Below are 72,089 nucleotides of genomic sequence, written 5' to 3'. Positions count from 1 at the left end.
AGTTCGGACAGAGACTTGAATATTGCTCTAAATGACTCAACACCTCTGATAACTTTGTCCCAAATGGTCAATTTCAATTCAAAATTCGAGTCAATTTCAATTTAATCCCCAATTCCAACTCGGTAGTGGCATTGATATTTGGAAACTGGTGGAAAGTTGACGTCGTGAAGCCTGGAGGACTCAATGAGCCGAGATGATCGATCAAGAGGTCGCACGTTCACAGCCGGTTGAATTTAAACCGGCGGAGACAAATTCTACGCAGTGCTCAAAGTGGGCCGGTACTCAGCGGTACACAGCACAGGCACTTCTATGTTTTTTTTCTCTTCGGCGTTCCGTGATGTTTTCTTGAGCCTCGGCACTTCTCACAGGCTGCCCTCTCAAGTGGACAAATCAAGTCGACATGATGTAAAATATATCATATTGTATTGAGTCGGAGCACACTATTTTATTTAATATTTTTATAATGCACAAGCTGCGAGCTCCGGCTCTGGGTTGCCGTGACATCATTGACCACATATAGACATGAATGGGGGATTTTTTTAGATTGTGGGCGTCCTTGTTTGTGCTTCCTATTTCACACCTTTTTGGTGGAAACAGCTGGTTTCCCTCATTATTTATTCCACCAGTTCTGGTGCCATCGTTGGTAAAGGCTGCTGTCCACGCTCTCTGCTTCAGGTGGATGAGAAACTCCAAGTTTGCATCAGGTCGACGCAGCAGGAAGTGATGCTGCGTTCCAAGGGAACTCGGAAATCTGTCATTTAAGTCAGTGGTCCCCGTGTTATCATAATATAAAAACTACAGAGTAAGTAAAAACGACAGTAAAAACGACAGTAGACGTGTTTTAACATCCAACATGAATGGCCGTTCCTTTACACTTTCCCAAGTACAAGGTTGGATTGTACAATGTTCTGACTTCAACGGAATGGAATGCACCATTAGCTTTTCTACACAAACGCCAAAAGACCCTTGCTTTTAAATATTCCTTTATTATAAAGCAGATTTATACCTGGGCTCCACAGGCGTCTGTCTCCACATGCTAAAAGCTGATGCGTATTTAATAAATTATTATTATAATAAGTTTAACTCATGCGTCAAGTTTGGGTCTGATAGTATGACTGGAAGTGAGGTCAGTCAAGTTTTTCATTGGAACAGGGCTAAAAACTAAGAAAATAAGTGATGTATATGAAATAATGACATTATTAACGTTAATGCTGGATGTCACCATATTCAGTATCGATAAATGTCTTCTAATATCAAGGAATTGTGCGTATCTTTTTTTAATCTTTGTTCGCACTTTGCAAACTCTATATAAAGGGAGTTTTAACTGTCATCCGTGGAAAATGGTTAATGTCCAGCTCATTGAACTACTCACTGACTGTTGTTCTTGAAAAAAATAAATAAATCTTTCCCCTTTTCGCTGACATACTCTATTTTGTGATGCGAAACTCAGACACGGTTCATCCGACGGCCTCCAGGGACGAGGATCCAACTGTCGGATGCGAAGTGGTGTGAAGCAAGCTTTATCATTTCCACTTGTTCCCTAGCCTAATATCAAGTAGAACTTAACTGCACGACACCCAACTGTGACTATCAAGGTCTGGAAAATAAGTACGTGAGGAGGATGTAGGAGAGAAAGAGGGTGAGGAAAATAGAAGGGTGGAGAAAGAGAAAATGTGATGGCCAAGTGTGCTTTTTGCTTTCAACACAAAGCGATGGGCGATTAGCGCGATAAGAAATGACGGTGAATGTGAAGTATTCCACTTTATTTTCCCCCACAGACTAAAAAGAAACACAATTAGCAATTCAAAGTAAATGAATTCATCCCAACTGAGAAAAGCAGATGGGAAGAAAAAGGAATTTGGATCGCAGCCAGGGTTTTTTTGTTATTCTCTCTCTCAGCCATGAAATGTGAACCCATCACAAATGACATAAAATTGATTTTTCCAGAACTCGAGTTTGTTTTCAAGGGCGTGTTTGGCTCTTAATTACAGAAACAGAAAGGCCTTCAATCTTCACTCTGCTGTGAATTGGTGTGTGTGTGTGTGTGTGTGTGTGTGTGTGTGTGTGTGTGTGTGTGTGTGTGTGTGTGTGTGTGTGTGTGTGTGTGTGTGTGTGTGTGTGTGTGTGTGTATGTGTGTGTGTGTGTGTGTGTGTGTGTGTGTGTGTGTGTGTGTGTGTGTGTGTGGGTGTGTTAATTCATTTTTTCAAGCAGCAATTGAAAACACGATTTTCCCTAATCAAGTCCTGAGTGAATTCATCACCAAATTTTCATTCTCCAGAGGTGTGACCTTCTGACTCCCATCAATTCAGAGTGGAAACTCTGCAGCTCAGGACAAAAAGAAGAGGAGGGGGGAACCAGGCAATGGTGAAATATCACTTCAACAACTTTCTTTTGTGTTCATCAATATTTTCAGTCATACAAATATAAAACAACAAATATTAAGTGCAGCGGAAAAATTAGCAGAAAAAACAGTTTTTTAGGCAATATTTAAATTTGTTCTATTTATTTAGTTAATACATTATTTATTTATTTATTTATTTATTTATTTATTTATAGTGTATTTATTTATTGTATTTATAAAGAATATTAATAAAATGATCTATTAAAAATGTATTAAATGTAGGTATTTACTCACGTGTTTATAAATCATTTTATTTATTTGTGTAATGTATTGATTTATTGAATGTTTATATATATATATAATTTTTTATTTAATGTATAATATATATATATATTTTACATATCATTTTTTTTGTTTTTTATTTAAATCTATTTATAATTTTTCTTATTTTATTCATTTATATTTATTTATATTTTATTTAATTAATCTGTTTGGAGCAATTTTTGGGCACAATCTTAATGTATTTGATTTCTTTATTTATTCATTTAAAGGGGACCTATGATGCTACATTTCAACAAGTTAATATAGGTCTCTGAGGAAGTTTTTTGCTGAAAATACCACTCAGATTATGTATTCGAGCCATTGTAACATTCACTGATTTCACCTTATCAGTCCACTAAAATCAGATTCTGGACTAATTTTAAACAGGTTGAATATCTGGTGGCGTCGGGATCAAGTCAGACGTGACGCAACAAGCTACAGCCAATGAGAGCAGACATGGGGTGACGGGGGAGGGGAGTCGAGATGGATAGATGGGAGTGCACGGAGTAGCAGCCAGAAACACACAACATACCTATTTTACTTTCTTCTTTTTTTTTATGTGTTTCTTCATTCTGCTTTTATAGAATATAATAGGGAATAAATAATCCTCTCCCACACATGGATTCGCATCTTTCTGGTTCAATTCTCACGTGAGTTTTCATGACAAATGTAGTTAGGAGACCCAACAGACTGGTCGGCGATTCCTCCCGATGAAAGATTTTGTAATGTCTGACACCCTGTTGCCGATCAGTCATGTAGTGTAAAACCACAAGACTGCAAGATTCCCGATCACAGATCAGAAAGCTGTGTGGTGTGAACAGTACAGCAATCTCACGACTTTGAAAGTCGTGTAGTGTGCCCATGGCATTAAGTGGACTGCTGATAATTTATTCATACACTCGCTTCTGCAAAATCAGGATGCATCGGCATCGCTATATAAGCCAAGGACATCTGCTAATTGTCTCACCTTTACAATTCAGCAGCAACTGAGAGAACTCGCCACGAGGTGACGTCACTGGAGAAAGCTGCAGCTCTGAAAGCAGAAATAGCAGTTCTCTGCAGCAAGGGAGCCGTGACAGTGGTGCCCAGGTGATTTTGAAACATAGGGATTTGCTTAAAGTACTTCCTGGTTCCAACAGGGGATGTGCATTCAATCCTGGATCTACGCACTCTGAATCGCCCAAACAGTGCCGAAACACAGGAGATTCCTCTGTTTCGCCTTTCAGGGGCTAGCCTACCGGTACACCGGAGTACCGTTCAGCTACAAGCTCACTCCACGTGTGTTTTCCCACTGCTTCGAGACAGCACTGCTGCTGCAGCGTCGTCAGGGTGTCAGGATCCTGAAATGTCTTCGATGACCCCCTGATCGTAGGTCCCTCCATGGGTCTACCTCATGCCAAGCTTGTGATCGCTCACCTCATAGAATTGGGGTTCACGATAAACTGGAAGAAGAGCACTCCGATACCCAGCTAACAGGTGCCCTCTCTTGGATTGCGCCACCAACTACGGTCCAAATGCCACATCAACCTCCTGGAACTGGAGACTTAATAACTGGTCCTGTAGAACTTCGAACATCTGGTACAGAGCCAGGATGTGCAGATCAGGTCAGATAACCAGGCTATGGTGGCTTACATGAGCAATCAAGGGGGTGTGAGATCACCAGTGCTTCATTACACAGCCGAGAGGCTGTGGAGATGAATGCTTCTACGGCTCCGCTCTCTGATGGCAAGCAACATCCCGGGCCACCTGAATGTAGGGGCAGACCTCATGTCACAAGGAAGCACCCGTGAGGCAGAGTGGCACCTATACTGTATGTAGTGCTCCAGCTTTGGAAACTATTCAGGACAGCGTGGGTGGACCTGTGCATCGATAAATACTGCTCAGTGTGGTTCTCTCTCTCCACGGGATGCGTTTGCGCACCACCCGTGGCCAAGGGGTCTCCTTTACACATTCCTATCGTCAGTACTACTTCCCAGACTGATGGAGCGAGGCTGTTGTGATACAGATCGAGGGTGGTTACACCCGATGCCTTTTTTCCTCCCCCTCATCAGAGTGTGTGAGAAGAGCAACTTCACTGTCTGTGTTCTGGGGGTGCTCTGGCATGCTACGTGGACTGCACAGCTTCATAGCAACATATCTGCTTGCCGATAAAAGTCGCCCGGCGAAATGGACGGTCAGAAGGAAAGGAATGGTGAAGCAGAGAGAGAGAGAATAGAAAGGGGAAAGGCCCTGGCCCCAGACGGAACCACTAATTCTGCAAAATAAGCGCTATGTTTGGCAGTAAGGGACGAGGTCAGTTTTGGACTTTACGTATTATATGCAATTATGTAGCCAATGTTTAATTTAATTGACTCAGACACCAGGGAGTGAACATTGTAATCGAAAACAGGTTTTGTAGTGGAGTACATTTTGGACTTTTGTGTATACTCATACCATTTAACACCAAAATTAGGGGGTATACCCAGGTTTTTTAAATGCAAGTAAACCCGCTTGAATAGGCAATTGATGCCTTTCCCATTGCCAGGAGAAATGCCATTGTTGTTTTTTTCTGGTGTGTCAAGATGATGTCATGAACATGACGGAAAAGTGGTGTGTCAAGGTTCCAGTTGATTGGGAAAAAAACAGTGGAGGAGACAGCAACTTAAACAAACAACGACATAAAATTGTAAAACTTGCCAAAAAAAAAAGTCTCATCACCCAGCGAGACTCGGTTCCTTTTGTTCCTACAAAAGAGCCGTTCAAAAGGATCCGATTGTTCGTATATCTATCCTGGATCGGCGGCGGGGTGGTGCTGGAGGGACTCAGAGCCTGGTGGGGAGTGTGGGTGTTTGCCGCTGTGGTCCCCACGGAGCAATCCCCACAGATCCATCCCTACAATCAAAACCTTTCATTGTCCCCCATGCGGGAAAACAGTCAGCAACTTCTGATTTTGATTTTTGGGTTCTAAATTGGATATGAAATGATCAAATGATGCACTGATGTTCCTCTCTATTAATGCGCCACTGTCCGGAACTTAAATGTGTGTCACATCGCGTAGGTAAAGGGACCAAAGTTAACGGATCGACCCGGGTGTTCATGTCAGTCATGGTGGACCATGTGGTGGTCTATTGCAGGTATTTGTCCCAGGACTGAAACACGGGTTTAAACTTTCCCACTGATGACAAATGCTGGATGTTACCGGGTGTAACCAGGTTTTTGGCGCAGTGGAAAAGGGGTATTACATACTGTACATTGTTATAAGGAGAAAAGGATTGTACCAATTGGCAAGACAAAGGATGTAGGATGAGGAGGAGAAGGATGTACAGCAGGTTAGGGTGATGAAGGATAATGATGTGCTGACTAGTGAGGAGAGTGTGTTGAGAAGGTGGAAGGATTATTTTGAGGAATTAGTGAATGAAGAAAATGAGAGGGAGAGAGGAGTGGATGATGTAGGGATAGTGGATCAAGAAGTGTAGATAATTAGCAAGGATGAGGTGAGAACAGCATTAAAGAAGATGAAGAGTGGAATGGCAGTTGGCCCAGATGACATACCTGGGGAAGCATGTAAATGTTTAGGTGAAATGGCAGTGGTATTCCTAATGAGACTGTTTAACACCATCCTGAAAAGGGAGAGGATACTGGAGGAGTGGAGAAGAAGTGTACTGGTACCCATCTTCAAGAATAAGGGAGACGTACAGAGATGTAGTAACGACAGGGGAATAAAGTTGATCAGCCACAGCATGAAGCTACGGGAAAGGGTAGTGGAGGCTAGGTTAAGAGGAGAGGTGGGGATGACCGGTGGCAGAGTAGTACTTAAGAGTGGTACAGGATATGTATGAGGGCAGTCAGACAGTAGTAAGGTGTGCAGTAGGCGTGACAAAGGCATTCAAAGTGGAGGTGGGATTGCATCAAGGATCAGCTCTGAACCCTTTCTTGTTTGCAATGGTGATGGACAGGTTAACAGATGAAATCAGGCAGGAGTCTCTGTGAACTATGATGTTCGCGGATGACATTGTGATCTGTAGCGAGAGTAGGGAGCAGGTTGAGGAAAGCCTGGTGAAGTGGAGGCATGAATTAGAGAGAAGAGGAATGAAAGTCAGGAGGGGTAAGACAGACTACATGTGCCTGAATGGGAGGGAGGGCAGCAAAAAGCTGAGAATGCAAGGAGTGGAGGTAGAGAAGGCAGATGAGTTCAAGCACTTGCGGTCGACCATCCAAAGCAGCGGAGAGTGCGGGAGAGAGGTGAAGAAGAGAGTACAGGCAGGGCAGGTGGCTGAACTGGAGGTTGCAGAGTTGAGGATGTTGAGATTTTCATTGGAAGTGATAAGGATGGACAGGATTAAGAATGAGTACATTAGAGGGACAGCTCAGGTTGGACAGTTTGGTGGAAAAGTGAGAGAGGCCAGATTGAGATGGTTTGGACACGTGTGTAGGACAGATGAGAGTTACATTGGGAGAAGGATGCTGATGATGGAGCTGCCAGGCAAGAGGAAAAGAGGAAGGCCAAAGAGAAGGTTTCTGGATGTGGTGACGGAGGACATGCAGGCGGTTGGTGTAAGGGAGGAAGATGCGCAGAACAGAAGGTTTTGGAGGCCGACGATCCGCTGTGGCGACCCCTAACGGGAGCAGCCGAAATTAATAGAAGAAGTTGTAGCTTATGTTCAATTTCAGTTGAATGTCTGTGTGTGAAGTTTTTTGATACTTGATATGCTTGATGCATGAATATGAAGTTAATAATTTGAACTTTTGAGCTAACTCTGTATCTCATTCTCTTTTTAAAAATGTAGGCTAATTATTTGCTATGATTGGTATACTCACTTGTGAATTCCTTGATGTATTCCTACTTTGAGGGTGCAGCCATAGCCATATCATACCTTGAAACCTCAGTATTCAGACCCAGACCAATTTATAACTAGTCTGGTACCTGTTACATCAACAAATAGGGTCTGCCTACAAAATTAGGTGTTTGGTGGTTTGGGTGAACAGGAAGGCCTGGGATGGAGTCAAATTCCTGGCCTGAATTTTTGTTTCAGTCCGCCCCTGATGTGCCTGTCTAGTTAAACTCTCCAGCAAAGTGAGCCAGAGGTGGTCCTTATACTTGTCAGCTTTGATATTGGGACAAGCTGATGGCGGTGAGTGCTTTCCCAACACAAACTCACACAGGGGGAGAAAACTAACACACACATACACACGACGGGAGCCACCTGAAAATGAAGCAAAATAAGGTATTGACTGGTATTGGTATTGACTGGTTGTCAGGGCTGCAAACAACATCATTCATCGACTGCGGGATGACACCACGCATGGAGGGATCAATCAGAGGGAGACACGGGGGAGGGAGACAAAATATGTTTAAAATTTAAATAAAATAGAAAACAAAACAACCAAATGACTGTGTAATGAGTAAACTGGGAGTAGCGGCTGGGTCGAAATAAATAAACAACTAAAGATAACTAAAATAAACGAGCATGCATCACGAGGAGGTCCGTAATCATTAGAAGGCTGGGGTTCAGGCTCCCTTCACTTCGTCGGCTTGTCTTGTGACCATTGTACAAAACGCCTGCGCACAGCACATGGCGTGCATGCAAAGTCTCTCTAAATATAAGCGAGAGCATGGAGAAGGGGCGGCGAGGGGAGGCAGAAAATAATTTGGCCCCAATCAATCTTATGTTGAAGCTCTCTTCACACCTAAAGCAACGAACGACAACAAACAAACTGGAAGTCCGCTCATCCCAATGGAGAGTCAGATTCCACATGCAAAAAGCTGTGACGTGCTGTGGTGCAGAATCTTTTAGCGTTATTAACGTTAACGTTGACGTCACCAAATTCACTATCAGTAAATCTCTTTATGTAAGTGAATTTTGTGTATTTGTAATTTTGTTCGCACTTTGCATACATTATATGAAGGGAGATTTAAACTGTCATTCAGGGAACATGATTAATGTCTAGCTGAACAAGTTACTTGCCGTTGTTCTGAAAAAAAACAAAAAAAAAAAACCTCTCCAATTTTCCCTGACACATTTTGGGACGTGAGACTCAGACCCAGTTCATCTGATGGACAGATTGTTGGATACGACTGTGAAGCAAACTCTCTGCTCATTGTTTGGTTTATTTTTGTTGTTCACTTTAGGTTAGAATAGGTTCCGTTATAAATTGCCAATTTATTTTTTATGTTATTGTTAGATTTATTTTATTGTGTCGGTAAATTTTTAGGTTTCTAGATTGTATTTATTGGTGATCATTGTGGTTATCATATATTTGCCAAATCTTCAATTATACATCGTTCATTCTTAGGTTTATTTTTTGTCTGGCTTATTGTATAGGTTTATTTTATTGTTTATGGCTAGGTTAGTGTATATTGGAAATGTTTCCTATCTTCTAGTTCATTCTAGGTTAGTGTCTATTGCCAGTTATTCTTGTTTCCTGTTGATATCTAGGCTTATTTTATTGTTTTTTGTTAACTCCAGGTTTACACATATTGTCAATCAGTAGGTTTTTGTGATAGCAAATTGTCTTTTTTTATTGTTTACCATAGGTTTATATTTAGGTTTATTTTTGTTGTGCATTCCCTATCTTCTATTTTCAAATTAATCCATAGCTTTACAGTATATTGCCAATTTTTTCAGGTAATCCCCAGGTCTATTACATATTGTCATTAAAAAAAAAGTTTTTGTATTTGTATTATTTTGTTATTATTATTATTGCTTATGTGTCTATCTATCCAGCTATCTATCTAATCAAAATAAGGTGAATACTGAGAATAACAGTTTATTTTGAATATGGTGTGTGCATGTGTTATTTTGTTTCCTAAAAACAGCTTAGACATTGCCCTTTCATCAGCCCAAAGATTGAATGGCAGTTAAATCTAGTGATACAACTAACAAGGACAAGAAACAGATATATCAAACATATTGTTGTGGTCATTTTGACACTGATCGACAGAGTTTGCCTTTTTTCAATAATTTGGGAATGTATCATCAATCAACAAGAGCGAGATAATATGCATCACTTTGTGCCAGTAACCCCCAAAACACACATCCATCAATACTTCAGCCCTTTTCAATTGGGGCTTTCCATCAATATTATTTAACCCCAAACTCTGAATAATCAAATTAACAAATAAAAAAAACTTTCTGGCTAAAAATAGAGGTGCAAAAAAAATCCTATAAGTGCACTTTGCTTGCTGTTCGACACATATCAGACAAGGTCGGTGCTGAACTATAGATAAACTAGATAAAGAAATTATTTAAAATAAAAAAGTCAGGATGTGTGGTTGTCCACCCTCCTCCCTAAAATAATAAATGAAAAATACAGATAATTCCTCGCAGAAATAAATGGAGGATGAGTTCTGTATTCCAAAAATAAAAATGAAACTTGTAAAATTAATAGGCACACCCCATGTGGATTTATCAGTTCAATGGATTTTAATGACATTTTATTTCCAGTGATTTCAATACATATTTCCTAGGAATATACAACAAAATGCCGCCCTCTTCCAAAGAAATCTCATCAAGTGATTACACCTGGACAGGTGAGGAGGCTGATTCAAACTGCCGCGTACACTTTGGTTTGGGGCTTCCAGAAGGTTAGAGGCATATTTGCTCAGCACAACTGCTGATTGCTGATCGCAAAACTGCCCCGTCGCTCCATAACTTTGATGGACACAAAGATCATCCCCAATCACCATTGAAGGTGTGTCTTCCTCAAGCTCAGATCACATTAGATGTGTGGCAGCAACAGGAGCAGGTGTGTCTCCTTGTGGAATTTGGAGAAGATCCTCCCCTTTCCCTCGTCTCTCTTCAATTGGGCCACACAGGGCCGTTCCACACCTTCTGCTGCTGAATGGTAGTTTGGTGTGTACTGCGGTAGCCACAACAATGCCTTCTGGACTTCATCTTGTGAGGTAATTGAGTTGTAAAATGTCATATTTGTTGTTTAGTGCTTTTGTATTTTATTGCTGGCTGATTTACTTATAATAAATCTTTGCCGTTGATACTCTTCAGTGTGATCCTGTTTTGCTTGTTAAGTGAGGCCAACCCTTCTTCTTTCGGCTTCTCCCATTAGGGGTCGCCACAGCGGATCATCTGCCTCCAATACCTTCTTTTCTGCGCATCTTCCTCCCTTACACCAACTGCCTGCATGTCCTCCCTCACCAAATTTCCTAATTGAGAGAAAGCACCATGCAATCCGCACCACACATGGCAGCTTAAGATGACTTTCAGAGTTTGGCTCGATGACGTTTACCGTCCCCAAAAACTTCTGTAGTCTCATTTAGCCACTTATCACAACCGCCTGCTTTAAGACACGTAAAATCTTCAAAATATGCGAGCGGAGTATTTACTGAATTTATGTCGCAAAACATGGAAATCTCTTAAGCTCGTCTTAACCACAGACCTTATTTCAGGCATCGAACCAAAAACCCATTGACTTTGAGACGAGGGACCGGAAGTGCCAAAATGTTAACTCATTTCCAGGTTTAGGACTCATTCCTACAGCGCTCTATATTTTGGCAAATGAATGAGCCATGCAAACTTGGTTGGTTGACGGAATCAAAATCATGTAAATTGATTATTCAAAGTATGCTCATGTTTTTTTAACCTTTTAATTAATGTGTGCTGTGAGAGTACTGATTGAGGTCAGCCTCTGGGGGGATACTACCAGTTGGTATGAATTGTACTATGATTGATCTACTAAACTTGTGATTTTGCTTGCATTTGAAGAACAAAGTGAAATGAAATTGGCTTGTTGTGGTTTTAATTTCTGTGCTTGGTTTCCTTTTGTGTTTGTCCCATGGTCGGCAGCTGTGATTATTCTGAAGAAAGCCAGGATTCAAATAAAAAGCATCAAGAGGTAAATGGCAATGGATACCGCCGTCCTTTCTAATACAGCCAGAAGCTGCAGCAGCTCTATAGAGACTTCCAGACTAACCCTAGCCTCCACGCCCAACTACTAAACCAACTCAAACCCCAGACAAATACAGTTGGCATCTATTCCCAGGTCCAAAGTCGGCCTACCCTATACAGCCTGAAAAACTGTCTCAGTCTCCTGTTCCTAACAAATTGCCATGAAGTAAAGTGTTGTTCCGGACTTATTCTCTACCAATACTCCACAGACCACAACATGTGACCCCTAAAGTTTACTCTCAACCTATTCACCACCTCAACAACTAACCTCTCACCACAAGAACAGTTTCTTCCCCTCTGCAACTGGCCTCATCAACAAGGCCCCCCTCCCTCACTATGCCTTAAATGAAACGAGTATGTCAAAGAGTTACATTAACGCACATTCCTCATTCTCTGCACTTTATCTGTGAACATTGCACATCTGTGAACATAGCAACCTTTAGATTACTAGACGACCAGCTCTACCTCCTGAGCTCCCAGACAAGATCAAGAGAAACATGGAACCGCTGGAGTCCACATACAGTATAAGCCAAGTATTCAAATCCACAGCAGTTTTAACAAACGTAATTCTGATGGTGGCTCTGACGGATTCAGCTGGAAATGTTAATAAGCCAGATGTTCATGATGCTTTCACGCTGAGCTTTGAAATTAGCTTAAATATCCCTATCTCATCCCCTACTTCATCTACTCAACCCCAAAGCAGCAATGTTGTAAGTCAGCAACTTTACTCTGTTCAGAGCAGCTACAAGATGCAAGAACAAATGGAAACGCCTTTTTTCAGTGACTCACAGCCAGGACATGGGACAAATGATGGACAGCAGCTTAAGCCTATGAAAACATTCCTGTTAAAGGTAGAACTGAGTCTGAAGGAACTTATCAGGCCATGTTTCACCCTGGTCAAAGTGGTCAGGAAATTCTGAAGCAAAGTTTGACAAATAATCGTTTTCCATCCCACCCTGCTCCCGAGCTTCCACAAAGGTTTCCTAATGAATACTCCAGCAGCCAAATAAAACCTGTTAATATTGAAGGCCAACATGAACAAGCTTATTTGCCTGAATCGATGTATAGACTGGAGCAAGTTTCTCCTAGCTCTGCTCTTCATTATGAAAAGCCTGTGAGTGGACAAACCAATCTTCCTTTTAAACCCCTTGTTAATGAATACAGCAAAGGTCAAAATCAGCAGACTGCCAATATTCCCCAGACTCTCGTTCCTGAACCGAATACTTTTGGCCAATCCAAGCCATCCTTTACTAAAGGTCAGCATGAAGACTTGGTATCTCGGCTCCAAGACTTGGTCTCTCAGCTCATTTCTCAAACATATCCTGTATATTCCACTCCAGATTCCTCACATAAACCATCAATTGAAACTCCCAACACAAATTATCAGGGAAAAGGCAACATAGTTTACTCAGAGCAAATAAATGTTCCAGAGAGAACGTTGCAACAGCTTTACTCAACCTATTATTTCGTTCTGAGTACAGCAACGCCCAAAGTGAACAATCATTGCCTGGCCATTTTGTTAATGTAAACAACTTGCCACACCGTAAAAAGGGATCGAGTAAGAATCCTCAAACTCTAATACACTACCCACAAGGTAATGGTGGAAAAGGACAGTTCAATGTTTTGAATCCTGTTTTGCACTCTGGATTTCGCTCCCAGCAGCGAGGCATGGAAGAGATGGGACCAGTTACCCGCAGTTTGGATATTCCTTGGTATGGACGAGACCAACCATGGTATGAGACCGATTTTTCCTATCAACAATAACTTTGGTTAAACTGTATTGGAGAATAAAAGTGATGTTCCTGACCCCAAGCCTGGATCGATTGACTACACTCACACACATTTTAACAGCTCCAAGTGGTTCTGTGGCTGGTGTCAAGTCCTATTAAGGGCCCATACAGCAAGGCATGTCACCGGATCTCTCTGAACCTGTCTTTAAATCGCACTCAATTTCAACAATATTCGCTATTTGTGTGTTCCTGACAATGACCAACATTCTTACAGCAATCAATATTCAGGGTAGGCTACAGGAAACTCCTATTGAATTCCAACACAAACAAACACTGTACTTGAGAAAACGATGAACTTTGATCCTGTACCCAAGGTTGTTGCAAATAACTACAATGCATTGCAAGCTGTCCTCCAAATTGATCAAAGTATTCTCAAACCATCTCAAAGCCCACGTCTTGCAGACAACTTCTGGGAATGCCCCTTAACAGCTTTCCAACCTGCTCCTCAATCCATCCCCCAGAAAGACAAGTTGGAACTAAATTCGGCTGTTGCTTTGGACGTCAGCTTGTCACAGAATACTGACAGACGTCCCCCTACTTCCGCTCCCTGGAACCCTAATGCGACCTCCCCTCTCTTGGGTTCAGCAGAGTGACACCGCGGCAAAGCCACTCCAAACATTTCATCATTGACCCAAAGCAACAGCCACGTCATCCGGGTTATCGGAACAAGGTCACGAGCATCGCAGTACATGATGGAACAATCCTCCCGGCCACCTCTCTACCAACAGCTTCAGTGACACAAATCCATACTACTTCCCAGACCACAAACAAGCAGCGTGCCCTGACCAAAACGTATTTTAATAATTTGCTAGCAGTTAATCCAAATTCATCCTCTCATCGACAAGCGGTTACTTCTCATCAATCCTGCAGAACCATTCTTATCTTCCCAAGTTTCCAAGAGGGCACCTCTTACTACAGTGGTGACATTTCTCAGCAATAATGACCCTTTAAACCCAAAGCCTCAGACTTTATTTAGCGAGGTATCAAGATGGATACAGTGATGGACGTAGGCACTGCTATGGGCACGATTAATCTCAGAGGTACACAATAATAAATACACATTTTACTGTCTCCCCAAACTACCTGCAGCGGAGGTTTCACTTCATTTCTAAGATGCTTTTTGTTTTTGGACACTTGTCCCAACCTTTGCTTTTTCAGATTCATTCTCATCGGAAATTACCAGCGCCACTTCAGCAAAGGACCACAAGATTTCTATCTACAACACACACTTGACTTTGGCACGAGAATCGATGAGCCTGTGTAACCTGGTATTACCGGAATAGAATAGTGTCAGAATTGACCTGAAAGTGGATTCCCATAATTTCACTTAAATTTAGATCATGAACTTCCCATACTTACCTTTTTATTTCTTAGCTGTTCTTGTACAAATTAACTGAGGTTAAGATTGTTTCTGTATAAAGCATGCAAGTCCAACGAAATTCTTGTTTTCCCTCTTAAAACTAATGATACATCTGCCACTACATCTGTATAAATTATATTTTCACATTCAGTTTGTCTCTGTAGGGGAAAATTCAGCAAGATTGGCTTCAGGCAAGAACTATTAATTCAGGGGAAAAAAACTGATTTTCCACTAAATAACCAGCAGTCTGTGGCTGTGCTCTCCTGACAATACTTCAATCAGATATAGTTTAAATATGTTTCACTGAGGTTTTTGAGTTGAGTGCTGTCACTTCCGCATTGAGAAGTGAAAGATGCCACATGGGATTAGTCAAACCACTGTGTTCAGCATTAGTTGGCAGCAGTTCTGAAATGGTGAGTGCGGATGTTCAAAAGAACAACTGATCAAAGAAAGTCTTGGTGTTAGCAGCAGGCCCCTTGAGAGGTGCGACGACTTCAAAAGCTCCCCATAACAGTTTGGGTCTGTGGCGCTGCTTGATAGTTGACTTTACCTTGTGCCATGAACACTACCTGTAAGCAAAATCAGCACTGAGCTGTGATGGGGAGTGACATGAAAACATGCACTCATTTGGTGTCAGGGGAGAATTCCTTACACCTGTTCTGGCACACCACAACCCTTTCCGTGCCGAGCACGATCCGAGTCGATATTCATCAATGAGGACTGGCAGTTTACATATTGCATCACATCTGTCGGGATAACCTTTTGAAAAGGCAACATGCCTTGTTCTTACTCGACTGAGCTATTACAAAATCTTAGAAATAGACGGAATTGCTACCAAATACAGCATTTAAATCAGTGTTTGACTTACCACATCAATACCAAAGTCTCAGCCAAGTAATATATCGTCCTGGATCCCTTGATCTTTCTTAAGCTTTGAATTGAGTTTTGCAGTGATTGCCACTGAATGAACTGTACCCTGCATCCCTTACAGTGAAGGCATGACCGCATAATTTGAATCTAGGTTAACAATCAAGTATCTTAAAATCATTTGGCCAACCTGTATTAATCCCTTTGGGCTTTAATAGAAAACCGCATCAGTAAAATTATTTATTGTAACTTTTTTTTAACCAGTTTGTTATAGCAGCATTGTTTTGTTCAGAGATTTGCATGCAGCAATGGTAATAAATTGAGGGTAGCTTGCCTCTGAATAAGTGGTTTCATTGATTGGGGGCTCAGTAACCTGATAGTGATGGCATATCAATAGCCCTGTACTGATAAGCCCAAACTAGTTAAACGCCTCCCTGAATGTGTGTCGTGTAAGGTGATTTGTGGATCAAAGAAAACTTTTTACATTTTATAACTCCACTCGTCCATATTTGAACTCAAAGTATGTTTCGAAGTTTTCGAAGCAAAAGTTAAAGGGAGCTTTACACAGATACGGCTAACGCAGAGCGTAAACAAAAGAATCTGAGCAAGTCATTACTAATGAATGCAAGTGACTAAATTACCTTAAATAGTGACTTGAACCCTTGTATTGTGAGGGCTGGGAAGGTGTTGCCAGATTGGAGTCTCCAAAGTTGAAGATAAGGAGATGAACAATTACTGATACAAGGAGTTGAATATTATGTCACTGGTCGATCATTAACATTTCAGACCTTTTCTGAAGTGCACGGGGCATCAATGGGGGTTGGCTAAAACTTCTCCTCAGTGCTTTAATGTATCTGGGTGCTTCACCTGACGTGAAATGAATCTTCCAATGAATGTGCATAACATTTTTATTCTGTTGAAAAACAGAAAAAAAAGAGAAAAAAGACAAAACCTTTAAGCCGGGAATGTGCCTTGTGGTGTAATATACACCAGTGTACTCTACTAGCTTGTGTTTTGAAGAAGTGGACACATGCCTAGAAAGAAAGGTCATGTGACACCTTTTGCAGCATGAATAACACTCCAACATTTTATTAATGCTCCACATTTGCCTCTTTGTCCATTGATGTCATCCTCAAAAGAACTCAAGCTCTGGCGTCCTGCGCTGTAAGCTGGTTAGGGTGGCCCTTTCTCCTATTTTCCAATCAGGCAAAATGGCATCAATACTAAAATGTGGAGAAAATGTGCAGCCATGGCAGATTATTTTACGTCGGGGACGCCCTGTACCGCTCCCCTTAAAGACAAAACAAACCTCAGTGAAAACGAGTGTGAACCCAACAGGCGCAAGGCAAGGTGTCGTTGAAAAGCGGGGTATGTCGGCTGATGGATCGACTCTCGCAAAAGGGGTTGAGCTGCATTTTGCCGCCAGGGTATTTCTAAGGTCATTTTTGGAAAATGTATACATATAATGTGATGTGTGCAAACGGGCCTCTGTGAAGATACATTGCTTTAAACCACTGCAAAAACCAAAATGATAGTTTGGATCGGATTTTAAATCCCTCGGGCTGATAATTAGGGGGCCAGTCTAGCCAACAGATTAATTCTCTGAAAATGGGCTTTTGAGTTTTAATCATTGAAATGGGAAATTGTGAGATTGAGCGTGTTGCAAGACACTTGGAAGCCTCAATGGATAAACTAGGAGTTATAAAAAAACAAAAGGTCAACCTCTTATTATGAGCCTATGCGCAATGAGTAACTCAACCGCAGATAAATTAATAACACAGCTGGAAATATCTACACCGGTTGTTGATGCGGGTGATGAAGAGGAGGTCAGCAGAGAAGAGATGATCGAGAGGAGCTGCGGTTGCTCGACTTCACGAGCCGTAGCAGGACACCGTCTGAGGAGCCGGGAGCCTTCTGCTTGAGGAGGGGTGACGTACTGCAGTCTCAGGAAAACATGGAAATGAGACATGAGAGGGGGTAGCGGTCATCAGTCCCCCTCCGTCACCTTCATTATGTCTCAGCTGTGTGTTGTCATCCAGGGCGCAGCAGGGAAGGTGCATGCTCGAGTCCAACAAGGTCACGGGTTAAAAGAGGGGGAGCTAAGGAATAACCGTGCAGTCTGGGAGACGGAGAATGAAGAGGGATGTCAGTAGGGGCCAAGTGGAGTGACCAAAAGATCAGTGCTGTACATACATTGTGGGAGGACGGTACCTGGTTCAGGGTGAATTCAAAGGAGACGGTCAATGGGAATACAACTGCAATGCTGGAAATCAGGTGACTCGTTGCCTTGCTCTTGGTGATGACCGTTTAAGAACTAAACAAAAAAAACGGCAAACGTGCAATATGAATTTGATAAACATGTCAACTTTTACATCTTTCTAAACATGAAAAAAACCAAAAGCGTCACGTGGGGGACTGTGGAGGGAGGCTTGTCTCCAACCTGACGTGGTGGCCAACTCTTTGAATCACACTTTAAATCGCTTATGATACCTCGTCGTACCATAATATTATATCATTGTCTGAAAGTCACCCAGGGATCAGTAAAGCTCATCTTGCGTGTGTGACATCCTCCCAGGGCACGGGGATTTGCGCTCTCTTTTTGGGGAAGGTTGTGCCTCAGTGTGATGACTCCTGGACCAATTGAATAGTTTGGATCTCGCTCTGCACTTTGTTGCGTCAGCAGACAAGAAAATCACAGCCAAGCATCACTAGTCATTAATCGTAAACAAGCGTTAACTGTGAAGTGGTGATTATCGTGAATCATGGGAGAATTTCAAGTTGACGAAGGCCCTGTTCCTCCTTTGAGGCCACGTTGACCCTAGTTACATGAATTGCTTTTTGAGGTCAGATAAGTAGGGAAACAAGCATGAGAAGTGGCTTCACTGTTACTGCATCGTCTGTGAGGATGAAACTGCATCGATCCGATAGTCTCGCACTGCCCTCTACTGTCAAAAACTTATAATAATAATAATAATAATTTCCAAATATCAATGCCACTACCGAGTTGGAACTGGGGATTAAATTGAAATTGACTCGGATTTTGAATTGAAATTGACCATTTGAGACAAAGTTATCAGAGGTGTTGAGTCATTTAGAGCAATATTTAAGTCTCTGTCTGAACTATTTTTCAAGGAGTTCACTCCTTTACACTGTAGCTATTTAGTGAAACACTACCCTTGTCAGAAGTAAATCAAAATAGAAGAACATTTCTATCTTATTGTATATTGTCAAATTGTTATTTTTCTTGGTCATGGTTTATGTTTAGGTTTATATTTTATTATTTATCGTTAACTTTTGGGCTTATTGCCATTTTTCTTCCTGTTTAATGGTTTACTTGCATGCACTGTGCATGCATGTAGTATCTTTCTGTACGCAGCTCCCTTGTATCAGTCAGGATGGCCGAGCGGTCTAAGGCGCTGCGTTCAGGTCGCAGTCTCCCCTGGAGGCGTGGGTTCGAATCCCACTTCTGACATGAGATTCTTTTGTGCCATCGCCTGATTTTAGAGTGACCACAAGACAGGCTGGTGTTTGGGGTCTATGTTAGCAGTGTACCTATGGAAGCAGAACGACATAGCTGTATATATTTAAACCCAAGATATGTTTTTTTTTTTAATCTTTTAGGTACAGTGTAGCAAGTAATTGATGATCACAATTAACTTAATTAATTGATTTAATTTAGTTTGATAATTAATCGCAAATCAGAAAATAAAAACTATATTTTTATGAAAAATATCATTAGCAACAATAAAAACAGAGTGACATTTTTTTTATTAATAGATCTTTATTATTTATCTTTTTAGACGTTTTGTTTTAAGATGCAAAATTAATATCTACACAGACAAATCATCTACACAGAAATGCTCTGGTCAGCAATTGATTACTGGCTTATGATTCCTTACTTCCCTTTGTTGTATATGACTGATTTACTACAATACTGTGATACTTGATTTTGCCTTAATTACATACACTATAAGGGGAGTCCTGCAAATGCTTGTCGCGGAGCATATTCATCCACGGCCCACTTCGATTTGAATTAACGTAACTTAACAACGGCTAGAGACGGAGACTCCACAAATGCAGAATATATTTATTCTGAAGAGAGAGAGACAGACAGAGAGAGATGGACGGACGGACAGAGAGACAGACGGACAGACGGACAGACAGACAACCGGACAGACTGACTGACTTCCCCTTTTTTTTGCGTCCGTTTTTGTCTCCGGGGCATGGGTGTACGTGACACACGGCAAGTGAAGGGTTTGCCATGTGTCACATACACCCATGCGCCCATACACCACCTTGACAACGTCTAGGTTTCTGTTACTGTTTACCTGCTTCTTGGCTCCTCAGAGAGGCTCAGGGAGGATCCTCCACAGGCCCATCCTATGGAGGATTCCCCCCTCTTTTTCGTCCGTCGCTACCCTATTTCTGTCTCCGATTGCTTCTCAGCTCTCCTACTTACAAAATAGCTTTATATTGAATTGGCTGGACACCTTTCCCTCTCCCTTTACTCCTTTCGTTGACCTTTCTTTTGCGCCGTTGTCATGCGCCGACTGGTGTATCTGAAAAATAGTGCGTGTCACACAGGTGGGAGGTTGGCTCAGTGTCCCTGGGCCAGATGGGAGGTGCCTGCGAGGGGGCGGGGAAGGATAGGATGAGTCGAGAGAGAGAGAACGGGAGAAAGAGAGAGAGAGAGAGAGAGCACAGGTAAACTCGGAAAGTGAGGGTTTGGACAAATGACTCGTCACACAACACCATTACAAGGCTGACTGAACCAGGAAGGCTTTTTTTGTTCTCATCTCGCTCCCTAGAACCAGGACTTGATCTAATAAGAACATCGCTGGACTCACCTTTGTATCAACAAGCGTTTGTGCTGTTGAGGAATACCACCGCTGAGCCGTATCGGCCGTTTGGCATCTAACTCTATTTTGGACGAACTGGAACTCATTTGTAATCTTTTCCTGTGGAGTTGTTGACCCAACGAGTCACGCGTGTGGGCTAAAGGGCGACCCAAGACCCAAGATCAAAGTCCAAGACCCGAGACCCGAGACCAAAGACTCAAGCCCCAACACCCAAGATCCAAGACCCAAGACCCAAGACCAAAACCAAGATCCAAGACCAAAGACCCGAGACCCAAAGGCCATATAACCAAGACCAAAGTGTCTCTTTGAGGAGATATCGTTGGGCAGGTGTGTTGTGGACTTCCCATCATGGCAGACTTCCCATCCAAGGTGACCACGGAGACCAGCCCCCCCCAGTCGCAGAGCTCACAGGGGGGCAACAGCCTCCGAGGGCTGGCCGCCAACATCACCACCATGGTGGACATGCCCTTCATCCGGAGCATACCAGCCGTCCTCATGATCATCGAAATAGTGAGTGGCTGCGCTGTGGTGGGAAAATAAAGGGTTTATGTTCCCTTTGATTTGGTTTGTTTTCTCTCTTTCACATTTCGCTTGGATTCACCTCTCTTCCATGATCCACAGATCATCGAAGAGCTGACTCAGATTCAAAATCACTATGTCTGTGTATTTATTGTTACGTTTGACGTCATCCATCGGATACCAGTTCCAAATCTTTCGTTCGGGTCCACTATAATCGTCATCATTATTGCCTTTGTTTCATGATAATCCTATGTTACAAGGCAGAGGTCGTGAACCCTCGATGTATACATGGCAACTAATGCTACCCAGAACGTTGTAGTTCAAGGGTCATTTTACCCTGACGACCGAAATATCCATGACTGTTCCATCCAGATGTTTCTCCGATTAAATTGTTTACAGGAACTTTGTATAAATGAGGCATCTTTCCCAATAACCCATACATTCAGTCAGTTTGTGAGGACCAACTGCATCAAGCTTAACAAAATGAAATGATCTTGGGGGCGGGGAGCATGTGACCGCCTGGCTGAGCGACGTGTCGTTCTTTGTCCCCTGAAGGAGCCTCTCTGCTTCCTCTCAAACCACCGGATAGGGATCCCATGAGTCACACCAGCGCAAAGAAGAAGTCGCCCTTGTCCACGTACTGGGGGAGAGCGCTGGTGATAGAGTGAAATGCCATGTCAAATCTTTCAAAATCAGTTCCTGTTTCATATGTTCTATATTTATACATTATATGCGCAAACTGGGTGTGACTTTGCGTCTATCTGTACTGCCACTAATTGAATAGGGTTGAATTTATATACAGTATATAGAATGTATATTCAAAAAATGAAAATACAGATGGATGGGGCAGCCCTGTAGTACAATTGGTAGAACCTTCCTAGTCCATGAGTATGGACCTGAATATACAGTAAAAGCAAAATAAAATGAAAAGCACCATTCTGCAGCCTTTTTGGTTATGATGCAGCATCTGCTGATGCAGCCCAGCATTTACAAGGTTCTTTCTTCAGTAATCTTTAACAGCAACATCCCAATGCAATCACCCACTAGTATTTTGAAAGAAAAAAAACTCTAAAACTGGGGCTAAAGGGTAGAAGATCCTAAAGGGTTCAATCAGTGCTTGTGAACATTAACAGCAATATACCAGCACAAACCAGCCCAAAGGTTCTTGGAAGGCTTTGTTTTTGACACTTTAAACTGTCCTTCAGTTTGGCTAGATTGGCCTGCCTTAGTAATAGGATATAATATTGATACAGTATTATTTCAGGATTTTTATTTTTTATGGTATTTTTGTTAGTGGTGAAAATGTATTATCTGCATTCGCTTATTGCTTATCTCCTTGTGGCTTGCTGTTCACAGAGGTGTAACTGGCAAAGAATGCACTGTAAAGTGCAAAAGAAAGAGTGTAAAGTTTTGACCATTAATCATTAACCAAATTACAACAGTGTTGGGCAGGTCTTTCCCACAAAAAAGAAATATATATATATATATATATATATATATATATATTGGATCATGGATTCATAAGAGACGTTTTAGTCAAGTGGACAGTAGTTGTTTGTGTAGGGAAAAACATGACATTTAGTTATTTTCCAAGTCCTGCTTTTATAGAAATGATAATAGTGTGAGTGTGCACATGTTCCCTTTTCCATCAAACCACAAACACACTGAAACTTGCATGAACACACACATGCACGCATGCACACGCATGCACACACACACACACACACACACACACGCACACACACACACACACACACACACACACACACACACACACACATACACACACACACACACACACACACATATACAGATCCTAACAGGCTTGTCTGGCTACGTTGGACAAATTGACACAGGTCACACCCTCCATTAAGAAATGCAAGACACTTGAAATCTCCCTGATATAATATTGACTATATGGGTATTAGAATTCCATGTAAAAGGAAACAAGAGGACAGAAAAAACTTGAAAATATACACAAACCTAAAATAAGGAACTATACAAATATAAAATGAACCTAAAAAATGAACAATGACAATAATACTTAACCTGGCAATAAACAGTAAAGCCGAGTGTGTGTGTTTGTTTGTCTACGATATCAACTCTTTAGCTGTTGTTGGATTTAGCTTTTCAAGAACCCGTTCTTCTGCTTTTCATACAGACACACCTTGAACTCACTTTATATTTCTGTATATGTCACTTTTTTATCTGGGAATTTCATGGAGAAGGCAGAAAAAGCATGAGGGGTCTGCAAAATAAATGTGGAGAGACCCAAGACCGAGACCCAAGACCAAGACCTACTTGTAAAAATATATGATATTATATACCGAATATGATATTTATATATGGTATAGTATATGATATTAGTGGTTGATTACGTTACGTTATGTGTTTAAAATAAAGTGATTATTGCAGCATCTTTTTAGGCTTTTTTTTGTAAACTTTTAAATTAAGACAGGTGCCTTGAAAAGGTCAACCAGAGCGCCTTTCTACTGTGTGTGTATGAGTGTGTGTGTCAGGTGAACATAACCTGAAACATAAGCTCTGAATTAATAATAAAGCATCCATTTATACCAGGGCAGACATAGATAGAGAGAGAGAGAGAGAGAGAGAGAGAGAGAGAGAGAGAGAGAGAGAGAGAGAGAGAGACTTGTGCTAATAGTCTCAGCCTTGAGGTCACAACCCCACATGGGGTTTCTTAGACTGATAATAATATAAATATATATATATTTATATATATGATAAAACTGTGAAATTGGTTTGAAATATATAATAATTTCTATATAATAATTATATTATATAATTTTATCATTTTCCCTTAATGCTCTTTGATATAATAAAAGTAGACAATGTGATACTTAAATTCACATGAAGCGGTTTCTTAATATTCAATGTGAAATATCTGCACTTTGACCCGTCATGCTATGTCAGTTTTGAAAGTACAGTACGAAAGATTCTTATTTTGCCTCAATCTGTTCCTTATAGGGTTAAAGGGGAAGCAGAATTGGAATCAGAATGAGTTTATTCCACCATGTACATTTAGAAATACAAGGAATATGACATGTTAAAGATTGGTGCGTATCCACAGACAATTGCCATAAAAGAAGACAATCAGAAAAAATATATAATAATAAAATCAGAAAATACAATAAAAAAAATAAAATAATAATAATTATAATAATAGAATAATAGCAATACAGGCAGCAATACATAGGGTCCAGTGTTGTCGTGTTAGGTACTAAGAACAACAACTTTTTTTTTTCTAACAGTCTTTATTTATTACGCAACACAGACTGTTAGAAAAAATAAAAGGTACTATTTTCCGAGTTTCCGTAATGCCGGGATCAGCCTTTAAGTGCCTTTAGATTTAATGTTGCTGGAATACAGTAAATTGTGCATAAATAAAGACCTGTTGACTATAAATCAAGTATCTTATTTTTCAAGTGTTTTTTCTCTTGAGTATTTCTGATGCTCATGTGTTCAACCAATCACTGTGCACTTGCGTCTGGACCAATCACATGCTTAAACTCAACATTTCTGCTCCAAATGGAGATCGATATTGACTCGAACTCGAACGACAAGACGACTGAAACGTCCAGGCTCCAACAAGGCCTCAACCATGTGATTCTGCGATTGTCCTGTTTCAGATACCTTTAGCCCAAAAAACGCTTCGATCAAAAATACAAAAATCCCTGCAATAACAGATACTACAATCAATAACAATTATTATTATTATGACAGGTCCAGCCCCCTAATAATAATAATAATAATAATACAATCAAATTCACAAAATATACACAAATCGCCCAAAAATACAGAATGGAAATTGCCAAATATATAAAAATGTACTGAATATACAAAATGTGATTCTACGCATAGGATCGATTATTTGTCTGGGTATATAGGGTATAAACGATAAATCATAACTATGTACTAACTAAGTCATTACAGTGTCTATGGAGTTATAACGAAGAAGGAAAATAGGGAAAAACAATTCACACTCTTGCCGTTTTGGGACCTATCATGGGGTCATGGGCCAAACCAGCAACCCTGATGCTTTATTTCTGGAGAATCTTGTTCTTGTGTTTATTCATGCATCAGTCATCCTTCCTGTCATTCCTTTATGTTAACTCCTTCCCCCTCTTCTCCACCGTCCAGTGCCTGGGGCTGCTCCAGTGGGCGCTGATAGCCAGCGCCCACTACACCTTTGTGCCCGCGTACGGTTGGGTGATGTTCGTGGCTGTCACCCTGTGGCTCCTCACCACCATCCTCTTCCTCTTCATCCTTTTCGGAGTCCAGCACAAACTCAGCTCCGTGCCCTGGCCCCTGACGGTAAGAGCTGCTGGGGCGGGGAGACACTTATCACTTTAATGTCTCGCTTGTCTCGGTCTCCCGCAGCCCAAATATTACCTCAAACTTAAGTTTGTGTAAAGAACATAATATCCAATTCGCCTAATTGTATCCTGCTTCCGCCCAAATTATCGAGGACGCATTGTTTGGTGACTTGCGGCATGTTCCAAAACCCTTTGATATTATTGCTATACTGAGGGTGTTTTAGTGTCATTCTATGTGTCATCCCAGGTCTATGGCAGAGGAGCTTGCAGAACTCGTTGCCTCAGCAGCAACAGTGTGAGAAGGGTTTTCAAGATTTTGTTATTGATGACGTCACACATATTTAACAGATTCAAGCCCGAGTGGGTCTCGGCATGAAGTGAATCTCGTAACCATCTGTGGTTTCAAGGACCTCAAAGTAGCTCAGTTGCTGGAATAACTCCAAACAATCGACTGGATCGACCCTGTCATCCTGCAAAAATAAGGAGGGAAACCCGACCATGACGTATGTTCTTTCCGAGACCAATCTCAAAGGACGTATTTCTATTCTATTCTCTTTCGACCACCTGCAAAAAGGCTCATGTACCAAATAGTCCAAATATTATCCAAGTATTATGGTATTGACCATTCTCTGACCCTCCTGTGAGTTATCTGTTAGTTTTGGGGCGGATCACCTGGGTAATCTTCTTTATGGTCGGTTCTTCTGAGTAACAGCAGATGCAAAGGAAAATGAACATAAGATGATGACAGGCGGCTGGGAGAGAGCTTGAGGAAGCAGATGGTGAACGATGACTGTTTCAACGTGATTTGACTCCATTTGCTCCAGGTGATGGTGTACAACGCTGTGGCTGCAGTTCTCTACCTGACCGCCTTCCTGGCCAATGCCGTGTCCGTCCATCCCTATGCCCTCAGCTACTTCTACGGACATATGGCAGCCGCTGCAGTAAGGCTGGAACACCTGACATCGCCCCCACACACCCAGCCCCCAGGCGTGGGCGCGCGCGCGCACACACACACACACACACGGGCGTGCACGCTGCCTAAACATGCACACGCATAAAAAAGCACGCACATACACACAAGCATGTACACGTCCGTCTATACTGTGGTAGGTTTGCTGGCAAGATGCTCATTTTCGATCAGGGGTTCCCAAACATTGTGATGCATTGGCAAGGCCCCCTGGCAGATTGAGCTCTGACTGAGGACCCACCCCCGAAATAAATAAATAAATGATTAAACAAACAAACGAATAAATATATAAATAAAAGTTGCACTTTTACTTCATCGGCTTATAATAATCTGCCGGTATATACTGCTAGTCAGGCCTGTGCAGAGACATTAAAAGGGCCTTTATGCGATCCATAAGGAAACAGAGCGATGGAGCGCACCTTAAAGCCCATTCACGCTTAAAACCAAAAGGCGGCTGATAAAAAAAAGGCTTCATGGGGCAAAGGGGCAGATGCTTGGGCACCCCCCCACACGGGCCTGCTGCTAGTATGCATATAAACTGCATATAACATTTAACTTACTGATAAAAAATGTATGGAACGGACTTGGCAGAAATGGAATATAATATTCATAAGCATGTTTTAACTAGAATAGAAAATAGAATACAATAGAAAGCCTTTATTGTCATTGTATTCATAGAATGAGATTAGGAGTGCTGCTCCTGCTGGTGCATAGTGTATAACCCATGAAAATAAGAATCGTGTTGGTGTTACCTTAGAATGAGCTGTTTTTATCGACAGAGGCCGCCAAGTTGCACCGCCCTGTTTCTTGTACAGTAGCCCAGAATGGACAAACCAAACACTGGTTCTAGAGAGGGCCTTTCGCATTTTTTCATGAGTTTCGCGGCCGCCATGTTGCACCGCCATGAGGAGAAGTATTCAGTTGGTAGATACCACTAAATTCTACACACTGCAACATTTATATGTTATGTAACATATAATATAATATAATTTATATATATATATATATATATATATATATATAATTATATTGTGTTATTTTATATTATAAATGTATGTATTATAATTCAATATAAATAATCAAATATATATATATATATATATATATATATATATATATATATATATATATATAAACTCACAGTATTGTATATATATATATATATATATATATATATATACATACAGTATTCTGTATATATATATATAAAGTCATTCCCTGTCTACACTGCAGGCTGCTTTTTGTAGTTACTTAGCTTTCTGTCCCCTTCTCACTTTCTCCACACACACGCATGTAGACAGACAGACAGACAGACAGACAGACAGACAGACAGATATAGGAAGCTAAACTGGGAATCTCCTTCTCTACCAACATCACAAGAAACATCCCGTGTTTGTATTGGGATGATTAGCAGAGGCCGGAGGCACGAGAAGCGGCGCCCAAGTCAACAATTTATCTCCAACGTCCTCCAGTCCTGGAGAAAACACCGTCACGTGCTCCATGCATTTAACCGCCCTGCCAGCCCGTCCTCCGTTTTCTCTCCATCCATCTCCTTGACCACCATCCCTTCATCGACCTTCACTCCCTCCTGTTTGATCCATTCCTATGACACAACTGTTTGGCTGGGTGTGTGTGTGTGTTTGTGTGTGTGTGTGTGTGTGTGTGTGTTCTGTTTGCTTAGTGGGCGGCAGCAGTTAAACCGTATCACATTATTCAGGGGAAGGTGAGGAGGGGATGGCAAGACGGAGAGAAAAACAGATGAGAAATGAGTGAGAGAAGGGCGGGTGGTATAAGCCTCCTCCCACAAGAAATGAAGAAGGAAGAAAAGAAGAAAAAATGGATAGCTCCCCCGGATGGACAAAGTCCAACAGTTTCACGACTCGCACCTGACTTGGCCACAAACACACACACCTACCCCTATCAGGTGGTTTTAATAGATTTTTCAGGGCTGTAACCATACAGTGACGAAACAGTGCCCTGGTATTCAAGGTTTTATTTTTAAATCAGTTTTCCGATCTATTGGTTCTGCCAAATGCTCCGTCTTTATTCTAATATACTCTTCTATTATACCTTCCTCACAGTTCTTTGGGGCGGTGGTGACCATCGCCTATGGTGCCAGTGCTTACTTCTCCTACTTGGACTGGAAGGGAAGTGGAAACGCCGCCAGCGCTACAGTTCCCACATAGGGATCCGGGTCCGGAACCCCGGAACATTCCATTCCAACCTTGCCGCCGCTTCGCTCGGGCCGGAATATCTGACTCCCAACGTAAACTTTTGTAGACACGAGCGATATGCAGTACAGCAGCGTGACCTGATGTTTGAATGGGGCACGGGATGGGAATTGAAAAGTATATCGTATATAAAAGACATTAATTAAATTAGATACGAAACCGAAATCTCTTAAGCTCGCTTCACACCGAACACGGCAAACGCCAAACCGGAGGTCAATTAATTCCTATTGAAAGTCGGATTCCGCATATGCGAAAAGTGGTGACACGCTGCAGTGCGGAATCTTCACGTCCTATCGAACCTCTGGGATGCGTTCAAATTTTCAACTCGTGGGACCCAGTGGGAGCGACTGACGTATGCGGATACACATTCGGTGTGAAGCCAGCTTTAGGGTTCTCAGATGTGTCTCGAACTGATCTAAACCTCTTGTGAAATCCATACTTGGAATATATGGAATATACACTTGGTTGAACTCTGTTGAAAAGCATATGGATGGCACCACCTTCCTTAGATTTGGGGTTTTTTTTTTAAAGGGAGACTAAAAAGTAAAAATTTTATATTTGACCTAAACACATTACATGTAAACTGCTCCATGACACATTTTAGTTGGTTGTCATCCATAAGTGGCTTAAAAATCTATGTTTGGGGGTTTTGTTTTTTTCATATTAAACACTAACCTGTATTAGTTAATATGCAACACATATGTGGCATATTATTATGATATCATGTACGAAAAGCACTTCAAGGCAACATTTCCGCTCCTAAAAATACCTTTTGTTGTCAATCTGTGTTCCAGATATAAACTATGTAACAGTTTACAAATGAAGAGGCAGACTAAGTTTCTTACATGCTTAAATATTTTTATAAGTTAAAATCTATTTTGTAGATTTTGTAGACTGCCAGCGATTTGACTGCTTACTACTTAGTAAGCTAATTGTTGTTTCCTGTCCGACATCGACACATGAAATGACATTATTTTGTACCAAAAACCTGAAGGTCACTGTAAATGGAAAGTGGCGGTGTTAAAGAAATATTTTCACATTGTTATTTGACAAAAAAAAACAAAAACATCTTTATTTACAACCAAATGTGCTGTAAACAAATATTTACAAACTAGTAGCATAAATATATTTTTTCGACATTCATTTACCACAACTGCTAAGTTAAGAGAAGAAAATCCAGGAGAAAAAAATATATAAAAACACATCCACGTCACATCCACAAACACATATACTGTACATATTACATTGAAATTTACATTCACAGGCACAAAACTTAACCAGTAAAGTTTACTAATCGTCTCAGAAACATTTATATCATTGATTGAAAGAAGAAGGAATCTATCTGGTTTAAACTATGCCGTTTTGTACATTAACTGCTAATACTTCTGTTCTTTCAGCTTTCTTTGTTCCTGAACCAAATCAGTAAACAGACAACCAGCGGCTGTTGCCTGGTTGTCAAATTGCTGACAGCGTATCTGTCGATGTCCTGTGAAGTCAACAGTTCATAATAAAGAATGGCAGGTCATGGTGATTCCTGATTCATTCCAATTCATTCAGATGAATGATGCCAATTTAGGTTAACATTAAAAAAAAGGCTTGTTCAGTGGATCCGACGTGTTGGTAGCTGGCGCACTAGTGATCTCCTCGCTGAAGAGACGTGATCACTAACCCAAGACCCAGATCCAGCCCTCTGCCCTCCTTTTCCTGGAAAAACAGACATTTGTTTCTGGGGGTTATATCATTTAATTTTCACTTTTCAATACCCCTTTCCATTTTATTATTTATCTATTACCAACTCTGTGAGTTAGTATTGGAAAATTACTGTGTTGATTATAAGAAGGTTCTGTGTGAATCTGGCCTTTTTTCTGTGTGACATAGGATAAAATCATCTCCGTGCGAGTTGTTAATGTTTACATTTTGATATTATTGCAGTTTCGCCTGCCATCCAAGCTGCGTTTTCAGGGACCTCCAGCACAGAGAGAGATACAGAGGACGGGGTTGTAGACACACCCGTTTATTGTAGAGAGTGGGCTCGTTGGAATAAGCCCAGGAGCAGATGGAGATGTCTCATGACAAGGGCTCCTCTCCCGTGAGTGAGTCTGGGGAGGGGGGTTTTACCTGTTGCCCATTTGACCAATCAACAAGCAACAGGTATGCAGCCACTCTCATCCTGGATCCCCAATTATCTAGATCCAGGTCAGGTGTGGCTGCTCAAACCACACCATCCGCACACCATACATAGGTTTTCTAAATTTTTTAAAGGATGTAGAAATAGGTAATATCCAACACCAAATACCTTATTTTTTTAAAGTTTACCCCTGCTTCATAATCACCCCTCATACAGAACATAGGTAGGTATATTCCAGCCTTTTCTCCAAACTGGATGCTTGACTTCATACTCCCATAAGGAGTTCAATAAAAGTAATGGGGGACAAATCCCCCATCTGCATTCTGTGCAAAAACTCACTCCATATTTCAGGCGAACCTAACATGATACCACTGCAGTGTGTCTTTTGCACTGAACGCAGATTTCTGATTTGTCCCCCACTACTTGCATTGATTTGCTGATGGAGGGATGGAGTACCCGGGAAGGAGAAAAGACTGGACTGTTGCGGGAATGAAACCTACCTACATCCTACATCTAGGGGGAGAGGATAAAACAGGGATAAACTTCAAAAGACTCCAACTATCCCTTTAAAATATACACAAAGTACATAGAACTATTTTTTTATCAAAAGCATTTTTCTTTTTTAATAAAAAAACATCTCATCATTGGTTTCTTCTGACATGAAAATACACTACAGAGAAAAATGGGGTGTGAGCGATTAAGTAGTATTAGTATGTTTGTGGCGGAAATATTAGGTTGTTAGGGTGAGAACTCACAGCTCTATAATCCAGGAACATTTCCTTGAAGGACATGAAGTCTGTGAAGGTCAGCAGCATGTCCAAGATGTCCGTTGGCACCTCATCTTTGTGCTTCCTGGAGCCACAAGCACACACTGTCAACAAAAGCAGGCCTCTGCACCACCTAGTGGCTGGTGCGACACTGTGAGTGCAACATTATCTGCTTTCACCCAGAAATCCCACCGGAGAAACGAACTACCAACTCTTATCTATTTTTTCTTTCATGAATAGATTGACATGTTTTGTAGCTGAAATAAAAATGGCAGCGGCAACAACAAAGGCAGCCAAAAACCAGCTACTCTTACATCAGAAGGTCTATGAAGACGGCCATGTTGAAACCAGGGATCCTCTCAATCAGCTGCTGCTCCAGGTGTTTCTCCAGCAGGTCAACCTTTATCAATAAAAACATTTGGCAAGTATTTAAAAATCAAAAAATGCAAATGAGAGCAGGGTACAGGTGAGATCATATAAACCGGGCATATTGACGAGACAGGTCATGGTCGTCCACCTGTTCCAAGCAGATATCAGCTGACCAATAATCAGACTGTTTTCCCGGCTAGTTGTCCTTTGGCTTTTCAGGGCCACAGTTGATATATTCCGAGATATCCATGCCTAGGCACCCGAGTAAGGGTGCGTACTGCGTGAAGGAACGTGGTTTTGCCAGTGACTCACGTATTCGTTGAAGATGGCCGTGTAGCTGAGCTTGTTCTCCTCAGAGTCCTCAAACTCCAGGTAGTGTTTCTCCATGAAACTTCGCTGCAGCTGCTGGAACTCCTCCTCTAGGATGGGGAGACGGGGAGAGACGTGCAGGAGCAGGGTCCTGTTTATGGCCCTGGAAATCAGTGTATGTGCATTGTGCTTTCCTGTGTTGTAAAGTAGTCAAGAAAACAAGACCTTTGAGGTATCCTACCCATGATGATGTCCTCTATCCTACCTATGACAGCGTCGAATGCAGCATCTGCGGCGGATGAGCTGCGAGAAATACAACACAGGTTGGGTCTAACAGCTGGACGCAAAATTGAGAACAAAACAAGAATGACAGAAAAAATCGGGGGGCGGGGGACATACTTGGAAACTGCGAAGTTCTCCTCATCTATGCCAATCATCTCGACCATGTTATCCCCACACACCAACAGATCTAGGGAGAGAAGTTGGCAGGATCAGAATCGCTGGGTTGGTCGTGAAAGACAAATCAAATAAAAGGTAAAGTAACGGAGTAGTGAAGTCACAATCACAAGCATCAAATTCTCAAAACACAGCACACCTACGTCACGACTGTCACTCGCTAGCATGCGCGCTAACGTTAGCTAATCTGACAGGCGGGCACCGAGCGCAAAGTTTGTCACAGTTCTCACACGGATTTAAAGCTCGAACTAAGTGGTCAACGTTTTGAAAATAGATTGAATTAAAAAAAAACCACCAACTTCGCTCCTTGACGTCCATTTTACTGTGCTTCAGCGTGTGAGCGTGCTCGGCTAACTATGGCGCTATCCCGGTTACCAAGGCAACACGGAAGCGCGTCCCCTTTTCCGTCCGGGCACAACTTCCGCCCCAGAGGTCTTAGCGTTCCGACGAGAGCGGAAGCTGCGGCCGCAATTCACACACACACACACAAAAAAACCCCAAAACATAACACAAATGGGAAAAGATTAATACTACACGATTTTAAAATACATATTCATTTGTATTATTTATATTTGGTGAGTTGACACTGACACATTGTCAACTGACTCATTCTTATCATTACCAACCACTTTGGAGATGTGTCAACTATCTGTTTGTGTTTAACGTAAAACATGACAGCTATAGTTCATCAGGACTATTTTGCGAGTCATGATAAGTGCAATCCAGTCAAACCAACACCATAACATTTGCTGAACAGAACATACATTTATTACAAATATCACAATCCAGGAAACAACATTTTTTCAGTAAATCACATCTTTGGGAACCCAGGGGTCATCCTTATAGATGTTTAAATACAACTTACTTTTTTTATCCTTTCTTTTTTTTCCCCCCTCTCTCTCTCTCTCTCTCTCTCTTTTTTTTTTTTTTTTTTTAATACAGCCTCAGACTTCCTCTGCAGAGCCAGACATAACTTATAAATTCTTTCACTTTCATGTTCAAAAGGTGCTCCGGGATGTAAAAAGTGCTCCGAGAGCAAATGATAATTAAAAAAAAAAAAAAAAAAATCAAATAAACATTTATTCATACTGATGCATATTATCAATAGAAGTTACACTACCCAGGTTGAATGATTTTAAAAAACGTACAGTTCATGCGATAGTAGTGTGGGAACCCTTAAAACAATTTACTCGACACATTAAAATGTGTAAACTATAATTTTCCCCAATGTTTATACTCAATTTAGGGTTGTTTTTGTTCTGGACTCCCAGCGATGTTATTTTAACGACTTATCCGCAAAGTACAATTGTTATTCAGTCAAAGCAGAGACGTTTCAAGTAAACGATGTGGAGAAATGGGGAGAGAGAGTGGGGCAGAAAGGCGATGGGAGGGAGGGAACAGCAGACCGGACAAAGAAACGACAGAACAATCGGCTTTTGTTGCACCATGATGTGACGGGGGAAGGCAACTTGTTGATTTGATTTTACCAATTTTTCACTGTGGGAATCAGGCTAGTACTTGTGGAAATCAATACATACCCGGTATGTAGATATTGATGAAAAACCAGGGGGGGGGGGACAACCCTACACTAAATAAATTCTAACTCACCAGGCTTAAAACTGAATGACTTGTAGATAGCTGTTACACGACTGTCTAGATTGATGAGTAACTGCATTTAATCTGCATTATAAACCCAAAACCGAAATGAGAGCACTGCGCAGAAACACAAAACAAACAGCACAGTATTCTCAATCTCTTGCACTAGATGGGGGCGAGGATGGGAATGACCAGTAATCTGGAGGAAGTTAGATCTGTGTTAGAGGAGCGCTCGATTCCGTTAACTTCCCTTTCAGCAAAAGCTCATTTGATAACGCGTTGAGAGTACAGATAGCCGCTAGACATTCACTTTCTAAAAATAAGCCAGACCACGTTTGTCGGGTTTCTTACATAGAAAACATTCACGACACAGAGGGAGCGGGGCTCTCTGCCCAGATAGAAAATTACAGCGCGTTTTGCTATCTTTTGAGGCCTTGAAATAGAACACTTGCTTCGAGAAAAAAAAGTGAATAGTAATTTACAAAGGCAACGTTTTCCCACTCTCCACGGCTCCACAGCTATCCATCATTCCAGACAACACATCTTGGCCTACGGATCGAATAAACCGCAAAACGACATTTTCACCATTTCCTCAAGGAGAATGACACTGAAACCCAAAAATGTGGGACTGAGCGCATACCTAAACCAAGGATTACAAATACAAAATGTTTTAAATCGCATTTTCTTTGTTATCTTTTTTTTTTTTTTTACGTAATACTGTGCTACGGGGCTGTACTTGCTTAAGTGTCCCACCCATGCTCCTCGCTTATCCTTACCCAACCTTTTTAAGATTAAATATTAAATAGCAGTAGTTTGTGGACTCAGTCCGAATAAGACCTGGGCATCCTTCTTCCTCCCTCGCAGAACCAGACTGTTCAGACGGCTCTGGAAACACTCGGGCCCTCCTCTTCCTCTTCTCCCCAGAGAAGTGGGTGCATAGAGGAGGAAAGGCTTAAACTCCGGTGCCACCCTCACAGTACTGTTGGTCGACTTAGATTACTTGGATCGGGGAGGGTGTGGGGGTTGGCGGGGGTTCGGTGGTCCGAAGAGGAGGGAAACTATTGGTTAACTACTGTTCTGTGTCCCGATTGGAGGGGAGGTGGGGGGTGGGGTGGGGGGGGGGGCGGTGTCATGAGACATGTGCGATGAGTCTGACGCGGGTCTGGATGTCCTGGCGGCACAGCGGGCAGGTCTCCAGCTGTAAGGCACACTCCATACAAATACCACTGCGGGGGAAGGGGAGTATAATTAGTCACTATAGAAAAGAAAAATCATTACAATTGTATAATTATAATAGGTGTGCGAGTGTGTTGATTTGGCATCCACGCGTACCCGTGTCCACAAGGTCGTAGCTCCGTGTCGGCCATTATGTCGCAACACAGCGTGCAGCAGTTTTCTCGGATGCTCACCTGCTTCAGCAGGGCCAAACGGCGGTGCCTAGGGGAAAAACACACACTGGATATTATGATAGTGGGATATCTTGTAATTTTAATGCAATTGTATTTCAAAATTATCTTAACAATAATGAGATTCTAGGCTTTTTTACTTTACACAACATTCAACATTATTAGACAGCTCTGTGGTATACTCTCTTCTGATTGATCAATAACGGCCATCAGGGGTCCGTTATTTCTGAATAATGACTCTGCGTGTTTGCACATATGCCTACAGTTGCTGTTGTGAACTTTAGCTACTTAAAGGCTACATAGCAACTCTTTTTCAGGCGGCCCAAATGAGAGGCTTGTCACCCCAAGTGACGAATGCAGTTATCAATATCATAACCCCCAATGTCCCATTCAGCACGTTTCATTCCACAATGAATGGAAACGTCCAATTTGAACTTTTATAACAGTAAATAGGTTATAATAACTGCCGATAATAACTAGCCACTTCAGCACAAAAGGGGCTATTTCCAATGTATTGCAGTACTTACATTTCTGAGGACAAAATTCAAGAATTTCAAGCACCTGGTAAGAAGCCTGCACCAAGGTCACACAATGTAACTGATGACTACAGTGACATTAATTCACTCGTCCATTCATTCATTCATTCAGCCGTCTTTCCTACCGGGGCAGGATGATCTTCTCGTTGGGCAGCAGGGAGGCAAAGTCGTTGAAGGTGCTGAACTTGACAGAGGGCGGATGGCGGAAAGGCTTTGCTCCGAAATTGAACTCACACTGCTGGTATGACATGAAGCTTGCCGCCGCAAAGAAACCAGACCTGGCGGACAGGGACACACACACACACACACACACACACACACACACACACACACACACACACACACACACACACACACACACACACACACACACACACACACACACACACACACTTTGTCATGTGGGGCTGGGGACAAACAAATACATTAAAAAAACAATTTTCTATCTGTGAAATTCAAAGTTTTCCTGCATTTCTCAGATGGGATGGACGGTAACCCCTTACGTTGCCGAGGAGAAGACCTGTTTCTCTGGAGGCAGCTGGTGTCCGTTTAGATAGAAGATCATCTGCTTCTTACTGAGATCCAACAGGAAGCCTATAGCGTCTCCTACACAAGACAAAAAAACTCAACAGAATCCAAACTTTGTCCACCTTTTATTTACAAATTGAGGGACAGCTTGGGCCAAGCACTCGAGAGTCCAGTGAAGTATTACGTCACTTAAGATAATCAAGAGACCCCATTTTAGGTTCATTGATAAAGAGTCAGAACAATCCAACGTTTCCGACAAATAAAACTGATTTCAAATCTTGCCTTCCTTCCAGCAGGGGTGAGAGTGGGGTTTACTGCGTGCGTTGTACCAGATGAGCTGCCTGCAGCCATCATATGCGCACGAGTACTCGTCGTCTCCGATCCCGTAGCCCTCCTGCGAAACAAAATAACACGCTCAGGCAAAGAGCTGACTTTGCCAGATATTTTTTTAATCAAGCAATGTTTTGGATTCCATGTGGGAAAGGGGCTATAAATAAAAGAAAGACAGAAGGAGGACGAAGACTGAAATCAATAAAGAATGAAAGAAAGGGGGGAATAAAGAAACAAAGAAGGAAAGAAAGGAATAAAGAAAAACAAAGGACAGAAAGGCAGAAAGAACAACAAATCAATAAAAAAATGAAAGAGGGTGACTAAAGAAATAGAAAGGAATAAAGAAATAAAGATAGAAAGAAGGAACAGACGAAAGAAGCAATGAAAGAAAGAGACAAAGATAGAAATCAATAAAAAATGAAATAAAGAAAGGGCAGAATAAAGAAAGGAATAAAGAAAGACAGAAAGAATGAACAATCAATCAAAAAATGAAAGATCAATAAAAATCTATAAAAAAAAATGAAAGAAGGGAGGAATAAAGATAGAAATAAAGAAAGGGAGGAATAAAGAAAGGAATAGGGAAAAAAGAAAGCGAAATAAAGAGAGAAATCAAAAAAATTAAAGAAAGGGAGGGAGGAATAAAGAAAGAAAAAAGAAAGGGACAAAAGAAAGGAAGGAATACAGAAAGAAAGGAAAAGAAAAAAAGGAATGATAAATTAAGAAAGACAGAAACCAAAAAAAAAGAAAGACAGAAAGGGAGGGAGGAATAATGAAAGAGAGAAAGAAAAAGAAAGAAAGAAAAAGAAAGAAGGAACAAAATAAAGAAAACCATGTAGTGAGAGCTCAGCGACGCACGTGGTTGAGGAACTTGCTGTCCTTAGTGGCCCATCCGATCTGCATGACACCGGACGTGACGACCGTCACCTCGTAGTACCATACACCCGAGTCCACGCAGAACGTACAGCGTACGCTCTCGAAGGACGAAGCATCGCAGCGCGCCTGGCGGGCGGGGTAGGAAAATACATTCAAACTGTGAACGTCCGCCCTCAAAAACAAATAAGAGTTTATGTGGGCTGGATTAAATATGACTTCTAAATCACTAAAGGGTGAGGGTGCTGTGAGATGGCTAGTGTAACTCAACTGTCAATTTACTTAAAAACTATTTTATAACTGAAAGATTTTCATGCACAGAAAGGCTTTTTTTTTTTTTTTTTTTTTTACAAGTTAAAAACAGCCAAAATTCCCCACTCGTGCTCCTGGCTGGAACAAAAACGCACCTCCAGCCCAGTCGGGGAGATCTTGAGATACTCGCTGACGTCGTTGCTGTTCAGCATGGCATTGATGTTGGCCAGGTTGACCTTCTCGTAGGTGAACTGACGGCCCTCCTTCAGGACTGCACGGGAGCAGGGAAAAAGTAAAGAGAAATTAAAAATAAACAAATAAATAAATAAATAAATAATAGAGAATGGAGGTCAATTTCACGTTCCATGAATATGAATTTTGGACTCTTTCATCTTAAGCCCGCTTTACACTGAGCCCACTGGAAGTCTCATTAAATTCTATGGAGAAGTCAGAAACGCTGCGCAAAGAGCGCCAACCCCCTGTGGTGCAGAGGGTCCAGATGCGTTGAAATTTTGAATATAATTTAAACTATTTGAATGTTTACACTTATAAGTAAAAATATTTTACTTGAAGAATTTATTCCATGGGCTCTTGGAGCTCTTTACATTGCTACGAGATCTGATAGTAGCTATGACCCTGCATTCACACGTAAACACAAAGGCATTTTGGCTTTCCCCCCTTTGATAAGATGCTTCTTATTGTATAAAGAAGTGATGTGAATTGGAAAAAAGTGATAAAGTATTTAAAAACAGTAGAGATGGGCGCGCGCGCGCACACACACACACACACACACACACACACACACACACACACACACACACACACACACACACACACACACACACACACACACACACACACACACACACACACACACACACACACACCAAAGGTTAAGGTCAAAATTCTTTCACAAATGACAGTCAAACACACAGGACTCACAGAGATTGTCGAGGCTCCACTGCGAGCAGAAGCCGACCTGCCTTTTCAGGTAGTCGGACTGCTCTGCCCAGGTCTCCAGGACAGCAAGACGATTGCTGATACACGACTCAGACACCGTCAGCTTGTTCTCACCTGAGGAAGGGAGGAAGGACGGAAGAAGGTACCAAAATGAATAATTCTATGATATATCACAATATGAAGACAAAAAAACATAGTGACTCTGGCTAAATTGGCTCTGTGCTCGGCTACTGGTTTTACAGGGTCAGTTTGTGTGGATAGGTGGAACAAAAGCAAAATGCTGCCTCTAAACAACAGATATCCTGAGCGGTTACAGGTGTAGGCCCTTGAGCTCGTTCAGGTCTAATGTATCACATCAACAGGTTTTCGTGGTGTTTGAACCTACTGGTCTGGGAGAACTTCTCAAGGGCGATGAGTGCAAACAGCATGACCGTAGGGTGGGCCTCCGAACTCTGGAGATGAATGAAGACGGAAACCAAACGCCATCATGCACTTGACTTTTTCGAACATACACATGCGTTTACACTGACCTCACGCTATGCGAGAGAGAGGCGTGCAAGTGTAAATACTCTCACCAGGCTCTCAAGGAGGTACTCCAGGGTTCCCGGGCTGAGCAGTCCAATACTGGCAGGTCCTGACAGAACAACACACAGATATAAGCACCCCCACATCTGTCGAGTACGACTGGCCTAACTTTCTAGAATGATGGGTCTTCATATCATACATCCACAATGGAAAGATCTAAGTGTCTATTCCCCCCCCCCCACATAGTTTCCCCTCGACTGTTGTCCTTCATCCAATCCTTACGCTCCATTTCAAAGAATTCAGCTCAGTTATTCGAAAAAGACTGCTTTGTCTTCCAATATAACTTACTAACCTGACCTGCAAGCAGTCATCTGGCAAAATATGCTATTTTGCAACTATGTGTAAACTGTAAGATGTGTATCATCAAAGATAGTTCCAAAAGTTCCATAAAACACAAAAAGTACTATTAAGTCACGTCGGTGTCAGGTTTTAGGCATCAGAGCGCTTTTGGGACTATGAGTACATGAGAGAAATATCAGGCCTGATGCAGATATCTGTGCCTCCCTAAATAACCAACACACACACACGCTTCAAATGGTGGCCGGTGAAATGACTTCTCTGCATTCCGTAAGGATCACAGATAAACTACGTTCTGTTACACCGCTAGTACGTTCCCAGGAGGTAACAGACACATGGATCAGAATGTTTGAGTGATGAGCACGTCTGGATTAAATGGAACGATTGCACTCGCCAGGCATTTTATCTGGGCCCCCTCCGACCACCCACCCACCCACCCACCCCCCAAAAAGCATAAAAATTAAATTAGATACTTTAAATTATTTGCAACATTGACATTTAAAAATAATTTGAATTTGCCCCCCCCCCCCTCCATTCTGGCATTCCAAATGAAATTCATGGCCTTTCAAGGACTTCAAGCACTATTTTTTTTTTTCATTTTCAAGCAAAACAACACAAAACAAAAATATAATACATTTTCAATGTGATCTTTATTAATTAAAATATAATATAATCTTAGCCTCATTGTCTATTATTTATATTAGTAGAATTAGAACTATTATATAGTATATCTATTATTCGTCTCATTGTCATCTACTATTATAAGTGTCATAAGTGGATTCAATTACCGTGGCATCATCTATGTTGTGAAAGAGATTCTGGAAATGTTTTATTACGTTATGACTTCAATCACAAAACCAGGGGGAATATCACAGGTTTTCGATGATCACGGTTTATTTTCAAGCACTTTGGCACAAAAGGGGCTTTCAAGGTATTCCAGTACCAAATATTCTGAAGACGAAATTCAAACATTTCCAGCACCTCAAGGACCAGGTAAGAACTAGGCTTGGGTGATATCCAAATCATTGATGCGGTCGCGCCCAAATGTCGGCACACACAATATTATCGTTGTTATTGGCCCAAGCCTAGTAAGTACCCTGTTTTTTTTGTTGTTTTTTTTAAACCACACTGATCATATCTGGGCCCTGTTGTGACAATTATAGGAGTAAACTTGTGTGTGTATGTGTGTGTGTGTGTGTGTGTGTGTGTGTGTGTGTGTGTGTGTGTGTGTGTGTGTGTGTGTGTGTGTGTGTGTGTGTGTGTGTGTGTGTGAGAGTCCTTTCATCCTTGTGGTTTGTGCGTGCTGTGCCATACCGGCCAGTTTCTCCGCCAGGCAGCCGAGCACAGCCGTGGTGTTCCTGTGTTTGGCGGGGCTCAGAGCGTCCTGGCGCGCCACGGCAGAACTCAGGCTCAACATGTCGGAGAGCTTCTGGAGAGCGTCCTGCAGATGGGGGGCGGTCAGTACATACACTCCATTGCATGTGGGTAGTTGACAAAAGGAGGTGACATTTTCTAAGTGTGTTGATTTTGATAAGAAACAATAAATACATATTAGTATTCAATAAATTTACTGAAGTAATTAAGTCACAAATTGCCTATATTTCACCATTTCTAACATTCTTTTCTGTCAACTCATCACATACATAGTTCTGCGGTGTGAGATTTTATTGGGAAATATTTCTCTTTTTAGGCCGAATAGTTAGCCTTTCATCGTTAGTTAGCTAAATATATATCTGTTGTCTACATGGTAAAAAAAAAAATTTACATTCATAATGTAGAGAGGTATCACACTACGGGACAGAGGAAAATGGACACGTGATCAAATTAATAGAAGATGCAGACTTTTCAAATATCTGTCAGAATTCCCGGTGGTGGTCTGAGTGAAGGACCCCATGGGGTCTCTACAAATTGCCCGATTATAAACAGATACATTGCGTCACACCGCAGGTCTAATTTTATTACATAATTGAATGAACCATGATAAATTTCTTATAACTTCAGTGGTATCGACGAACATAATTCAGGAAAACAGGCCCCCATGACATAATGCCCGAGGCCTTTTAATCCATTTTCAAGAATCTTTTTATTTTACTCATGTTTACGGTCTTACATCATGACTACTGTCACACCACAGGACATTTTGATGTTTAAGTTGAAAATGCTTGAATTCTGGATGGTAAAATAACTGTGAAAACACATTGTCCTTCATAATTCATTGAAATGAAAATAAATTTTAGTATGGATTTTCATTTAATTACGGTAAAATGAAGTGTCACGTCAACTACCCATGTGCAAACAAACAAATAAACAAAGACACACTGCAGCCACGGCTGACCTTGGTGGGGAGGGGGCACTCGTCCAGCAGTAGGGTGATCACAGCGGGTCCCAGCGGATCGTCCAACGGGATGACTCGGATCAGAGACTGGACCACCTCCAGCCAGCCGTCGTCTGGGAGAGCGGGTCAGAGGAGATTTAAGAGTCGGATGCAGTTGGATGAGTGACAAATATGAGAAAGGCAACAGGTTTCACAAGGACACTTAATCGCCGTGCTTCCTGTGGAGACCCCGGAGTCCTTGAACGTTTCCAAATATATCAACACTAAGTGCACATCGACACCTGCGTTGTTTGATTCCATTACTCTGAAAGCATTATGTCAAACAAATATGATCATAAGTGAAATACTACGCGATACTCGAAAACACACAATAATACAGAGGTAAAGACGGATTCTAGAGAACCACCTATGGAGAAGATTCTGGGGCAAATATTCTGGAAATTGTTAATGAAAAGTGAAACGTTGACATTTGACGTTTATATATATATATATATTATTATTATTATTATTTTTTTTAACCTGTGCTGTCAGCATGCTAGGCATTGCATCTAGGACAGAGTTAGTCTGCAAGTGGAGTTCAAGTTCTCAACCTGCAATGCAACTCTTTATAAATTACTGCTGCAATAACTGTGGATGACCTATTGGATGACAAGAGCACAGTTTTTTGTTATACAGAGCCGCCACCAATCCCCCTCTTTGGAGAACTATTTTAGCATGTTTGGGTCTATAAACAACTAATCACTGCCCCAAGACGGGTGGATTCACCATGGGTGAGACAATTAAACATAGAACCAAACAACATTTACATGGAAAACATAAACATTGGATGACAACATGTATTGAAAAACAGGGTTAATCAGGTCCAGGAAAACTGGAACAGCAATTGGGCACATGGCCTCTTCCTGTCATAGTGATGGCAGTAAATGAGAGCAAAAGGAGAGGAATGCAACCAGGAGGGTGCTGGGGTGTATTCAAAGCAGGTGTTGGTAGTGTGTGTGCGTGTGTGTGACGGGACCACCTGTATGTATGTATGTATGTATGTATGTATGTATGTATGTATGTATGTGTGTGTCCACCAATGAGTGTATAGGACTTATACCAATTGGTTCTGGTGTATAAGCTCGGTATTATGTCAGCGCCTACAAGCAGCGGAAAGGGCCCCGAAGTGCCCCCCGAAGCTGCATTACGTTTATATTTTCGTGTGAAGTAAAAAAGAAAAAAAAATTCTCAAAAACTCAAAATGTGATATGACATTTTTGCTTCTTTCCCTTTTACCCATTTGTATTCAATCCAAATATTTCTACTAACGCAAAGCTTTTTTTCCTTTGCTTCTTTCACTCCAGACTTTTGGTCATCTTGTTTGGTGATGGGATAAAAAAGCCAGCTTTCAAATAAAACAGTATTTAAAAACAGAATTTAAAGAGTATTTTAACATAATTTTTTTTAAACAAAATTTAAAAATCTAAAATGGACAGAAGTAGTGTAGTATAAGTAATTTAAAAGTATTTACCTAAATGAAAGACAAAATAAAATGCAGACAATAATGACAGTGAGTCAATTTGATATTGTACATCTTAAAATAGCCGTGGGCGACAACAATGCAGTGTCATACTGAATGGTAAGATAGACACAGTGTTGTAAGGCAAACACTGCAATATACTATTAGGAGGGAAGACAAAACAGGTATGCAATACTTGATACATTAAAGTGACTAGTTTAAAAGTTTTACTAGCCTCCCTTTAAAGTGGCCAAGGGCGTGGATTTATAGGTTCTAGTCTTTGGCCTTTTGATTTCAAAATAAGGGTTTTTGAACTATCAAATTCTTATTTTACTTAAAATAATTGTGAAATATCACAACAAATATCTGCATTTGAGCCTCTCTTTTTGTCAATGGGTCTGCATTTGCATATGTATGGGTTAGGTGTGAGGGCTTCCAGACCTGTTGGGTGACACAATGATGGGCCATGAAGTATGAACGGTCTGCTTCGTAGTCACTCAAAAAATGTGTATTGCAGCAATTAGAGACAAGTTCCGTACCCTTGTGTAAAAGTTGTTGTCTGGGAGGCTCCGATACAAATAATAATACAAAACAAAACAAACAAAGTAGGAAGCAATAGGTAAAATAGCAAAAATATGTGATAAACAAAGGGTGTTGCAGAAATACAGATAAAAATGATCTAATACTATCAATAGTGAAAATGCACAGATGGTCAATTACACTGTCTGTGTGTGTGCGTGTGCATTAGTTATCATTCTAAAAAGCAACAGGGATCGATAGATACTAATAATATACTTAAAATGAGTATTTCCATAGAATAGTAGTAATACATTATAATAACTTATAAGGTGCGCACACAGCACACTGTAGGACAAAAAAACAAAATAAACCTGCTCCATTCTCAGTTAGGTTCACCTCTCACACAATGAGTTAAAGGCAACAAAGTGTTGACGATAGCATGATTGTAGTCATGAATTTATCAATTTACAGTAAAGCTGCGGGAATGTACATTGTGCTTAACCGGCATACTGTACACATGCTGTAAAACAGGCACCGGTAGTTCAATCATGGATTTTCCCCTAACCCTGGTCTTAGTCTTAGGTAGGGCTTAGGCCTTTATTTATTTGTGTTGACCACACCACGGGTATTTATTGAGGACCGGTTTTTATTTGAGCAACTGTTTATATTTGAGGAAACATGGTAACTGAAATATATTAATTACCTAATCTTCTAAACCTTACACTGCCATTATCACCTCAATGCTAGCCCTGCTATTTGTTGCTGTTTTAATGTTCAATGTTTTAATTCAATCATTGTCTCAAGCTCATTCAATCGTCACAGAGAACACAGAGGAATACACACACACACACACACACACACACACACACACACACACACACACACACACACACACACACACACACACACACACACACACACACACACACACACACACACACACACACACACACACACACACACACACACACACGTCATCCAACGGGGTTCCAGCAGTTCCATGTTCTGTTTACTCCATAACTTTCACTGATTTAATCTTATCAATCCACCAAACATTCTGAACAAATTTGAGGAGAGAAATAATCAGTCAATTTGCTGAATCTTCACTCTAATTTAAAAGTTTGTTCCCACTTTCATAAAGCACAAGCTTGCTCGCTCGGGGATTTTCTGTTAACTTCATAAAATGAAATAAATACATCTACAATAAAAATACATTTTTTATTTTATTATTTGTCATGTATTTTTTTTATTACCGCCGAGTGTACTTGGGCTGGTCCCCACCCGGAGCGATGCGACTCGACCGGGCGACTCAGTGCGGGGGACCGTGGTCTTAGGTCAGGACCCATCACCAGCACTTTCATCACTGAAAGTTCAGCCCCTGTCCTGGAGCAGGAGCTGAATAAGTTGCTCAAAACGGAGTGTGTGTTCTAAGAACTACGACCGTTCCTACAGTAGGTCCTGCATTGCGGACACAATGTAAGGGATGGCTCCTCCAAAAAGTCCTTAGAAGCATGAAAAAGTTTGTGCAGTACGAAAACGCATGATATAGCGAGTATTGCGATACATTAAGTATTGCAATTAAATTTGTTGTGATATTTCACATTTATTTTATGTAAATTAAAACACCTGTTACAAACGGTTACGCACAGTGTTTATTTGTTTTATTAAATTAAATACATCAACAATAAAACAAAAACAGTCATTAATTCATTCTTTCAAACCATTCATTCTTTAAAATCATAGATGTATATCTTGATTCAGAATTTATGTTCCATTCCAAAACATGTACTGTATAATTTTCATTAAACAAAGGCAGCATTATCCCTATATGCGAGTTGCTTTACCTTTTAAACCACTGCTCCCGCCGGTGGACAGATAAAGCATTGCAACTGCTTTTCCACAAATGCAGCCTGGGGGCGTTCGCAGGTGCCGGCGCAAAATTACGTCATTGAGGGGGATATAATTACAGGCAACTCCAAGCACGGACCCAACACGGTCCCTGCATGGGTCAGCCACGCCCCAATCACGGATCTGCATGGGCACTGTCATGTTCTAGCTGCCCTCTCCAAGTGGCAATAAAACAGAGTAGCCCCGGGTGCCGTAATGGCCGCATACAATGTAGCCTTCAAAGTTTCAAGAATCATCGACAATCCTGTTCGATCAAATGCAGGTGCTTATCAGCCTGCAACTGATCCCTTGATTAACTAATTTAATGATCATTATGTGCACTATTCTGGTGAGGATTCAGCGGAAGTTATAACACAAATGTCTTCCTATATATTCAAAACCAGGTGATATTATCATAAACGTGCAACGATAAGTCAACTAATGGCTTGAACTGACAAGTAATAGTCGACGCTTTTGTCCAAAGCGACTTAAAATAAGTGGGAATAGGTCTCTTGGAATGAGGGGTTAGTTTTTGTTTTATTTTGTTTTGTTTTCCAACCAGCCGCTGTGAGCCCAACAACCAGGGGTTGCCGATATATTTGCAAGTTTTGCGAACCATTCTCACTAATCAGGCTCAGATAAATTTCCTGCTCTGCATCGCCTCTGTCTGTAAAAATGATTTCCAACACTGGTGTAGAAAGTCTCCAATCTCCATCACTACTTGGCCTTAAACAATTCTTTGCAACCAACATGCATAAAGAAAAAACAGGCAAAACTTACATTGGTCTAAAGCGTCAACACAATCCAAAAGCTGCACATGGCTTGAAGCTGATTGGATCTCTCTTCTGATTGGTGGACTGTGGTGGATGGTAATCAAGCTTCTGATTGGCTGAGGGTGACATCACTCACTATGACAAAGCCTCCTGCCTTTGCCAAAAGCGAGGACTATCCAATCAAATAAACAGCGCATGTGATTTCACCAGGAAGTAGGTTTTTAAGAGGTTAATAAGATGTAAAAGGTCAATAATCACAAAAAAATAAAAAACCTAACAAAAAAATACATAAATTAAAAATCACGGATTTACTCTGCCAAAGATATTCGTCCAATCCAGATACACACATGCACGCACGCAAGCTCCTTAAGAATAGAAATACCCGTCTCCGTAGAGACTGTACGTGTTTCAGTTTCTCGTCATTGCAGCCGAGTGCAACAGTTCGGATTAGCCAGCGAATGTTGGTCTTTTTTAGTTTTTATTTTTGTATTTGTACAAAATAAATATTCGTCAAAACCCAGGTTTTGTGCCGGAATTCGAATTGGGCTCCACCCCTGCTTTACGTGCTTGTCTCTGCAATGTTACTGCTTCCATTTACACACACTTCCAGTCACAGCCGTAAAACCATTTTCCCGGAAATTATACTAGGTGGAGAGTGGGGACATTTACAGAATGACTCTTACAGAACATCCACACTGGCTCGCGCTCACATATTACGCCAATATGGAACATTGCCAGTGGATTTACGGCTTTCATTCTATGTGGGGAAGGGGCCACACACACACACACACACACACACACACACACACACACACACACACACACACACACACACACACACACACACACACACACACACACACACACACACACACACACACACACACAGCAAGTCAATAATGAGTATCATGGGATTCACCCAAATTATATCTGAAAAAAACAATGCCTCATAACACCATGCAGGAGTGTTCAATCATAAAAGCAACAAGACTGTGAAATAGACACTTCAAGAGTTCAAACCAGTAAACTGGTGCCAACAGTAATCTCCATCAAGTCTTCTGCCTTGGATATTAAGAAAACTACACTTTGGAAAAAAACTAGAAAATGTTTTAAGTAAATTTAAAAAAACACTGTTGCATGGTGAAAGAAAAATAGGGAGGGACAGCCTACTAAACATATGGGGGATTTATTTTATGCGTGTCCGATAATTATTATTAATTATTTCTTGGGCTGTATTCGACTCAGAATTTTGTCACTCTAATCAGATTTGTCTGTTCAAAGCAAATATTTGACGGGGTGGGGCACAGGCGCATGGAGGAACCCATCGTGTCCCTGCAAATAAAACAACTAAAAACAGTGTGTGGCAGTTTCGCCTGCCACATGCCATCCGAGTGGTGTTTTCAGGGTTTTCAGTCCATTTCACAGCTGCAGACATACTAGATCAACATGTAGAGGAACTCCTTCACCCAGGTCATTATTGATGTCCAGTTTCGACAGGAAACCAGTTCCTAGTCTAGCAATGTAGGAAGTGACTTACGGATGTAGAGCCCAAAAGTACACACACCATGCACTGTCAACATCAAAGGCAATTCGGACAGAAATCACAAATTGTCAACAAATTCAAATCCATTTCCAATCCAATGTCTCTCAGAATATGACAGAAACATCAATATATGCACCAAGGAGGAAGTATGGCCATACTTGTATTATGTGTGTGTGTGTAGGTCTCACCTGTTTCTGCCATCTCATGCAAGGTGATCATGGAGTACGGGGGCTCTTGGTCACTGAAAGAACAAGCGAGAGAAAGTGGGAATTCATTACGATATCCCAAATTGATTAGAAGTGTGTAGCAGCTCATCTGCACCCAATTGGCGTTTTCAGGGCCCTCCGACAAAGAGAGAAAGGCAATGAGGTTGAATACACACCAGTTTTATTGCAGAGTATGGGCAAGCTGGAAAAACATGTCATGACAAAGGTCCTCTCCTGTGTGTGTGGGGATGGGGGTTTTACCTGTTGCTTGTTGATTGGTCGTATGAGCAACTGGCGTACAGCCACCCTGGTCCTGCCCCCAATTACCTAGACCCAAGACAGTTGTGGCTGCTTAAACCACACCACCCCCACACCACAAAGTGATTTTTGGGAAACACGTTTGACCGGGACGTTCATTTGGATGGTTTAGCGGAACATTCTTAGGCACTATCTGACTGTAGTGGTATATAGTGTAAATAAAAGATGAACGTGTCGGGCGTGTGTCGTATAATGACAGATGGATTTGCTTCAGCTGCTGCTCGGGCGGATGATACTCCCGTCATTGTTACACCTCATCCCCAGCAAGGCCGCAAATAGTGACAGGCTGCTGCTGCTGCTGCACCTGCCATTTCTCGGAACCTCATTTGGCATAATTCACGCTCTGCTAAGGATGTCTAAATAATGCAACCGTAGAGTCGTTTTAACCCTCTGAATCACTCAAGCAGCTACAGGCATTTTGATCATGAATCCCACTGGGATATGAACTTGGAACATTCTGTCTTCCTTTAACATCTTTCATTTGCAGTTTTCCTAATAGGATAACAACAACAGTAAGATGTAGAATGTAGATGACAAAATGTAGATTCAGTCAAGCAACTCTACTTTTCCTTTAAGTAGAATTAAATCATATCTAGCTTCAATGTATCCTCAATCATTCCTTGGTAAACACTAACAAACGGGGCCAATTCTCTTTGTCTCTATTACTTTGTGTCCTAGTCCTACCAGAGTTTAAAAATATATAAAATAAAAGAGTCTGAATATTATATATAAATTCTTGGTTGTTGGTTTTTTTTTTTTTTTTTTTTTTAACAAGTTTTGGATCGTACTCGACATTTGTCAAGACAAGGTTTGACAAGACTATTTATGATTTTAAATTATACCAATAACGTCGATTAGCAATAAAATTGACCAATTATTGAAGAATCCTTGAGCTGCACCTCAAAAGGCAAACAGTGGAAATCTCTGGCCAAATTACGCAAATCGTGAACAGGAATGTGTCCAACGGAGTGAATGCAGGAGGGGCATGAAATTCAAGCCACTGTGCTTGGAACAAATGAATGTCCAAGGAAATTGAGAGCCATGTGTGATGGAGCTGATCACTGCTATCTGGCAAGGATTAAGCCAATATTGCTCAATATTGTATTATTATTTAATTTAATTTTATTTATATTATTCTATTCACTAACTGCATTACGTTTTAGGAATCAGTTAGTTTAAGTTAGTTAGCTAGGTAGGAATTAGGTTAGCTATTATGTTCGTTAAGTAACTATTGTGCATAATCTCCGGGTGCGTTGCAAAGACATTTCACTGCATATATGTATGAAAGTATGTACATGAGGTATAAACCTCATGAATCTTGAATCTATGATGGAACTGCTGACTTGTGACCCACGTCTGCCCACATAGGTCTACGCAGTTGTCACCATTTCCTTTTGGATTAACAGTTAAGCAGGAGGTACACTTAAAAACAGGCAAGAACAAAAGATATAAGAACCACCGGAGAACATGTCCCAGAACACCGTCAGCAGAATACTTTATAAGAACTCTGCGGTGAATAAAAGCAGTGACCTTGAGAGGTGGTGACAGTGACAGTGAGAGGAGGTGGGAGTGGCTTTGCTTTACATAAAGATGAAAAAAATTAAAATAGAAAATAGTGAAATCCAACTCAATGTCATTTATTGACAGTGCCCATATTTCCTCAAATAGTGACCAGGCGTTATTTACCTCAACTGCCATCTGGGTCCTGTGCTCCTCAAAATAAATACATCTAGAATAAAATTGCATTGTTTTCTTTTGTTCTGTTATTTTTTAGGTTATATATTTTGATCACTAGGATTCGTGTTTATAGTCATATTTTATTGTGAACAGTCGACCATTAGGTTAACAACCATTAGGTTTTACTGTTTATTTCCACATTTTCCATATACTGCCATTTCTTCTATTTTTTATTCCATTGCTTTATTATTTTTTCCTATTTTCTTTATCTAAGCTGTTGCTGACACTTCAATTTCCCTCCGGGGATGAATAAATTATCTATATCTATCTATCTATCTATCTAAAGACTAAGGGAACATAATTGTCGCACAACTTGTCGAGACTCACTTGTCCACGAGTGTCCTGATGACAGCCAGCGTGTCCAGCACCAACCCGTCTACGTTTTGCTTCTTGCGTCTGGGCTCGTGGGGCCCGCGACCCCGGCGGGGCGGCCTCACTGGGTCCCGGGGCCGACTGCTTCGCACGTCCCCGGCGTCAACACCCGCATTGGTGCTGTGGTCCACCCGCCGGGCCTGACCCCGGGTGGCTCTGGATGCCCCGTGGTGGTGGGGGTGGTGGTGTTGGTGGGGGTGGTGGGCATCGTCCAAGTCACTGTCCTCACGGCACACACAGCTGTTGCCCATGGTTACTGTGCCCGAGACCGCCCTGGCGAGGGTCTCCCAGAAGGAAGGTGGGGGTTTGGAGGAGGAGAGGAAGAGCAGAACCCGCGCGAGGCCCTTGCAGGCACAGAAAGCGATCCAAGCAGCAACTATCATATCATTTGGAGCCCTTGGTTGTGTGGGAGTCTCGTCCCAGTGTGCCGGGTACAGGGATCGGTGACACCGCGCATAATGGCGCCAGGCGATGAAAGGGACGTGCGCTCCTGTCTCGACTCGTCGGATGGTTTGAACCGTTGGCAGCTGGTCATGAAATCTGAATGTTCCAACGCTCCCTGATTCTGGGACCGGCTTATCCCACTCGCCACCCACACCTGAGAAAATAATCACAAATAAAATACACATTGTAATAACTTACATACAATTGACATACTTGTCAATTGTGATTCCTGGCTATATTATTGTGTGTGTGTGTGTGTCTGTCACACACACACACACACACACACACACACACACACACACACACACACACACACACACCACAGCTTTCAAATAATAGTTTCCAAAGCACAGAACACATTCTGTATAGTTTTTTTTATGATAATTTTTTGCTGATGGCCCTGACGACAATGCACCAACCTTGACAAACACAACACCCTTAATAACCATATTCTGATGAGACTGTTCCCCAAAAAATATACAATCCGACTCTGTCCATAAACAAATGAGATAGTTCAAGCTGAAAACGAACGCTGTCAGGTGATTGTGTGACAACACAACTGACAATAAAATGGACTGAATGAAAGATGCGACATAATTAAGAGTATCACACGGTGTTTGGCTGGTAGACAGTCCTTCCACTCTCCATTCAGTGGCCCCGTTTCAACAGCTTTTATTTTATTACTATTTCCGATGTAAGACATGAGGCATCTTTAGCCCGGAGCCCCCTCCCTCCCACCCACACCCATACACATACACATACATATATATACACCGAACCGCAACATTACAGTAAAAATATTCCAATAACGTTGAAGAAAAAAAACAACTTTTCTCGCACATTTCACTTACGTTGTCACCACTTTAAACTCACGGAAAACGGAGCTAACAGCGGTTAGCAATCCAACTACAACACAAGCAGGCGGATCGCTAGTTAGCTTAGCATTAGCAGCGATGTCTCATATGTTGCATTAAGCTGACACCATAGTGATGTATTTACATAATTTCTGGTGCGTGTTCAGATCTACAGCCCCCGATATCTTCCGAAGCCTTTTTGTTTCTCCTTTTTACTTTTTTAACATACGTTTCGCGTTTCTAACGTGCACTGACGCCAACATGGCTAGCGACACAAGCTAAGTTCCGTAGCTTCCCGGCTAGGTGGCTAATGCTAATGCCATCAGCTGGCGGCGCGTGGGCGGAGCCTGCTCGGACTGACAGGGCAGGGAGGCTTTCGCTCTGTTTGTATTTTATTCACGCCTTTGCATTCGTTTCCTTTCGGTGAGGCAATAATTTAAAAGCTGCGCGTTTCTTTCCAACTCTCGTTTGGAGAGATCCTGTGTAAATGAATTGAAAATACCAATTTAATAGCGTGGCGCCGTCAGCAAATAGGACACACTGCACCCTACTGGTGTGGATCCGTAGCGCAGGACACCATGGGCGACCACCGGCATCTACTAGTATCGCAGATACTACTACTAATAAATAATACAAAATAAAAATACAACGTGCAAATTAATGCTGTTTCGATCATTTTTAATATATTGTTATTATTATATGATTTATATTATCATTATATTATTATATTATTATGATCCATAAGTTGCATTTGACTCTACATGGCTCACCTTTTAGTTGCTTAGCCAGAGATTAATTTGATTTCCTCTCAGTTTGAGTCCCACCATTTCATAGTAAAATAGGTAAAAATTGTATTCTCAATACCACTTGATAAATATATAGTGCAGGTCCTGTACTTAGAGTATTTCCACCAGGCTATTTACAAGGTGATGGCCTAACATGTACTTTATGTAGAGGTACACATCAGATTATTAAACATTTTGGACCAAAAACACAAACACAAAAGGCTTTTTATTCGTGACACCCATGTTTAATTTCTGTATTACTTCAGAGAGTATGCTGTAAATTAGGGTTATCATATACCCGGCTCCTGTCCAGGGCTGTATTGAGTGAGGTGTCGCTGTACATGCCACAGAGTCCCAGTCCCCTGGAGAACCTTTGTGACCGAGGGCGATAGGAAGACGGCAAGCATTCAGACGTCACAGGGCGGGCGCCGTACACACTCGAGGTCGTCTTATACAGGGGATGCTGGGCTTTCACCCACAGCATGGGCGGCGTTTTAAACGCTGGGATCTGCATGCAGGAGAAAACTGGGTTTCCGGGATCAGTACATTTCCCAGCTTGATCACCGCCTCTCGGTGTGTCTTCAAAGGTTGACATCCCTTGTGGTACCTTTTAAAAGAGGGGAAAAAAGACAGGAGGTCAATCTCAATTCACTGAACATTCAAATGCTCAATTGGCAAACTGTAAGAGTTGCTGAAATTCATGTTCATCGTAAAATTTTAATTTACAAGATTGATTATATAAAAATATTTATGTGATGAAAAACAGCAAGTCAAACCAAATTTATTAATAAAGACCTTAATCACAGTGAAGTTTCAGAGGGCCCCACTGTGAGGCCCTCACAAACCCACATTTCACATGGAAATCAACAGCATCCCCTAGCCTTCTAGAGAAATGGTTTTCAACGTGGGTCCGATCAAAATGACTTTTAGTTCAATTTCACCATTAGTTACTTTGCAAGACGTTAGCATGAGGCCATGTACAACAACGACTGCTTTGATCATGGTTTCACTGTTATCTCCCCAACTACAGTATAGAGGGGTATGGAGGTTTTGATACAATCATAATCTAATAATAGAAATCTAAGATCGGTAGTTCCAGTGACAAAATCTTATCAATGGGGTCTGGGCCCTAATGTGTATCTAAGTTCGGGTCCTTGATACCAAAATAGGTTGAGATTTACTGTTCTAGTCGATGAACCGAAGAAAAAATAGCAAACTGATAGTGCAACAGCTATTGTTCATTCATGCAGGCTAGGGTTACTAAATCATGTTGAGTGGGGTTACTAAGTCATGTTGAGTAGGGTTACTAAGTCATCTTGGGTAGACTCAGTCATGTTGAGTAGGGTTACAAAGTCATGTAGGCTAGGGTTACAAGGTCATATTGGGTAGGGTTACAAAGGCATGTTAAGGAGGGTTACAAAGTCATGTTGGGTAGAGTTACTAAGTCATGTTGGGAAGGGTTACTCAGGCACCAAACTTATTGTGTGCTTACAAGGTGCTTAAAAGCTGTCGCAATAACCTACGCTGGACTGACAGTGACCTATACCAAATCACCCACTATACTCTGGTGTATAAAAAAAAATCAAAAACTAAAATATAATCAAATATGAATCATTATTATTAAATATATATAAAAATCAAAATGATTAAGAAAAATGCGACACAATTGTTGTCTTTCAGTTCGTATGCCATTAATATTCGTTCTGACAAAAAACGAAAAGCAATTCAACGACACTTTTAGCGCTAAAGTACCGTCGCTACCACAGTAACTATCGGGTAGCTAGGCTCAGCGTTACGTTACTTTTCGATCCTCTGGGTTAAACGCAGCTATCCGTCCACTCGCCGACATGTCTCGGAATAAAAATGTCACTTTCAAAAGTATATATTTTTTTTCACTACGTGGCTTCGCTCTGGATCGTCCAGTACCACCGGCGCACACTGCCGCGATCGTGTTTCCCACGGGTGTATCCAGAACAACCGCGTTTCCAGGAAGTTGTGTCCGGTTACCGTAGCGACCCCAGAATGGCTCGCGGTAAAGCGTGGATATCATTATTATATATATTTTTTTATCGTTATTTATTTATTTGCGTATTCATTTATTGTCGTTATTGTTTAACGCACTCTGTTTTGACTCAAACGCGTGTTGAATGGGCGTAAAATTGAAAATCAATAAAAGAAAACGTACCAAACTTTACGTCGTTAGACCGTTAGACCGGATGTGACGTAACACCCCAGCACAGCAGGCGGCGCTGCGTGCGCAACGACGGACTAGCAAGAGCGTAGCGGAGCAGGCGGACGTTTATGCCGTAGAATTGTTCCTGAAGATATTAGCCTCGCAAACTTCTTTAGGAAAAAAACCCCAAAAAAAGAAGTGGGTATTGTGAGCTCGGATCCCCGCCTCGGCCAGAAGATGGACAGTGAGTTCCAGAGAGATGGAAGAGTGCTGGACCTCACTGACGACGCCTGGAGGGAGGACCGGCTCCCGTACGAAGACGTCACCATCCCGCTGGTAAACCTGGCCGAAAGTCTTGTTGTTTTGATTCAAGTGGATGTCCAAAACTGAAGCCCCACACGCTTCTCACCCCACCCCGGAGTGCGTACGTGTGTTTCTTCTCCACCGGAGCAGTGGCTCCCAACGTGGTGTCCGGGGACCCTCTCGGGATCCTTCGACAGGTTCCAGGTGGTCCGCAACAGAACGAGCAGTAGTTAAACTTCAAGAGCATTTCATTTGCAAGACATCAGAGCCATAAAATAATCTACGATAATGACTGTTTCGACCCTAGATCCGTTCTTTTTGTTCTTTCTATAGTATAGACCGGGTTTGAAATTTGGACAATCTCCCAATAGCACATCTTCTCGGAGTGGGGGTAAACAGGGAGTAAATCTCAAGATTCAAGATTCAAGATTTTTTTTATTTGTCACATACATATACATACTTTCATACATATATGCAGTGAAATGTAATGCAACGCACCCGGTGATAGCACACAATATGTCCTAGGAAAAAAAGAAATAAAAGTAAAGAATTCCTTTCTAATAGACCGACTAACTGACTCCTAAAACGTAATACAGTAAGTTGAATACTTATAGAACAAGATAAAAATATATAGAATAAAATACAATAAAATAAAATGGAATAGATAGAGGGAATATGCCTATGTATGTACAGATATGTGCAATTAAAGTGGCATGTGAAGTGGAATGTGAAATCTTATCAAATGGGGTTGGATTTGTTTAATAGTGGAAGAAGTACTCCGAACTTTCACTCCAGGAAAAGTACAAAATTCCCTGATACAAAATTACTCAAGTAATAGTGAAGGAACTGCATTGACATTCCCTCCTTTATATGTCCATATTCTAAAAGTATTGAAGTACTTAGTAGTAGTAGAGTATTAAAATTAAAGGTACTTGTCATATCCAGTGCCCTGATGTAACAGGGCCTATTCTACAGCATGAAGTGCTACTGTACCTTCTGGTTCTGCAGCTGAGTGCTCATATAGATCCGGATTGTGGTTCACAAAAAGATAGTATACGTGCGGTTTAAACTGACTGGGTGGGTTTAAACTCTGCAGCAAAATAATCAAATCCTTTCCTTCCTTGAGAACCCCCGCCCCCAGATTTTTTTTGGTTTTTCTGTTATATTTTAGGTTATATATTTTGTTTATAGTTAGGTTTAGTGTAATCATTACGTTCTGTTGTATATTTCCATATATTGCCATTTTCTTTTTTTCTTTTTTTATTCCATTACTTACGTTATTATTGTCTATTTGACGATATTATGCTGACACTGTAATTTCTCTCTTGGGGTGAATAAAGTATCTATCTATGTAGTTAGTTAGTTAGTTCCTCCCGTTTCTTCTGGAACATTGTGCGACGAGTCCCCACCATTACTGAAGAAAATATGCTGAGTAATGTAACAAGGTTTGTGAATGAGGAGGAAAAAGGTCAAGAAGGGAATCCGGTTTCTCAACCCCATAGGGGAGAATTTGAATCATTCATTGCATTCATTGCCTGGCCCCATCATTCATTACATTTCACAGCAAATATGTATGAAAGTGTGTATATGACGAATAAACCTTTTGAATCTTGAATCAGTACAACTCCTAAAACCTAGTGTCTGACGTAACTTCCAAGGCGATTTAGCACTCTGTCTCAATGCCACTCATGTTTGGCTCCGGGAAAAAGCATTATGGCCCTGTCTGTCATTTGGATAATAGCCTAACATCGCCGAATCACCCGGCCCTTAAGGTACAAACAATGCAAATATTGACCTCAAGCCAAATAATATGCAATCTTTTAGCTCTGCGCTTATATCCTGTAGCAGTTTTTAGTGTCACCACTTGGGTGCTCTCCTTCCTTCCCTATGTTGTTTATCTGCAAAATGATATATCGTTCCTCATTCCGATTCAAGGCCTATACTGATGACAATGTTTTATGTAATTTTCTCTTTCTGTCTTTCTAAGCCTTGTTGGTTTAAAAAAAAATGTCACCTGGTCCCGCTTGTTGTTCTGCAGAGCGAGCTGCCCGAGGCCGAGCAGGACAACGGCGGATCGACAGAGTCTGTGAAAGAACAGGAGATGAAGTGGACGGACCTGGCACTCCAAAGCCTACACGAGAACACACCCAACTCTGGAACCTAAAAGCGGGAGGGGGGTTTTCGATCTGTCCCTTCATACCTGGACGGGTGTAGACCTCCTATATTTGGGGGTGCGGGGACAATGGAATATAGTTGGCACAAGGACTCGCAATGTTATCCTGTTACACTTAAGTCTTAAAATGAGTTGAGAAAAAGATTGAGTCATTTGTGTGGTGTTAATGAGGGAACAATATATTTATATAGTGGGAATCATAATATACATCAACTACTCCCCTCTGCAAAAAATGAAGGGAGTTTTACACAGCTATGACTGAAGTGTTCAGGGCTTTAAACGTACGCTGGGTCGGGATTGCAGCATGACATCATTTGAAATTAAAATATACATCTTATACTTCATAACTGAAATAGCTCAGGCAAGTCCAACTGTTTCAATTATCATTCTGCATCCCCCCTTGTTATCCCTTGCTTAATCTTTCTCTCTCTCTCTCTCTCTCTCTCTCTCTCTCTCTCTCTCTCTCTCTCTCTCTCCCAGCATGTTTAGCAGGGGTAAAGGTCTAAAAGAACAAGTTTGTGCTCTTAAACAAGCATGACCTCCCAAACGTCCCCAAAATGTGAGAAATTAAAGTGATCCTTTCAGCTTGTTTTGGTGTTAACAAAACCAGACCTAAAATAGCACTTTGAAAGGTCTTAGTCTTTTATCATTAAGGGGTCCATTGCTTTAAGGTGAGCGCTACTATAACAGTCTGCCAAACCCCTCTCAGAAGGATCAACTGAAAACAAATTCATCTATTTTAACGTCTTTCAATAAGTCATTCTTATCAGCATAACATTCCCTTTGCTTTGAGTTTGCGGATGTGGTCGTGCGGCCCCTTCCCCAGGAGGGCCGACGGGTGTCGATACGAGCCGCCCAAGCGGTCCCACAGTGTGAAGTATTGGCCATAGTTGTAGTAGAAGAAGAGATGGTGGTCGGCGTGGTGGGCGGCTCCGTTGATCGCCTTCACCAGGGGACCCGGGAGGCGGTAGTCGCCGTCATGGATGGAAATGGTCCAGATGTTGACGAAGACAAAGAGGGAGAGATAGACCACCTGGAGGAGTCACAAGGGAGGAAGTGGCGAGATACTGATAGTTTGAGGGGTTTATATCGGTTTTCCCGTTTCTAATTTAGGTTGACGTAACTGAATTGTCCCCAGTGGGGTGTAAATGGTGTAAAGGAAGGAGGGTTAAGCCTTCACCTTGTGGAGCGGAAAGAGGAAAGGGTAGACATGGTAGGGCAGGCTCTGAAGGAAGCCATCCACCGGGTGGAAGGCGTGGCTTGCAAAGGGCGTGGGGATCTTAAAAATGTGGTGCTGCTTATGTAAATGCTGTGGGGTTGAGGAATAACAATTGCAAAAGAATGACATTTACTCAGTCTCCAAACATTCTTCTGATCCATACCACAGCCAGGACCCAGTTTTTAAAAAGTTTAATCTGGATCAGAAAGATACAGATTTGAAATCCCATTTTTTTGCTACCCAGCATCAGGTAATCCATCTTTTGTGCCATTTTTTCATAGCAAAATTAGATTGGATCACCCTGATCCAGATACAAACTTTTCAAGATTAACAAATTTGGTTTACCGGTGCTCTAAATGGGACTACATATCACAATGTAGGCCGCTAGCCATGGAAATAACAGTTGGTACTGTAGAATAGCCAGCGTGGGGAGTGTTTTTATTTGAAGAGACAAAACAGCACAATAAAACAAAAATGTCCCCTTCCGTTTTTAATTTCTTTTACAACAGACCCCTCATTTGACCTGCAACAAATTCATTAAAACAAACAAATGTACATTATTCACAAATACATTGTGGATCATTTGAATATGTGTTTTAAAGTCAAACAGTCCAACAGTTAGCAAAATAAAGAACGTTCAGAATTATTCATTTGTGGAGACCAGCTTTTTGAAGCCCTGCTTTTAGGAGGCGGATCTCAAGTCTTGCCTTGGCTTTTAGTTGTGTAAGAGTGATTCAGACAAATCTGTACTTCTGCTCTTTCAATTTTTCAAACTCCTGTGGCAATAACTGCTGACTCTACCAGTGAGGATCCACCTGCTTCTTCAATAACAGGGTAGAGATCCAGAATAAATGTTTTCTCTGCATTAGGAGGAGCTGGCTTCCTCTCTACAATCGTGGACTCACCATCCCCTATAACACCTTGAATCCTGTGCAGAGCTTGCGAGCGTTCGCCTGCAATAATGTCAAGAACCACATCTGTGAAATCACCTCTCTGACAGTAGAGGGCTTGTTGCCTGTTTGGGTGTTTTTTTTCAGTATGTTGCCCTGGCCTTAGGATTTTTCCATCTAAATTTGACTTTCTCTGTGGTCCTCCTCTGGCCAGACCCCATGCCATTCACATTCTGGGTGATTTCAACCCAAATGGCTTTTTCTTTCTCCACCTTTTGTATAATTAAAACTTCCTACTATTGAGGCATAATAGTGCCTAACACCCCCCAGCAGTGCGTGGGTTTCTGCAACAGTGGAATTAGGTCCTTTCGAGTCCATGGTTCCACCTCTTTGGTGTAGTGAACATAGAGCTTATCAGCCTTTGGCATGATTGATTTAGTTGAACACAGGGCCAAAGAACATCAGCCAACTGATGTTTATTTGGTGTGTGTTTGAAAACACCAATTACACAGCCAAGAGTTACAGAGAGGCACTGACCTGACGGGTACTATCCATCGCCACCACCATTTTCGTAGGAGAGGATACCATCAAAGGGTGGACGTTGAGCATACAAAACCCCTAGAGCAATATACAGTACCACTGAATGAATATATATATATATATATATATATATATATCAATAAATTGTATGCTCGGTTTTCGCTTTGGGAATGCTGATATTAAGTACATTGCAGACCTTGTCATGGGCGAAAACTTCAATGCAGAACCCGAAGGAGGCACCGAAGGAGGAGCGCCTCGTTTCTCTGCATTTCTCTGCATCTGGGACGTTCTACCAAGTCATTGGTGAAATTATAGGATTGGACAAATCAATTGTGTGCGATGTGGGGAAGGCTGAGTCAATCGCATTGGCCAGCCTCGTCAGTCAAATATGTTTCATTTCCAAAGGACGACCAGATTGCCCAGACCAAGGTGCACGTTTTTTCCTTTTTGGGAACATGACCAATACTATGGGCAAAATACACAATGGTTTGTGAATGTGTAATTATGTTTTGCAGCTGCAGAAACCTTTTGTGCGTGTGTGAAAAAAGTTTTGTGCACACAGAAATAATGTGCACATGTGTAAAAAGTATTTGTAGCTGTAGAAATATTTGTGTATGTGTCATAAAAATGAGTGCAGGAATATTTTCAACAGTGAGGCTTCACATAGTTGGACACACAAATGTCCTACCCGTGTATGCGACACTGAAGATACAAGCTAAAGCTAAAAACTTTTTCCACACAGATTCCATACAGGTGTACCGTAATAGGCATTCTGAAGCTCACCTTATAAATGCTTTTATGATGCATGACCCGGTGTATCCAGTAGATGCACTTGTCTGTGAAGAGCAGGAAGCCGGCAATGCTTAGCAAAATCCCAGGCCAGCCTAGGACAGAGAGCACCCAGAATAAAGGTTTGAGAAAGTATTTCAGCCTCGACTCACCTTAGCCAATGTCTCATTATTAAAGCATCGGAAAATAATCCACCCTGGCGGCAGTTGTAATGCGCCCAAAGTTTCTCTCTTACCTAAAGGAGATTCGTTGAAGTCGTCAAAGAGTTTGCCGTGTCCCCTGATTTCAGCAAAGAACAAGGCCACGGTGGGGAAGCTCATCCAGAAGATGGCGACTGTCCCGAGTTTGATCTCTCTCCATACTTGGTTCTGTGATCCCGTCAGACAAGGACACCGACCACATACAGTATAGGCCATTTAGCCTTGGGAAAACAGCAATATTGCGACAATGAGAATGTGCTGGGCCTATGATTAACCATTAACAGTTCTGATCACCAATTGTAGATCAGCAAGTCTTGAACAGTACAAACAGCGTTAAAACAGCTTTACTTGCTGAGTGCTGCTTGCCTTGCTGACAAGATACCAATCTGTTCGGTGAAAAGCAACTTGCCTCAACGAACTGCGGATGCTTCATAAGCTCATGGTCAAAGACACAGTAAAAACTAAGGAAACCAAACCCCAGGTAGATGAGCTGTGCTCCCAGGTTGGTCACTAAAAACAGGCTGAGGAGTTGACGCAGCGTGCCGTCCTCGTGCCACGTGGCCGGGTACACATATGGGCTGAAGAGGTAACGATCAGCATGGTTCAGCACATAATCCATGGATGATTCTAGGATGGTGGGAGAAGAGCACAAAGGTGACAATGACAACTGTTGCCGTCGTCCACAAGAACGGGAAAAATATGGGTCAAGTGAATAAATACAGATTAACATGACGATTGTATGTTATTTACTGGTAACTCAATTTTTTTTATGCTACACTGTAAAAGTGAGTCCAGATTAAAAGTGTGATTGAGTCCAAGATTGGGTCTAATCCGTGTCTGCAAAACCGCCCCTTAATTGCTTAAATTGTTTTGATGCAGACTATTCATAGTGGGTCTTTGTATTGGATATATTCTAATCCAAGCTCAATTTCATTAGTGGACACAATTATAGTTGTGTTGTGAAGTTATAGTTCTTCATGATATTTATATTGTTGAAATATATACAAAAAAACTATATTAAAACACACCATAACCAGCATTATGTGCATATTTAGAGTAACATTAGCTTTAAGTTGTCCGTTTTTTGTTTTTTTTAATCTTTTCATGAATAAAAGATTATCATTCCACCAGTTTCTTATACAGAGTACTAAGACAGTCTGAAAATCAAACAACCAATCTCACTATACAGATTATAAAAATGCATGCGTAATAGTGGGGTGTGGTTTTTTTTTAGGTGGGGGAGCTTTGGAGCATCATCTGGTAATGAACTCATCATAACCCTTCATTGGCAGATAAGTTAAAGGCCGCAGGGTTACTCTCTCTGTATCTCTGAAATGTGAAGTTTAAAGTAGTATCAGTGGCCATATTTAGGACGAATCATAAGAAGAACTTTGAATAAAGACAGTTTTGGTCAGATGAAGTTTTATTCCTGACGTCTCTGTCATGATCTCCGCCTTCTTCTACCTTCCCCCCCCTCTACTTACCTGTCCTATTAACCCAACTCCATTCACCTGCGCACACAGCTGTTCCAGATCTGAAATCTAACCACTATATATGCCTCTCTCATCAATCACCCATTGCCAGATTGTCTTTGATGCTTGCACCAGACTTTCCAGCGTTCACCGGAATGATTCCCCCCTACCGACTCTCCCTCGCTCCGACCACGTATCCTGCCTCCCCCCCCGCCTGCCTTCTGTCTGCACTCCTCGTTATCGAACCTGCCTGTCCCCGACGACGTATCCTGCCTGCCCCCTGCCTGTCTTCCGTCTGCTCTACAAATAAAAGACATTACCAAATATCCCCGCCTGTCTTTGTGCTGCAATTGGCTCCTAACCACACCCGTTACAGTCTCATCACATTTGGCCCAGAGAGAGATCCAAGCCCATGTGATGGGTTTGGGGGGAATTTTACCTTATTTTTTAAAAAATATATATATATATTTTTTAATAAAACCACAGCATAGTTGACTGACTTACTTTTTATCAATATTTTATTATTTATTGTTACTCTTTGTGCTGCTGTCCTTTTTGTTTCATTGTTGTTCGACTCGACTCTACTCGCCTTTTTTGGTTTTCCGTTGCGCAAAAGTTGATGGTTACGTTAGTTTATCGTTTATTTCTGTTTTTTGGCTTGTTTTCACAATGATTCCATTAGTGTGACTAACCTGGACTCTGTGCATTGCTGCCTGCAGCTATAGATGGGATGGACCCCCTATTGTAATTGTTTGGATTTTTATCATTCTCTGAATTTTTTCGAGTGAAAAGTGTCCGGAACAGGACGACCGGTGGAGCTACGGACACAGTTGAGGTGTCGTTAGAACCGGGTCGTCAACGACATGTCGTGGTTCAAGTTTCATCCAAATCGATCCACATATGGTGCAGAAATTAGATTAGTAAACGTACAAAGTTTGTCCAAAAGTAGCTGAATGTTCGTGCTTCACCGACACGCCAACATTCGAAAACATTAATTTATGTCATGCGTGGTGTGTGGTGTAGACTCCATCACTCTGTAATGGTTAGAGATTACAAACTAGGCGTGTGTGTGTGTGTGTGTGTGTGTGTGTGTGTGTACCGTCTTACCTGGTTGATGTGTGCGGGGCTGTTCGATTAATGTTTTATCTCTTTGGTCTTTTTGTAAATGAAGACTATTCCGATACAAATCTGTGTTAGATGTTAGATGTGTGTTTCTCCTTACTTTGCCTGATTCGCGTAAGTCGTAAGATACAAAATTGGCGAGTGCATAATGAGTTTATAGTTTCAGAACGAATCGGAAACATTGTATCCTGGCAAGTGGAAATAATCACGTAAAAACATCAACCGTTTACCGGCTTCATGGAATAGCAACCCCAGTCCACCTGACTGGGAATGCATGAATGAACCAGTGAACCCGTGAAATTGTAGTTAGTCACAGAGAGACACCACCGCTTCGGGGGGGCACCGGAGGCACCCACGGGATCAAAACTTGGCATGAGCTGACAGTCTCCCTGAAGACGTAATTAAATTAAATTTATTGATTTTTGTAACCTGTGCTGTCAACATGCAGGGCATACAACACAGAGTATTTGTATGCTATTGCATCTAGGACAGAGTCAGTCTGCAGGTGGAGTTCAAGTTCTCAACCTGCAATGCAACTCTTTATTTATTCTTAAATCATCAACAACTGCTGCAATAACTCTGTCTGTGGATGACCTGTAGAATGACAAGAGCAGTTTTTGGTTATAGAGAACTACCACCAACCCACCTCTTTGGAGAACTATTTATCATGTTTGGGTCTATAAACACTGATCACTAACTCCAAGAGGGGGAGAATCACCACAGGTGAGAAAAATAAAAATGGAACCAAACAACATTTACACAAAAACATAAACGTTGGACGACAACATGTATTGAAAAAACCGAGAGGAGCATAACCCAGTTCCATGGAGCACGAGGAGACCCTGCACTCCAGGGGCGCACACATACAACCCACCCCCAAGTGCAGGCACAAGACACAGCCGCAGACACAGAACCCGGGGCGCAGGGTTCAGGCACAGACTGCAGGCCTGGAACCAGGCCCCGCGCCGACCGACAGACTGAACCGCCCGAGCCAACGGGACCCCCACGCCCCGCGCAAGAGCAAGGCCCATCCCACCGCAGCTGACCTGACGCCCGGCCGCGAGCACCGAGCACCCATCCACGTAGCAGAGTGTGCTCCCGGGCACCCGGATGTTAGCCCCCCCGTTGATGCCAGCGGGCCTCCAGATATATGGGCCCTCCACCACCGCCCACCCGTGGCACCCACCGCTGAGGAGCCGTGCAGCGGGAGCAAAGGCCGACAGCCGTCCCCCGCACCCCAACCCACACCCACAACAGCAAGCAGCCCCCCCAGGGGCCCCGAAAGGCAGCCGGCGACGCTCTCCTCAGCCCCGCCAGGTCGCAGCACAGACTAAGCCACCAGGACTTCAGCCCAGCCGGCGGGGGGCCCACCTGGCCGCCCCCCGGCCAACCACTCCCCCACACGAACCCACCAGTGACCCACCTCCCTGAAAAACCCCAGTGCTCAATTATGTGCTGTTGGCAATTGCAGTTAGAATTGCAGGGTGTGGGGGTGTGAGTCCTTCAGGCAAGTTGAACCCGAATCACTCTCACCCCTCCTGCCCCGCAGACCCTGGTCTGGTGGAGTTGTTCGTAGTAGGTTTGATGTGCGAGTGTATGTGTTCTAAGCTAATATGAGTGGTATTAAAATTTCAAGAGGCACGTCTGGGCAGGAGTGTGACTGGCAAGATGGCAGCTGCTCGCCGCATCCCCACCCACATAGCTCGCACCCCACCCATCCCGAAAGCCCAAGGCCTATTGTGTGGTGTATGTACCGAGTATGAGTTTTGGCACTGGGAGAGATAGGCGAAGCATGACCAGATCGACACTGGGGCGCGGCAAGCCGGGGAGCGACCACACGGATCCCACCCCGGACCCGACCGTGGCCTCCCACGCCCACCTCCCGTACCTGGTGTCACCCAACCTACAGCAGCCAATCCCTCTTGCCCAACCTATGTTTCTGTGCGGCTCCCTCTACCTCCCCTGCATCCACCTGTTGGGTTCTACTCTTCTCTCCAGTGGCGGGATTTTGAACTCATCACTCCAATATTTCTAGTTCACTAAGCATGCCTGTGTTTACTGTTCACCTCTCCGGGGGTGATGATCAGTGGAGCCCGGACGGCCAAATTCAAATGGTGCTTAATAAATAAAGATCATTTTAAATTAAATATGACAGTTGTCTGTCATGATATCAGAGTCAATCTGTAACTGACAATGAACCTGTCGGTCTTTATCTTGTTGTTTATTTGTTCACTATGTTTTCTATGTCAGTTTGTTAGTATGCCCCCCCTTTTTTGTCAGTGTTAGTCAGTACGGAAGTTAGAAGCTAGGAACTGTTGTTCCAGGGACTGTTGTTGTTGCTGGACACATTGAGTCCCACATGTTTTTTTATTTTCCGGCTTCCTGTGACTTTTGTTGTATAAGTTTTGCAGCATGCTCTTACTCCACTCCATCCTAACACAAGATAAATATATAAAGTTGGGATGAAAATTAAGTAAGAATAAATAAATCAGTTTAAATTGAATAGCCCACTCTTCAGTAACAAGCAGGCAACGAGGTATGTTGGCTGCGACACCGCGCCCCGCCCGCATAGAGAGCGCAGGCCGTTTATAGCTTCCACATTCTCTGTTGCGGAATTCTCAGAAACCACGGGAGGCAGCAGAGAGAAAGTACCGTGTGGAGCTGAAGTAGTACACGAAGAACACTAGACAGCACGCAAACATGGCTGCAGGCACAGAATCAGCGCTTGTGCCGAGGAGCTGTTCATGGCGGTTGAAACGACAAAAGTGCAGAAAAGGAGCTTGTCTGTCGGGCCGTTCCACGCAGAGACATGTGAGGGGGGTCGACGTCATGTCCTGCTCAGCATTTCATCACCGAGGAACCTCCTGAACCGTTCCGTTCAAGAAAATTTGTAACCTGAACTTGAGAACGACCCTGTTAATTCACAATAAAATCACCAAACCCGAGTGAGCCGTTTGCGTATACTTTTTTGTCTCGGTGTCAAAAAGTAATTGTTAGACTTTCAATCTCACATCCGGCTTGTTCTGCGCATCATTCCACTGCATTTCCTCAAGGCAAGTTGAGGAAATCTCTGAGGCGCGCAACGTCTCGGCACGGGGTCCCCAATGAAATGAGAAGAAATAAACAAAAAGTTTAAATTGAATAGCCCTCCCTTCAGTAATCAGCAACCAATGAGGTATGTTTCTAAATGTGTTTGGTGGATAGACTGTCCTTTTTGTAGGACACTCCATTTCACAATGTTCATGAACTGTGAAATATTGTGTACAGTGAGTAAATATCTGCGGAAATTCGTTAAGTAGATTTGACTGACTTATTTACAGAGTTTAATGAAGGTTGATTGATTAATTCCGTATTCAATTCAGTATATTCCTAAATTTTACTGTGTATACTGAGATTAAGTTCACAACAAAGTTGAAAGTTATTTTACTTTATAGTCCTCACGGAAGGTGATGATTGTGACTGATCGATGCCTGGTGAAGTTTGGAATAAACCACCAGTAAAATTGAAGAACAGTTGTGCCGTGGTTACGCAATCTAGTCATAAAACAGTAGCGACGTACGAGGGGAAAAAAAACGTAATTTCATAATATACTTGATATGCCCAACTTTATCAGTCCTAAAATCCAAATCAGACCTCCAATCATGGTTTAACAAAAAGTAATAAAATGAAAGTAAATAATTGAAGTCGCATTTTGACGTTTTGACCCCAATACGCAAAGACTCTTGTCACAGCATGCTCCACCGAATCCAAGTGTTATGCTCCTAATATCATTTTTTTCAAGAACTCCCAATTCCAGTTCATCGTGTCCTCATGCAAATGGATCATAACCATTTCTATATTACACGAACACGGTGAATATTCCCTTTAACGTTACAGCCAAGTCCAAGATCTTATCACAACACGGCTAACGGAAGCTCACCAAGCATTCCCATGCATTTTTTTTTTAAAGTGGACCTATTATGCTCCGTTTTACACAAGTCATTAAAGCTCTCTGAAGTCCCCAAAACATGTCTTTGAAGTTTTTTTACTGAAAATACCACTGAGATTATGAATTACAGCATTTTTAAATGTATATTTAATACAACACAGTTAATTAATATTATTATATAATTAAGGGACCCAGAATCGCGATTGTGGCGCTGCCCCTTGCGGTCGCCTGCGTGAGCGCCTCGTGTCGACTGGCACATTTTAGTATTTTTAGAGCTTATTGTGCGTAATCTCCGGGTGCCATGACATTTCACTGCATATATGTATGAACGTATGTTTATGTATGTGACAAATAAACCTCTTGAATCCATTGTGTTCCATTTAAGTGGGAGGAGCCACCCTCCCAAGGCCCCGAATTCTGTGAGCCAATGGGGTTTGAGCATAAGTTCCGGGTTCTGTGAGCCAATGGCATTTTAAGCATGGCTTCCGGCTTTCGTTGTATTTACTCCGCAGCTTTCACTTATTTCACCTTATGAGTCCACCGAAATCTGACGTGCTCCAGGCTTGTGGCAGACATTTCATTTCATGTAAACTTCAGAAAATAAAATAAATAAAGTTCAAGTTCAAGTTCAAGGGATTATTTGTCACATTCATATACATACGGTCATACATATATGCAGTGAAATGTCATGACACCCGGTGATTACACACAATACATCTGCAATAAAAACACACAATTTTTATTGGTTTTGATTGGACGAACGCACAGCGGATCGGATGGAGCAGATGAACATATAAAGAAATCTGTGATGAGCGGAAGTCAGCTCGTGCAGAGTGGAAAAAACCTACGGAAAACCGAGCGTTCAGAGCAATTGGAAGCCTCAGCGTTTTATTCGCAGCGATTATTTTGTCATTAGTTTACCTCATTATTTGACACTTTGGCCACGTCTTATATGAACATCCAACATTGCAACATTACAGTATATACACTATATGACAGAAAATAAGGAAAAGCATAAGACGTCCCCTTTAAAATCTTTTTTCTCACCTACAGTATGTCGGGTTTAATAGTTTGTCGTATAACCAGTTCCTGCTCAACCAACCTTTTTGGAGACCCAGAGGGGGAGGGGGGAAGCAGGCCTAAGAAAAGAGCACAAGGCTTTCCTAAAGCAAGCGTGTTCCCGGGTCATTCCAATATTCGAATGAAGCCGTGCTCTCAGATCCATGAGGGGTCGGGGACGAGAGAGACGGGGCGGAGAGGAAGAGAGGGAGAAAGAGAGAGAGCGAGAGAGAGAGAGAGAGGGAGATGCTTCTGGATACAATTCGATACTGCACACACGCACGCACGCACGCACGCACGCACGCACACACACACACACACACACACACACACACACACAGAAAAAAAAACAGCTCAGCTATTTGGACTTCATCCTCAATCCAGATCTGCAGACCCTATGCTAAAATAACTGGGAGGATTCATCTCGACTTGGCCCTGACAGATCATTTGTCCCCGATATTTGTTGTAATCATTATTTTTGACATGACACAGGCAGGGAAAAGTGTTTTTTAGGTGTCATCAAGTGTGATTCTTTAAAATAAATTGTATTTATCAAATTATTCCCTTATTTCTCAAATTCACCCGATGTTGCAGTCCCAATATTTCCTCTAATATGAATAATAAAAAAATATGAAAATAAAAATACAGATGTAAAGCCCTTACACAGAAAAGGAAGAACTTCCAAAATGTTTTTGAAATAAATAAATAAAACTGAGAAAATGGAAGAAGCTTTGAGGGAGGGATTTCCCAGTATCCAGAATGGAAAAGCAAGCCATTGAATTTAGATTTAAATGCCATTCATTAGAATTAACATCGTTTCAAGTTTCAAGTTTCAAGAGGTTTATTTGTCACATACATATACATACTTCCTTACATATATGCAGTGAAATGTCATGAAACAGACGGGCGTTAGAAATGCCGACGTGAAATGATCCTGAAATGAACGTTGGAAGGCATGTCCGAGGTCAAAAGGGATTGCATGTCTGACCATAAATAAAATCCTTAGAAAAGTTCAGCGTGTCGCTTTTTAGCAGTGCACGAACGCCTGCTGAGTTAGGATCGGATTCCCCTCTCACCTCCTTCCAGGTCCTAAACCACCAGTCAAACCCTGCAAAAGCGAATAATAAGGAAATTATATGCATAAGGTGTGTTTGAAGAGCTTTTTAGAAGTAAGAAGGAATATGCATATTGCATGTATATATAATATAACATAACATAATATTTATCTTAAAGTAACAATATCAAAAAACATAGCTGCAGGCAGCAATACACAGGGTCCATTTTAGTCGTGATGAGACCCTTTCCCACATGGAATGCATAACATTGCTGGATAAAAAATGTACGGAAAAGTTCCGTGTTGACTCCGTTCCCGCCTAGATGACTGTTCCAGACACATTACGTCATGCTGGCGTGAGAGGTGTCTGATATCACTTGCGCTTTCAGTGCAAGTGGGAAAGGTGCTTTAATTACATATTACATTTTGCAGATTATCCATAATCCAGAATCAAACTACACAAATTCAGCCTGATTCCGACCAAAATTTGCCTTGTCCAGCATTAATAGTTGGACATTATGACTATTTATTGAATGTTGTATTAAACATAGTTTTTATCTTCTTGGCAATTCTGTTACTGCAACATAATCTCTTCCTGGAACATTGTCTTTTTTTCACATCATTGATGAATGCCCAATCTTCAAATCACCACATGGAGTCAGCGGCCTCATTGAACTGGATGACGTTACCACTTCTTGGCTAATGTCCCAATTGCCTTTGTAGCCCTACACGAACCAACGACCTTTTTTTCTACCACACTTTTTCATATCCGATAAAGATTAGTTCCTTTAATCAAAACAGTGTCTCGTCATTTTGTGTCAAAATGAGTGGTGTGGCAAACAAACTGGATCTTGTTTTAAAGTATTGCTGTTAAACTGACAACCACACACTCCTTGTTCCTGGAGTCTCCAAACTATGAATCATCCTGACAAAATTAGCCTTTTAATACACTAACATACACAATAACACTTTAAAAGCCTTTATTTAAAGGCTTTTCATCTACATTACCTTTTTTCACAGATATAATTTCAATACTTGTTTTTGTTCTTTTTCAAATGCTTTGCCGCCTTTTTTCAATTTGCGTTTCATAGGTTTTTTCACACTTCACAAACATTTCAACTACATGTTACTTCTAATTTGTACTTTATTTCGCTTCTTGGGCTGACAACCTGCCATTCAAGAACACAGTTAAATGGATTAATTGCCTGTAATGTAATGCAGACAACATTTATTGGACATTAACATCAATTTGGAATTGGACTTATTACGGAAGGACTCGTCACAATTTAACGCCTTCTCCCTTTTCACTTGAAGCCTGCTACGTTTAGCTGCAGGAAGCTGCATGTTGATGAAATGTCTTTAAAACCATCGCCTATGTTTGCCGATAAACCAGAACTTCTCATTGTTATAACTCACCGTGTTGTCTGCGGAAATAGAGATAGTTACAGAAGCGTGACTGTCTGATGCCGTGTGAGGCATCCATGACATAGTGACGTGAAGACCCGTTGACGCCTTTCTGTGGATTGGATTTTTACATGTCCAAGTTTTCAGATGGGTTACGATTCCACAACACCCGAAAATCGTTGATGTCTTTCTGTGATTATTTATAATTTTCCGTGTACTAGTTTTCCGATGAGTTCCAATATCATGAAACACATCATGGACTCATACAGTTGTGGTGGCGACTTTCTGTGGATACATTTTTCTTTTTGTGTCCAAGCTTTCAGGTGGGTGAGGATTTCATGAAACCCGAAAAGGGTTTACGTCTTTCTGTGATTATTTCTAATTTTCCCGGTACTAGTTTTCCGATTCGTTCCGAGTACGTGAAACGCAACAAAGGACTCGCACAGTTTGTATGTTATGACTTCCTCGAATCCCGCAAAGAAAGTAAGGACACGGCGCCGCATCTACTGCAACACCGGGTTAGATGCGAACAGAATGCCTTTATTTACAGAAAGAGCAAAAGAGAAAATATCAATCGAAAAAGCCCCGCTGACATCCAACAGGTAATATGATGCACAGACACACACGCGCG

The 72,089-nt window shown here is 41.8% G+C and overlaps 5 protein-coding genes across 6 annotated transcripts; 2 read left to right on the top strand and 3 right to left on the bottom strand.

The window, feature by feature from the left end:
- Positions 1–20,769: 20,769 nt before the first annotated feature.
- On the top strand, positions 20,770–28,882 carry pllp (plasmolipin; the record flags this gene model as incomplete). The annotated part of the gene is made up of 4 exons (XM_080002639.1): positions 20,770–20,931; positions 25,099–25,272; positions 26,099–26,215; positions 28,323–28,882. The coding sequence occupies 4 exons, from the start codon at positions 20,770–20,772 to the stop codon at positions 28,425–28,427; spliced, it is 558 nt and encodes a 185-aa protein (XP_079858765.1). The 3' UTR covers positions 28,428–28,882.
- A 206-nt stretch (positions 28,883–29,088) lies between these two features.
- arl2bp (ADP-ribosylation factor-like 2 binding protein) lies at positions 29,089–32,875 on the bottom strand. Of its 2 annotated transcripts, none has more exons than XM_080002672.1 (7): positions 32,801–32,875; positions 32,445–32,514; positions 32,287–32,348; positions 32,049–32,155; positions 31,682–31,767; positions 31,356–31,452; positions 29,089–30,176 (listed from the first exon to the last, which is right to left on the bottom strand). In XM_080002672.1, exons 1-7 carry the CDS (start codon positions 32,817–32,819, stop codon positions 30,105–30,107), a joined length of 513 nt encoding a protein of 170 aa, XP_079858798.1. In that variant the 5' UTR covers positions 32,820–32,875; the 3' UTR covers positions 29,089–30,104. The 2 variants fall into 2 exon arrangements, with proteins under 2 accessions (XP_079858798.1, XP_079858799.1); XM_080002673.1 differs by having other exon boundaries at positions 32,311–32,348.
- A 404-nt stretch (positions 32,876–33,279) lies between these two features.
- rspry1 (ring finger and SPRY domain containing 1) lies at positions 33,280–52,542 on the bottom strand. Its single transcript, XM_080001757.1, has 15 exons — positions 52,345–52,542; positions 51,005–51,647; positions 48,605–48,657; positions 42,197–42,309; positions 41,176–41,302; positions 39,555–39,613; positions 39,365–39,431; positions 38,962–39,093; positions 38,175–38,290; positions 37,753–37,896; positions 36,850–36,961; positions 36,543–36,645; positions 36,165–36,317; positions 35,430–35,534; positions 33,280–35,323 (listed from the first exon to the last, which is right to left on the bottom strand). Exons 2-15 carry the CDS (start codon positions 51,430–51,432, stop codon positions 35,227–35,229), a joined length of 1,809 nt encoding a protein of 602 aa, XP_079857883.1. The 5' UTR covers positions 51,433–51,647; positions 52,345–52,542; the 3' UTR covers positions 33,280–35,226.
- A 2,833-nt stretch (positions 52,543–55,375) lies between these two features.
- anapc13 (anaphase promoting complex subunit 13) lies at positions 55,376–57,923 on the top strand. The gene is made up of 2 exons (XM_080001905.1): positions 55,376–55,641; positions 57,647–57,923. The coding sequence occupies exons 1-2, from the start codon at positions 55,543–55,545 to the stop codon at positions 57,770–57,772; spliced, it is 225 nt and encodes a 74-aa protein (XP_079858031.1). The 5' UTR covers positions 55,376–55,542; the 3' UTR covers positions 57,773–57,923.
- Positions 57,924–58,505: 582 nt separating this feature from the next.
- Positions 58,506–62,038, bottom strand: LOC307231715 (lathosterol oxidase-like; the record flags this gene model as incomplete). Its single annotated transcript, XM_080002503.1, has 5 exons — positions 58,506–58,814; positions 58,962–59,090; positions 61,214–61,314; positions 61,455–61,587; positions 61,829–62,038. 5 exons carry the CDS (start codon positions 62,036–62,038, stop codon positions 58,548–58,550), a joined length of 840 nt encoding a protein of 279 aa, XP_079858629.1. The 3' UTR covers positions 58,506–58,547.
- Positions 62,039–72,089: the final 10,051 nt, after the last annotated feature.

This window comes from Zeus faber (assembly GCF_960531495.2).
Source record: "Zeus faber genome assembly, chromosome: 6".
NCBI classification, from domain to species: Eukaryota; Metazoa; Chordata; class Actinopteri; order Zeiformes; family Zeidae; genus Zeus; species Zeus faber.
The sequence above is the reverse complement of the archived record's forward strand: the minus strand, read 5'-3'. Positions and strand labels throughout refer to the sequence as shown.

Excerpts from the sequence above, each read along its gene's own strand:
- arl2bp (XM_080002672.1), bottom strand. Across the intron at positions 32,349-32,444 it reads GAGAACTTCGCAGTTTCCAA|CTCATCCGCCGCAGATGCTG; the intron begins GTATGTCCCCCG and ends TATTTCTCGCAG. Across the intron at positions 30,177-31,355 it reads TGTTCCTGGATTATAGAGCT|GAAAAGGAGGGCAGAGGGCT; the intron begins GTGAGTTCTCAC and ends CTGTTTTTCCAG.
- rspry1 (XM_080001757.1), bottom strand. The coding sequence starts at position 51,432 with ATGATAGTTGCTGCTTGGATCGCTTTCTGTGCCTGCAAGGGCCTCGCG. Across the intron at positions 38,291-38,961 it reads GTGGAGCCTCGACAATCTCT|TCCTGAAGGAGGGCCGTCAG; the intron begins GTGAGTCCTGTG and ends GCTCCCGTGCAG. Across the intron at positions 36,318-36,542 it reads CAGGTCTTCTCCTCGGCAAC|GTCTGGTTTCTTTGCGGCGG; the intron begins GTAAGGGGTTAC and ends CCTGTCCGCCAG.
- anapc13 (XM_080001905.1), top strand. The coding sequence starts at position 55,543 with ATGGACAGTGAGTTCCAGAGAGATGGAAGAGTGCTGGACCTCACTGAC. Across the intron at positions 55,642-57,646 it reads AAGACGTCACCATCCCGCTG|AGCGAGCTGCCCGAGGCCGA; the intron begins GTAAACCTGGCC and ends GTTGTTCTGCAG.